General features: G+C 46.2%; 1 pseudogene; it reads right to left on the bottom strand.

Moving 5' to 3' along the window:
• Window positions 1–37,305: 37,305 nt before the first annotated feature.
• Window positions 37,306–37,962, bottom strand: LOC147733613 (uncharacterized; annotated as a pseudogene).
• Between the last annotated feature and the right edge of the window lie 34,127 nt (window positions 37,963–72,089).

Here is a 72,089-nt window from a genome sequence, read left to right as displayed (position 1 = left end):
TGAAGAGGCCTAGGGCCTTGGGAATCACTGGAGCTATTCGAGACTGGCAATGACTAAGTCGGGAAAGGCCCACGGGACTCGGGTGCAGTGTTCAAAGTGCACGCACTTTTCAATACAAAGTCTATGGTGCGTAAAAAGTACAAAGTTAGAAAGTTAGGAACCTTCCAAGTGACCTACGGAGTTAAAACTTAAGACACAGGCCCTTGAGATGTGTACCAATGCAGGAGCACTGGCGGACCTGAGTTACCTCACCCACAGGAAGCGGGTGCACAGGGTCGAAGTAGTGTCGGGTTTCGTCACGCCGGTCGATGGTGCTTGGAGCTGAAGATGCTGCAGGCGGCTCGATGAGAAGAGTTCCGGTGGATCCAAGGGTGGATCTGAAGATGTGAAGACCTGAAAGCAGAGGGGACAATGTTCAAAGTCACTAGCCAGTGACTACTGTGGAACCAGATTGGAACCAGGCGATGTCGGGTGCAAACAGGCGTTGTCTAGTAGCTTCTTTCTGCAGCCACGTGGATACCCGGGGTCGAGGACGTGCCGGAGTCGGTCACGAGCTGTCCCACGTAGGCTTCTCGCTGTTGGCGGTGTCGGCGACCTGATCGGAGCAAACAGGCCTTGGCAAATGCAAGCCACGCAGAAGTTGAAAGATGCTGTTCACTCGGACCAGCAAGGTCAGAGCGGGTGCTCCTTTTCACAGGAGCTTGGGTAGGTCTGGAGCAACCAGACCTGCTGTGTAAATCTTCGGTTTCGTCGCCACGATGGCCGCTGACCACGTGGCTAGTGGCCGGGATGGCGTGTCGAGTGGCACAATGCAAAAGGGCCCCACGCAGATCGTGGAGATGCTGGAGGGCTGATCTTCGGTGCAAGGGCTGCTCGGTGGTGGGGGTTCTCAGTCCCCAAAGCACAACGTCTAGGATGCCTCAGAAGCTGCGCAGTCAGCTTTTCGAGTGTCTTCCAAGAGGTCCGGTCCCACGTCACTCGGTCCCTCCAGGGATCCCTTCTTTGCAGGGACTGTGGATCGGGCTCTGAGAAGTCTGGGAGTCTGGTTCTTGTCGGGCTCTGGGCTCGGTCTCCGGCGGGAGGCGGCGGCAAAGCAGACGTCGAGTTGCTGGTTGGTACCTGTGTTCACAGGGTGGCCACTCCTAGGCCACAAGGGAGATTCTCTTCAGTCTTCTGTGCAGCAGAATGTCGAAGTCCAGTCTTCTTCTTCGTGTAAAGTTGATTCAGGATGATCTGCTGTGCAATGGCACTGCTCCCGCTCTTATTCCCAATCTGAGGGGTGGATCACCTACTAGGTCCCTCCTCTGGGAGGAACCAGGAAGGGGGGCGGTTACACCCCCTTTCCTTTGTCCAGTTCCGCGCCAGGCCTGGGTCTGGAAAGTCCCAGGACCGGTTTGGACTGGCCTATGCACGGGGACACCTTGTGTGCCCCGGGCATGTCTGATTCTATTCAGCCCTGTCCTACCCAATACACAAAATCCTGTCTGGGGTGGTGCTCGCACCTCCCAAGGCAGGAAACCCTTTGTCCAGGCCACCATCTGCCGAGTTTCGGTCAGCAGCAGGAGGCCAGACTCGTGTCTGTGGTGGCAGCATCCATTTTGTGATGCTGAGGCTCTGTTTAACTTTAACCGGGGTTAAGGCTACACACATGTCGTGTCCCTCTAGAAGGGTGGAATGCTATCCCCGTTGCCAGAATTGGCGAGGGGATAGTATTCCAATTCGTATGACACCTTACTCGACATGTTTTGATAAAGCCAAACCAAAGATAGCATTTAACCGCGAGGATTATAATGCACTTAAGAGTATATGGTATGGCAATATCCCGGAACAGCTTAGGGAGTGGTTCCCGACAGCTGCAGACAGGCTCAGCTCATGCTAGAGCACCATCTCACATATTTCCAAGCACTCTACCTCCAGGATTGATGAGGCCTTCCATAGGAGTGGCTGATAGGAACATATGTGTCCAGTTTAGGGTTAGGCACAGGCATACTGTACCTAAGTAAGAGGTGATTACACCAACTTACCCCAGCTGAGTGATCAGCCAGTTGTGTCAAATATGGAGGCCAGGCCAGGGGTGGCACAATACATGCTGCAGCCCCTGGTAGGCCTTGGCTACACCTATGCCCTGGGTACCTATGGTACACTGTTACAGGGGCCTATAAGGTGAACCAATTCCAATTGTGTTATGCACCTAAGGTACATGGAGTCCATTTTAAGGAGAGAGCAATCAGCCTGGGGCCCTGAATAGCAGGATCCCAGGCCAACTAAGTCAAAAACCAGCTAAACACCAGGCAAAAAGTTTGGGGGTAACCATAGTCAGATATCCACCTTCCTACACTGATGAATTGCCCCTTGATCATCGTTGACTCCATGACAAGAAACATGTCAAACTTTCAACCCTTTTGGCTACCAGAGATCATTGCCTCTACTCGGAGCCACCACCTTTTTAACCGGACAAGCATATTCACTGATTAAAACTTGACTCAGAGAATTGCTTAGTCTATTTTAAAACACACTTTTTACACACACAAACAAACCCACTTCACTATATCAAACTACACCCTGGACCCTATTCAATGTCGGTCAGCACGGATCTGGGGCGGTGGGCAGGGGTGAGGGGGTAAGAAGGGAGAATCATAAAAAAATAAGAAAAATGTACTCATCTTCTTGTGGCTCTGTTCCACATTGTCTCTCCTCCGCCAAACAGGAAGCAACCAGGCTCTCCTAAGCTAATCATAAATTTGCAATGCAGCGTTGTGAGTGCCTCCCCTAAACTAATCACCATGCTGCAATCCCCCCTGGGGACTGGGGGTCTGGCCATGTTCTCCATGCAGGCTGCAATGCAGCATTGTGATTGCCTCCCCATATCCAATCACAATGATGCAATCCCCCCTGGAGTCGGGGGGGGGGGGTCTGTGCAAGTTCTCCATGCAGGCGGCAATGCAGCCTGTATGGAGAACATGCTAAAGTGTGAATGACTGTTTGGCCGGCCTGAGAGGGCCGGTCAAAGCATCATGCACACTTTAGTGTGCTCAAAACTCCACCCCTGCTCTGTCAGCAGAGCAGCCTCTCTCCATCCTCGTGCTGCAGCAGCAGGGATCTAAAAAATGATAATAACATTGTGTGATTACCATTTTATTTTTCCTTTCTTTAACTGCTGCACAGGTGCAGTGTAGCAACGCTCCTCTGCCTTAGGAGAGGAGCTGCCACCAACACTTCACATACAACATTGGGACAAAAGATTTCTGATAAAGAACCCCCTTGTTGGTGCCCGTCGGGCATTGCAATGCTTGCCCGACGAGAGGTATGCCCTATAATGAAGCATGACACCCACATGGGTGTGCGAGGCTTCTATTTCTGAAAGGAACAGTCCCCCATTCTGGTTCCTTTAATACTGACCTGGTACCCATTTTTCCCTTCCCCTTTTTAGGAGCTGCATACTTTTTTTTGATAGAATTTATCTTTGGGAGCAAGTGTGCTGTACCTGCAAGTGATCCTGGTATCCCCTCTTCTTGTGATGGAGAAGACTATTGCAGACACACCTAATGTTCCCACGGTATCTCCGTAAGCCCGAGAGGCACACATTAGGGCCCGATTCACAGAGGCAATCTGAGACAAAAGTCTAACTTTACGACTTTTGGTATTTACAGATGTCATTTATGAGTCGAATCTTTACATCTGCAGTTGGGCCAGAATCTCTGGCTCAAGCTGTACTCTCCTGCTCAAGCCATACTCTCTGGCTCGGGGCAGAATCCCATGAAATGTAATTAATGGGCCGCAACATAATCATTACAAAAAGGAACATTAGAGACATGAGATAAATGATAAAGGAGGTCATGAAAATCAGTTTGGGCAGGGAAAAGGTAGTTACCAGACACTACATCACATCCAGAAAGGTTTGCTCCTTTGCATCATAAGACATGTAGCCCACAATCTGTGAATTCAGAAAAAGCTGGTAAAATTTTACTGTTTCTCCTAGTGGGCAATCCCTAACAAACTCAGGTCGCCAATCCTTTTAAGCCAAGAGAATTTCTTAGCCAAATGACAAGTTCTCAAAAGTTCTTAAAAGAGAACATTGAAAATGCATGGTGTATTCCCCTCCATCTTGGGGTAGCAATTCATATAATTGACTTGGGACACTCAGTCTCTGGTCCGGTGTTTTCACCTAGGCATAGTCACTTGTTGCTACTGCGGCCAGACACTCCATAACATTCCGGCAAACTATTGTGAATTCTGCTGCACTGTTCGGCACGGTCAGAGTCAACTTCCCATTCTGGAGCAGAGTCCGCAATATCTGTGGCATGTTTGGCTTTAAACCCAGCCACTTTTCCTTAAAATAACAAGAAGGATGTGTATCAGTATCTTGATACATATCAGGATGTTCCATTGACTCACGGTTGCGTGAACTACAGTGCTTTTAAGTGAACAACTGTTAGTAATAATAATCTCCTCCCCAAATCCAGAACAGGGGCTGCCTCATACACATTTTGGCTCTGTTTAATCATCTCAGGCAAAACACTAGATGATGGTGTGCCATGTATAGACTGCAGCAAAGAAGGTGCTCCAAGTGGCGCAGTCTTTCTTTGGGGAAGCCATCCCCATTGGAAGGCAGATTGTGAGAAATCAATGTTTTTTTCGGGGTGGAAATATGTGGAAATACTGCACCAAACTGATTAGTTTTTTGTGCAATCCAGAACGTAATCTCATCCTATTTGCTGGGAACCTTATTCATTATTGCATTTTTGTTTTCTAGACCAATTTCAGTCACAGCCTATTGTGGATGAGCAGCTTGAGAAGCCTTTTGTGGGTTAGTCATTTTGGTTTGCATAATGAATTGTACTAGATGTCTATAGAGTATAACTTAATTTGTGTGTACTACACCCCGTTATAGATCTGTAATGTTTGCTATATCTGGATATACTGTGCCTCCGTCTAAGACTGGCCATGTTGATCCCTCATTGCTTAGAGGACCTAGTTTCAAATGTGTGAATTACATGTGTTCCTGATAAGTGAGTGGGATTTTGAAATCCTTGTATGCTCTGAATTGATGTTGTACTGCTACTTGATTGTATGTGTGAAAAGTCCCTGATTTGGCATTTACTGCCGGAAATGTGACCCATGAATAGAATATCTCTGTTTTGTATGTTTCATGGGCCTCTACAACAAAGGTAACATCCCCTCCCGTTTGCAGCAGCCCATGTCGTAGAAACATTTGTGTTAGTGAATGTCTACAATTAAGTGGTAGAAATACCTCTCCTGGATTAGCCACTGAAGTATTTGGAATATATGGAATTCGGAGAGGGTACCTCTGAAGGGTGATCCTTTTAAAGGTTCAAGCTTCAACAACCTACAGCAAGGAATAGTAGTTCCCTACTTACCTAAGGAGGATTTTTCCCTAACAGCACAGACGTTTCCAGTTATTTGGTGAGTAGGAGCTTCTGGGCACACAAAAGAAAACTGCGCAGGAGACCAATTAAATAAGTACCTTAGCCAGAACTTTGGTGGCATGTGTAGTACAGTTCATATTTTCTCAGTGAAAGTGTGCGTTTGTTGGACAACACAAATGTCAAAACTGGAGAAGACTGGGTCCATGCACAACATCAGGATATGTTGGCCTTAGTCCTGGCTACCTCACAGTTCACCATCTGTACTCCTCACCTACCAAGGTAACAGCTCGTATGTACAACCTCAGAACATGGCAACCCTGACTCCTCAAGAAAATCATGGAGACAGACGTAAATCCCTTACGTTTGGTAACACAGACATGCCTAAAGTTAGCTACAAGAAATACTCGCACTGGCATTTCAAATATTCATTGAAGCAATAAGATTCTTGTGTAAAATATGTGTGCTGTAATCATTAGTAGAAAGAAACACAACAAAGTAATCAGCATCACGAGAATGGTTAATAAAATGAGCAGTACAACCATTCTGCTGTTACTTAGAATGTATGCTTGCATATAAGTATAGTTATAGTTCTGCTCCTACCTAGCACTCCCTATCCCAGTGTTCCTTGGTGTGGGTGAATCTGCTAGATTCCTGGAGGGTGATCTAACTCCCCCGTTACCTGTGGGTATGTTCCATCTGGGAGCCCATCTTGGTGTAGAGCTGGGCACTATACTTCTCAGGAGGTAAACAGGATTCAGCTAGGCTGTAATTTCTGCATAGGGTGACCGTGACAGTGTCAGCGTAATGCTTCCCCAACTAGACAAAGGAGTGATGTTGTTTATATAGTAAACTTCACCCATGTTGCCAACCCGAAGCCGCAGTCAGAATGCTATTAATTATTCTACCTTTACAGAGCTGTCGCCGAGCAGACAATAACAAACAACAACATTGTGCACAGTGAACTTTAGCTCCTTTGCAGGATGTTCAAGACTCTGACAATGTGCCTACAAAAAAAAGTAAATGTAAGCAAAGTAATTTCAGAGAATATTACCCCATACAGGCATGCAAGCAAATGTGTGTCAAATGTCAATGTTCAAGAAAGATGTCAACTTTAAACCTGAGCGTGTAAAAAGGTGCTGTTACTGCCTGGGCCTAATGTGACCACACCAACTCCAGCCTGATTAGTAGTGGTTTTCTAAAGTGAGAGTGGGCCAACGTCTTAATCAGTGCTATTTCCATTTCCTTAGCTATTGGAGGGTCAGCTGCCTGAGCGCTAGGTACCTTTACCCCCTATGATTTAGGCCCAGACTTTTTCTACCTGGTTATCATCAGTGCATGTGCTCGCCATCTTGCATAGGTGTGTTTAGAATGCATCAATAGTTTTGTCTTACTGCTGGTGAGCTTGCCAGAGCTTGATTCATTCAAAGTCCAGGTCTGGCTGCGGGGCGAAATGTGAGGTTAGCGTTCTGATGGCAGCATTGTAGTCATCGGCGCAAGTATCTGGGAGATTATCAAATAGCTTGTATATTTCCTTGTCTGCAAAATGGAGCAGTAGTGACCTCTTAATAATGCCATCTGTCTCCCGGATAGTCCTGAAGTAGTCACTTAAACATCCCACCCAGGATTTCCACCTATAGGCTGTTGTGGCTTGGCTAACAATTTGACTAAATGGCTGTAAAGCTGTTCGGGTGCTGTGTATGTTCATTGCTCTGGTGAGGCAAACAACCGGCACTAGAGCACCTGGTCCAGCAGGAGCATCATGGGCCTCCACCACCATCTTCCTTGTTTAGCTCCTGAGTCAGCACTGATCTGACGGAGCAATGTAGCATTAGGTAGAAGTCTACCCCTACGGGTAACCAGTGGTGATGTTGGGAAGTGCAGCTGGCAGGCCCAGTCACTCACCACCTTGTGCAGGGACTGTGGTCATGCACGCCATGGCTCACTGCACCTTGCTAGGCAAGTAGAAATCACCTCTGCTCTCCAAGCAAACAACAAGGGAGCAAGAGCACCAGGCTGGCATTGTTGCAATAGCTCCCCACCTGGAGCTGTCAAGGAGTACATCGCCCACCAAAGCAGTTGTAGCACTGGGGAATATAGGCCAGTGCACAGGGGACGTTACATGAATGCACCACACGAGGGTGCCAGACTTTCTCCGCTTCCACTGTTGTGATCGAGGAGGCAGCAGAGTATGCAGCTACCAATACTGCCTGGTGGTTAGTCTCACACCATATGAGCATAAGGGATGTGACGTGCAACAAGCAAAGGCAAGACCTAAGCCTATATGCATGGGAAAACCTGTAAGGAAACCCTCTTTCCCTTGGCTTTTTGGTCTGTTTTAGAATGTTGAATGTACAATTCCATGTTGTTTGCCAATTCCGTGATGTCTGACCACTGCAGCCCTGTATACCCTTTTCGCCCTAAAGGCCCCAAAAAATATCTACAACATGAGTGTCGAGAACAACACCATCTCCTCTTCAGTCGGGCACACCGCTGGCAAAACCCCTACATCCTGACATAACAAGGGCCTAGATAGTGGTTTCCGTATCCTTGGCCTGTGACCTCTTTTGTTTGCCCACCCTTCTTCCATCGTACTTCCCTGGCCGATGATGTATTACCCCATATTAAATATATAGTGTGCTATGTTCCATTCCTACTCCAAAGCTCTGCCCTCCACTATGCCTATCCTTGCTACAAACTCCTGCCAAGCCTGCCAGTAGGACTTTCTATTGGATTCCACTAATGACCCTACCACCAACTGAAGAAGCTTCTATCTCCTCTTTTCCACTTGTCCTCTGGCACTGGGGTTCTGCCTTTGCCCGCCTCCTTGGTAAGCCCATGAAACCTCTGCCACTGCAAACGAGACAAAACATACGTAAAGTCATTGTCCACCCCAGGCACATGACTCACCTTGAATGTGACAACTCATCACAAAAACATGCAACAGCTTAAGCACCTGTTCATCCCATGGTGACTGCCTGTTTACTATGTGCAGAACAGCCATATTGTCTACTCTGAGCAACACTTGTTTGCTATCCAATTCATGCCCCAAAGTGTAACTGCCACCACTAGTCCATGGGCCATTCCTCTATGCACCACCTGCCTTGCCAATATAACCCAAAACAGCCTCTGCCTGAGGTGTCAGGGGATATCTTCATGGCACATTCGTATTCCTACAATGATACCATTGGGATGCCATTGAAATCCTGCAAAAAGCAGCACCACATACATAGGTCCTGTCTGGTCCCCACCGATAACCTCAAATGGTGATGAGGAAGTGACAAACCCACCACAGACATTCCTACCCACCTACAAAATGTCCACCTTACACATGAAGTTCAAATGGCCCAAAAACAATTGCACTTCTTTGACGGTCACCTTTGATTTTTCCAACATAGTGGCAAGCAGCAGATGCATGTGTATTCTTTATTTAACCGTGAGGCATGCCTCCATGGACCCTGAATACAATTCAATGCCCAAAGAAAGAGATTACTGTTGTCAGCCCCATCATTTTCTTGGGAGCCAGCAGCACCCCGATGTCACACATGAACCCTTGAAAACTAGCCAACTGTTGTTGGCAGTCTGTAGAACCGGGTAGACAAATGAAGAAGAAGTCATCAATATAGTGCATCACCGTCTTCTATCCCGTGTGCAGCTTAACAACCCACTGGAGGAAGGAACCAAACCATTCAAACAACGTGCAAGATATTGCACAACCCATAGGTAACCTTTGTCTACGTAACATTGGCCTTCAAATTGTATTCCTAACAATTGAAAGTTGTTTGGGTGTACTGGCAGCAGCCAAAAAGCTGACTTCATGTCACACTTTAGCATCAGGACACTCTCACCCATCTGGTCCACCAAAGTCATGGCTACATCCACCGATAAATATGACACATAGGTAATGTACCCTGGGATAAAGTAATTCACCGAACTGCCCTCTGGCCATGACAAGTGTTGTATAGGGCAAAATTGGCATTGTTTCATTTTTGGCACCACCCCAAAGGGGGATATGATCAAATTGGGTAGTGGCCATGTCTGAAATGGCCCTGCCATTCTACCTTCTTGTACGACCTTCTACAATTTCACTCCCACTACATGTGTGTGTGTGACCATGCTGATTTGAGATTCTCCACCCATCTCGCTTCCCTTGAACCAGCATACCCCAGTCTGAACCCCTCCCGGAAACCATCTCCCAACAAACGCTCATCCCCAGTCCTGTGATAACGAACTAGCGAAAAGTCCAATTGGTCACCCTTAATTGACGTATGAGCCTTTCCCCATATTTCCATGTGGCCCCCCACCTTCCCTAATGCCTGATGCCTAGTATCTATGCTGCCCTGCATATTGCACCTGGTGCTGGTACCATTGTCCTCCCTGTGTCCCCTGTCCACAATTCCCTGCTCCATGGCACTGCACAAGGGGATGCCTATCTGCGCACTTAGAACATTGATGTCGGAATTTGCAGTACTCTCTTTTACACAAACCTTTGTTGAAATCCCAACATGAGCCAATGGCTCCCCTTTGTGCCTTGGTTGCTGCCTCCACCCTCCCTCAGGTGGGACAAGACCGAAAGGGTTGGTACACCAACAGCAAACGACTTGCAGTGTATGTGGTCTCACCAAACGTCACAGACCCCATGGTCTGCTAGTATAAGTCAGTGTTAATTTCCCCCCATTTTGCCTTTAGATCCCAAGCCATGTGGGTCCAAACTCCTAGTTCTAATGTGACCCTGCGTACACCTCATATGTGATGTGGGTTCTGAGTATCATGTCATATATTTGAACAGCGACACACACCGTTCTGGATACTTCTTGCAATACATGCTTGTGAAAATCAAAAATGCTTCTGTCCAATTTTCAACTGTTGTAGGTACCCTCTGCCTTTTGGACAGTTCAGTTTCTACCTCCTTTGGCCCCTATTTAGCCCTGGGTTCCCTGTGGAAGAGCTTAAGCTTTTCAACATACTCCCCTGTCCATATTGCCAACAGATGGACTCCCAGGGGCTTTGTCACCCCCATGTGGGGCATATTATTATTTTTTGTTCTCCTTGCTCTCCTTTGCTCCTGTGTCCTCCGCCGCAGTCTTGTCCTGCCTCCATGTTACAAACCCGTTTTCTTGCTGCATGCTTGAATTACCATATGGCCCTTCCTGTTTGGCCTCTGTCTGCTGCGCCTGTTCTCCTACCCCTGCCATCTGCACTTATCCCGACCTGTTTTTTTTCTCCTCTGTTGGCACCTCTATACTTTCTCTGGTATCCTTCACATATAAATCTCTCCATAAACGCATGTCCACCCCACCACCCCCCCCCCCAGCACTGATCCCCACATACACCTTGCCTGTGTTTATTGCTTTTAGCCCAGCTCCTCCTGTACCCTTACCTGGATTAAAGGTCGGCCTCTATTCTGGATCCAGCCACCCAACCAATTGTGAAGGGGCACCGCCACCTACTGAACTCCGCCAACTGTCCTTGGTCCCATGGCCCTCCTGTAATAAACTAGCGACAACTGCATTATCTGAATCCCCCGACAGTTTTGGACCACAACTCATGCTCTTCCTCCACCTCATCATTCAGCAGTTCACCTTCCTCTAAACTTATGTCATTGTAATCCAACTGTTCATGTCCCAGACTGACATCCAACAGTCCCACGGGCTCCCACCAGTGCGACGGTACCTTTGTCATCGTTCCATGCAGAACATATTATGCTACCAGGGTGTCGTGTTACACTCTCCCAACCATGCCCCCACCTGTCGCTGCCATGCACTGTCTCAAACCGCTCCTGGGCTGTAGTGAGCCATTCTGGTTGATGCACTACAGAGGCCAACCCAGACCTTCTTGTGGCAGTTTTGTAGCCATCCCATGCCGACCTCTGACTGGCTGCCCAGGACTCATCTCTTCCTCTCGGGGTGTATTAACAGCATATGACTCACATGAGTCTGCATGTCAAGGAAGGAAATTCTGTTTTATATATAAGAAGCCCTGTTAAATTAGCAGTTTTAGATTTTTCCTGTTGCTCCTATAACATGAGAGCATGGTCCTAAGCGACAATGTAGGTGCTTTTATTAAAAAGAATCATTTTAGAAGTGTCTGCAGTCCTGTACAAGTAGTTTAAAATCTATAAGTAAAAGTGTAGAACATTTCCTTTTTTTATTTTGAGGGTTTTCAGATGAGTACACAGGAATACACCAATGTAAGGATTTAGAGTATGTCTGTGTTGTGTTTCTCTTTTCCTCACAATTTAGTAAATGAATACAGACTTCCTTGGCTGCTTGGGATTGGGTGATGTATTACTCTTGTCAGTTCACCAAAGAGTTCATTTTATACTTGCCAATAGGTCCAGGCTGTTGTTTTGTTTACTCTCTCATAGACAGATGGAAGTGGTTCTTGGGTGCCTTGCTAATATATGGGGTGTCCCAAGACTAGGAAGTATTTTGAGACTATCCTCTCTGTTGATAGACTGCTTGTGTGCCTTGTCTAATGGCCTTTTGTTCTTTCCACCAATAGATATTTGCTGCCTTACAACCATTGCCAGAGGGGCCCGGACATCAGATTCAGCCTGGAGAGTCAGCGTCAGCATCAGTCCAGCTTGAAGCCAAAGTGAAGGTAACCAGCACAGGCATTGCTGGCAACTAGGACCTCAGTGAAGGCGGAAGCACTGGGATGTAAAAGTGTGTACCCCTGCCACTGTCTTGGGCGAAGGACGGGGTCACAAATCAGAAAGGAGAAATTATGGATTAAGTTTTGATGCCCAGCTGAGAGTCACAGACCAGAACGGCGAGGAAGCTTTGATTGAGGCGACCCCTTTTGAAACAGAGATACTAGCATCAGGCCTCTGAATCCTGGTCCCGAAGTGAATGCAAGTTTGCTCCTTTTTTTGTTGGTCAAGAGATACCTGAGCACACTGGATGCAATTGTGGCCCCAACGAATGAGCAGTGCGCCAGCAGAGCAATACAGGAGTTAGGGAAGGACTTGAGTTTATGGTGCAGGTGCTGTGTCTCTGGTGCCTGTTAAATTGAAGTTAAGAAAACTGGTGCACTGCCTGAGACACTGGACAGGATCGTTGAGAGCATTTGCCCTGATGGGTGAAGAACCTGCCTGTGAGGCTCAAATTGACACAGGGAGAAGACTCCCCTCTGATTGGTTGTACAGCTGCTTCGATTTCCCCAAGGACTTCTTCTTTTTTTGTCTATAATGTATCCCTTTAGTCGTCCCGTTTTTTTGAGAAGCAGCCCTTTGCAACTCTTCGTCCTAATTCCTATGGCCCTATGTGGTCCTCCTGGTCCCTTGGAGCCAGGATTGCATTTGTAATAATCTGTTTAGTAGCTTTAATATTTGCATTAGTTATATTTATTATGCACAAAAAACATTTTTCTGAGCAATTGAAAAATGTGACTTTGCCCTTTCCTGGAGTGTATTAAATTGATGTTCTAGCCCTCATAAAACAAGAATGTAACAGTCAATTGGAAAATGTTTTATTAGAGATGTCCTGTTAGCTATTCTGAAACAGAAATAGATGGTCACTGAAATGCATAGGAGCCCAGAAAACGTTTACTAGATGATTTTAGTATTTGCTTTTGCTTAGGACTAGAAAGATGACAATTCTGTTTGTAATAGTGGTCATTTCTTTCTCCTGCTATCTGTATGTTAATGATGACCCGATGCTTCGTTCCCTTTGTATTCCTGCTTATACTTCATATATACCCACTTAATGAAATATTTAGAATGGAAAATTCCCACCTAGCAATGAATTAGGATATTGATAAATTTATGAAAATTAATGTGCAAATATTTTCTATGGGCTTACTGGATCATAGGAATGTCTTCAGCTCATGCTAAAAGGACTATATTTTAAATATTGCAGGGATTTGTTAGCATGAGCTAAAAGCCATTTTGTATTTCTGGCAGCCATCTTCTTTGTAAACATTAAATCTAGCCTCCTCACTGGGGAGTGGATTTCGCCAACACCCATTGCGTTCATTATGAACTGTGCTACTCCAGCCCTCACTGAAAATGTCTTTGAGTACAATACCATGCTCTTCCATCAAACACAGGGCACATCAATGGGGAGCACCTTCGCCCCGAGTGTGGCCTGTTTGTACATGGTCACATTTGAGAGGGATGTCATCATGAACCCCATTAATCCTTACAGAGGTAATCTCACCATGTGGAAACGCTTCATTGACGATATTCTCCTGCTATGAAAAGGTGATGTGGACACATGTAAAGCCTTCTGTGAGTGGGTTAATACGCAAAATCCCTTTCTTAAATGCACAAGTACTGTATCCAGCAGCAACATCCCCTTTCTGGATCTCAGAGTCTGGCTGACAGAAACAGGTCTACACACCAGCCTTTACAAAAAGAAAACAGACAGAAACAGTCTCCTCCTGTACCAGAGTCACCATCCCAAATCCATACGGGATAACCTCCCTTTTGGCCAGTTCCTTAGAATTAGAAGGAACTGTACCTCTATGACTGACTACAAGACTGAGGGAAAAATCCTACAACAAAACGTATTGGATAGAGGATATCCAGCCCGGAACACTAGACAATCATATAAACAGGCTATGAATAATCCGAGGGAGGTACTGCTACAGGGTAGAGTGATGGACACCACTGAAATATTCACCTGTGTAACCTCCTTCACTTGCAACTCAACCTTCATCAAAAAGACAATCAAGAGACACTGTGGGATATTGAATACTGGAGCTTTAGACATTCCCAAACCCAGATTTGCATTCAAGCGCACTGCGAACCTGAAAGATACCCTAGTCCACACTAGACCAACGACTAATGAAGTCAGTACCCAGAGGACACTGTGGGATCTACCACCAGTGGTTGGTCATTTCCCCTGTGGTGGCTGTTCGGTTTGTGCTCTGACCAGTCCATGCAAAGAGATCCAGCTTTCGGATACTTTTAGATGGCATCTCAAAAGACACACAAATTGCAACACAACCAAATGTGTCTACCTCCTCACATGCCCATGTGGCTTGATTTATATCTCGGCATGACCATGAGACAGGTGAAACTGAGAATCACCGAGCACAAAAGCAATGTGAGGTGCCTGAAAACTACCACAAAGCTGTATGCACATTGAAAGGACTTTGAACATAAAGCAGACAGCCTGAGGTGGTTGGTACTTGAGGCACACCAGAACATTACACAGAACGCATTGTTCAGGATTGAGCAGCGGTGGGTACACCGCCTTAGCACAGATAGCACTGGCCTTAACGACACCATACCTTGGGCTGCACTCAACAACCACTAGTGCATTCACCACATAGGTTACATATGTACACACAAACTTGCAATACCTTTGAGTTGACAATTATACAGTGCTTTAATTCCCTGGGCATTGACATGGAACTCCACCGCGAGTACAACACTGTGCTGTCCTAGTACACATAGACATGCTCCTCCGTTTTGACATACATGACAAACTACCCCCCTACGGGGACACACTTGAAACACTGCCCTGGCGTGCCCTACCTCACATTTTATCAGTTGGAAACTATACACATAGGGTTTTCAAGCACTTTTTGAGACATCCATATTACTGACCAAATTTTGCCTGTTCTTTGGCTTCTGACCCCTCCCAGATGGCTGAAGCTCGAGATCTCTAAATGTGGTCACCACACCCCGGTTAGCTGGTCGCACAACTACAGACCTGGGAGGCCCACTAGTTCCATAAATGTATTACACTATCTGTTTGGTTTTTGAGTGATTTGACATATTATGATCACTATATGCATATCAGCCCGACGGCAACAAACCACTCTAAGATGGCCGGCGCATGAGCTCGAGATCTCTAGATGTGGCCACCAAACACCGGCCAACTGGTCGCTTAACTACAGATTGGGGAGGCCATCCAGTTTTATAATTTTATAATACTATCTGTTTGGTTTAGGAGTGATTTGCCACAATATGATCCCTACATGCATATCAGCCCGACGGCATCACACCATTCTAAGATGGCCCGCGCCTTTACTCCTCTAGGAAACAGGCGTTACACACCTCGATTCCCAGCTATGACATCAGCAACGATAGCAGGCCATATGACTGCATGAACCCCTGCCACATTCAGCACGAGTGATAATGGCTGCTGGCTTCACTCAGCTCTGCACCGATCACTCGGCGGGAAGGGCAGCTAGGAGGTTGGCGCGGCTCCTACTACGGAGAGGTAAGTGCTGTGGCGGGGATTACGGGTAGGAGATTGATGTTTTTATTGCGGAGAGAGCCCGGCCGTGCGCTTGCATGTCCTTAATAGTTTTCAAGTCTCACCTGGGTGACCGGACTTGCTTTCACTGTTGGGTTTTGACCTGGAGGGTGACGCTCGCGCCCTCCCCGATGCCCCCTCCACTGATATCAGGGGCCATTTCCGACGACATCCTGGGGGGCGGCCGAGCCACCTGGTGCGGGACGCGGGGTGTATTAAGCAGGCGGAGTGCACCTTCCACCCTTGGGCTCGGCGGAACCCCACTGGCTGACTTTTTTAGGTGGTCTGACACCCGTGGGGGTAGCGAGGCTGACTTTTACCTACCAAAGGGCAACCTACAAACAGTAACCGCTCTGGTCACACCACTTGACTTCTATCTATAGCTACCTTTATTATACTTTTAGAACTATGAGCTTCTACCACTTTGTATCCACCTGTAGGACATCGACATACGCGTTGTCTTAGTGCCGAGTGGAATCGTGGATGCACTCGCTCCTTGACAGGCAGGTGATTTACCTCCGCACCATGCCGTACACCCGGCTGGTTTGAGCTCTATATATTTCTGTGTCCTTGATCCCAGTCATCAGGTCTTTCTCTTTCCTTTTCTGACAGTTGTTTTTATGAAGTGAACTATATATGGATGACACCATAATCCCTTGTTTTTCTAATCCTCTCTAGGTTTCCACAAGACGGAACCCGACACACTATAGACTGGAGTCACTACTTGGATTTCTAGCAGGGTAGATAGTTCTTCCTGGTCCTGATGAAATGCTGAGTATCACTTTGAACACGTTAGCATGAAACATGTCGACCGTTATTCATTAGAGCAGGTTTTTGCCTCCATGGACCCTTGAGCCTGATTAGGCAACCACTCTTCTTGTTTTTAGCGAGGTGGGTTACCACGTTATTAAAACTTTTTTTGTGGACTACCCAACCCCTTTTAATCACTTAATTACATCTACACCCCTCACTACCTTACCCTAGGGCCCTCACACCCACAGCACCATATGGCAGGAACAAAAGATCCCTGCAGAAGAGCCCCTTTATGGGTGCCTGTCGGGTATTGCACCGCTGACCCGACGAGGGGCAAGGCCATATGATGAAGCATGACACCTAGTTTGCTGGGTGTGTGAGGTCTCTAGTTCCGAAAAGGAGGATCCCCCTCCTGTGTGCCTTCACTCACTTCCTTTTTCAACTGTCTTTCTCTTAGTTTTTATCTAGGGGGAACTTTGCACTCCTTCTTTCTTGACATTGAGCCATCTTGTTTGCCATGTGCTGCCACGTGCTAACCATGTGCTCTGTCCTCCCTCAGTGTTGACTGCTCTTGTAATCTGCCTAGAAACGAACTATATTTAGCATCTTCCACCTTCGCACATGCTCAGTTGAGCTTGCAGCTGTCCTTACAACTGTTCCTAGTCTGTAAATGTCAGGATGCGTTCACCAGAATTAGCAACTGTTAGCTCCTCCCACTTTGTTAAGCAAGCAGATCTTGCATTCCCATATTAGTCATTTTGCATGCTTACATGTGCCAGGGCTGCCTATTGGTCTTATGCGGACTATGCAACCCTAAGCATATATAAGGCCCCAGTTTTCTGTACTCCTCAGACTGCCTTATTCAGTTGCTAAGGCTTCTGTGTGACGTAGTCTCCCTAATTTGAGGTTAGTAGAGATGTTACTTTTATATTTGAGCTTCTGTGCCCATTTCTTTTTTATTGGTTTAAAAGGACCAAGTATCAGTGGGACCCCTGAGAAGGTTTCTATTTTCTACACCCCTCTCCCTCTGCACCCCTGTCTTTGTGTCGTGAACTGCACCACCTTACTGCCCCTCCCTAATCCTGGGAGTGGCCTCCTCACCTTGCCAGCACCGTTCTGTGCTCTCCCCCAAGCCTCTAGTGCATCCTCGTAGGGAACCTCAAGCCAATTATCACTCTTTCCCACTCTGCGAATCCCCCAACCCCTCCTTCTGCCCCTCCCCTCACCTTACAAGTGGGTCCATGCACCACCCTCCTCATCCCTCGGCCTCTTCCCCTGCCCTGTGTGGTCTTTTGGCATCTGGCATACCCACCCCCTTCTTCATTATACCTGCCCTTCATTGCTTATGGGGCCATATCCAGCTAGCCCCTTGCCGCTAGCGACACTGGGGCCCTCCCCCCCTTTCATGCCATATCCCCCCTCCATATCCTCATCTAACCACCCATTGTCTGGTCTTCCCTGCTGTCCTCCATAAACTAAACTCCCAATTTTTTTTTTTTAAATCTGTTTTATTGAAACACTTGACATACAGTTACATTTCTTGTGTGTATAATTCAAAGGGGAAACAGCGATTTGAGTAGCTCGTAGAATATCTGAGCGAATGTTGACGACGGTTGAAAACCCAATAAATGCACTCATTAGCGAGTAACACCAACAGCTGTAATGGGGACAGTCACTGCATTCACCATAATGGACACTCCATCATTGAATTACAACTTATTTTGCAGTGTCGATCCCACCAGAATATCTGTCCCTACCCTTCAAGACGGGCATTTTTCTGGCCAGCTGTACCCCTGTTGCCTACAACCCTCCGGCCAATGATGCAGCGTGTTGTTCCACAATGATGTATATAACTAACCAGGCCCGGTTCCGGGCGACGTATATGAGTGCCAAGGGCGGCTAGAACTTTCAGAGTGTTGTCGCGGTGTGGTAGAGGGTTGCGGCAGGGGCCGCGATGTGTGCTACAACCTCGTGTTTGGTCGTCGTGTGCAGCAAAGTAAAAAAAAATTTTTGAGAAAGGCAGATCCAGCGTAATCAACCGGGGGGCGACAGTCGCTGCAATTGCCTCTGACCCAACCGGGGGAAATAGGAAAGAAATTGGGGGTGTAATGAACCTTAACTCAGGAGGGGGGAGGGGGTGCTGCTGTATAGGTCCTGACGTGCTAGGTCTGGGTAGAGTGGCTACGCAGGGTGCTGGCGTCTAGTGTTCGCGAGGCGACGGTTCGGGCGGTGTGTGGAGGCTCTAAGGCCCGGGGCGGGGCTGCACCATTGGAGTCGGTCGTGTGTGTGGCCCCTCCCGACTAGGGGGGGGGGGGGAGAAGGGGGGGAAGGGGGGGGGGCGAGAGAGAGGCTGTGGGGGTGGTAGCTTATGTCTATATGTGTGCGGCTCTTGTTTCTCCCTATTGCTATGCATCATTCTATCCAAATGTGTCCCTTCACTCCATTGGGGCAAAGGGCGGGCCGTCTATGGCCGTCCGGGGCCAGCAGGGGCCGGGACGGGCCACCCCTCTAACATCCCAGGTAAAACAGAGGATTACTGTGCAGGGTTATATAACACTGCTAATTGTGCTACACGACTTTCATGTCTGCATACTCCCCAATGGCTACCCGTTCAGGTAGATGCTCACGGAGAGGGGGAAACTCTACGCTAGGGACCATGGATAATTTTATTACTCGTGCCGTTTCTGTTGTAGAGAAGGAGATCATCTTAGCAGAACGTAGACTATCACGTGAATATTTGGCGCATACGCGATCCTCTATGGGATCACTCGCGCAGGCCAAATCTCCGTAAAACATTATTCCATCGGAATCAACCACCCATTTAATCCCTAGCGACCAGCAACCTTGTGTCGTTGACTTGAGATCGGATAGTGACTTTTTTGAAATTACACCTGATCCAGCACCTTAAAATAAAAACATCAGCTAATGTTGAAACAAGAAAAGTCCCTAATACCACAGTGCCTGCCCCACCGGTCTTGCCTTTAATAACGATACATGACATTCCAACAGAACAATCCTTACAATCACCCCCTCAGAAAACAAGTAGGGCTGCCGTAAAACGGAAAAGATTAGTTACCCCACGCAAAGCCTACAGACTAAAGGCTTTAAAAAGAATTCGTAAAAATTACATGAATGGGGGAGCACATTGTAAACCACTAGATACTGACTCTATGAACAATGGGACAGAACGAAGTGAACCTCCGGAGTGTGACCTATCAAATGTTTCCGTTGGTACTGCCGTGGCCACCGATCCAGCAAATAATCCTGAAGAATTACCAGCACCAGACTTGCTGATAGACGGATCCAATCCCTTATGACATCTTTATAGCAACCAGTAACCGAAAGACTGAAAGGACTAACGGACCGCTTGGATAAATTCGAGCAAATGTCCTTGGACAACTTTTTTGCCCTAAAATCACTGGTTAACCTCCACTCTAAGATTGGACAAGATACTGCAAGGATGGAGAGGAGCTCAATGACTCCTAAACCAGCGCAACCAGCTCGCCCACTCAGGAATGATAAGGTGGCAGAACTAAGTAGGAATAATGCTGTAGAGGGAGGATTAAGAGCGGAGCCCCCCAAAGAACCATCGCCCAATGGCGGAATACAACTGGCTGCTCCTCCAAAGCCTGCACCGCGTAAAGCAAAACAAATAACAAATACTACCACTCCTCAAACCTCGGTGCCTACAAAACCCATGAATGGGATGGGACCTGCAGTCTCCACACCAGTGTGTGGCAATAACAACAATGTTCAAACATCTGACTGTAATATAGGACCTCAAGCGCCAAAGAAGGTTCCAAATGCACACCTTCCACCAGGGTGTCAACCATATGTGGTAGTACTTACTGGAGTTCCCCCATTGAAACCCAACAAAAGGGAGTCCTACGATGAACTAAAAAATAAGACCTTATACTGGCTAAGGGAAAATAGACCTCTACCCTACACTGTTAATTGCCAAGTTATCCAAGTTCGAAGAGTTAGTTGGCTGGGCTCTAGGCCGAAAGATATTGAAGGGGACTGTATTTTGGTCAACTTTAAAGATCCCTCTGTAGCACAACTTGTGTATAGCCAACAACCACGAAGAGGTAACCGAGGAATTGGAACCTGCGATCTTAGTTACTTTTACCCAATGCAATGGAAGCAAGATAGCAGAGTTCCACAACAGCCAGGTCTGATGGATAACAGATACTCATTCTTCGATCCCCCGACTCCGGTTGGCGGAACTTACCCACCAAACATGGAATCGGACAAAAATTGGTCATGGTGGGGTCACTGACAAAAAAAAGAAGACTATGAACTTAATGGATTATCTTCCTCCAAGGTTAGTGCGCACCAGTGGGAATCAAGTATAACATCAAACACAAGTACTGGTGTATTGTCCTATGCAACAGAGTCAGTTGAATCCACACAGGCAGGAAATCTGTCCGAAAGAAAACTGGTTGGCTACCAAGGGAGGGATTTAATTGATCCTTGCAATGTACAGGCCCAAGACATATCACCATCGTTAAATAAAGAATCCTGGGTCCAGGTGCATGGAAAAGGACTTATGGAGGAACCCAATGAGGGGGAAACTTCGAATACAAGCAATAGGCACCCAGCCAACCTAGTACAATGCAAGCCTAAACGAGATTTAAAAATTATGTCATGGAACATCGCAGGGTTGTCAAGAAACCTCTGTGACAGGAATTGGAGTTCCTTTTTGGAGGAGCATGACATTATACTCCTACAGGAAACATGGGCAATTAACACTGTACATAGACTTGGTTATAAAGCATTTCATTGTGGGGCAATCGCATCAGTAAGAGGTAGACCTTCAGGGGGCTTAATAATCTGGATAAGTATTTCCTTGGATGTTGTTGTATCGCCCTTGCACCTTGTTTCTAATGACTTACTTGGGGTTAAGATATCCACGAAAGATCTGGGCGATGTCTACATGATAAATGTCTATAATAGACCAAACCCACAAAATAAGGTATCAATGGTCATAGAACAACTTAACTCTTATTTGTGTAATTTAGAGCCAGACTCTAAAATAATTATAGGCGGGGATCTCAACTGCCAGTTCGAGCCCATATTGGGGCTCGAAAACGTACTAGAAAATGAGGATAGAGCACATGACATCCCTCCCCTAGATAGTGCAAAGCCAGTAAAATGTACAGTGGCAGCCATGCAGATTTATGAACTGACTGTTTCCTATGACCTGAGGGCATGTAATGGGGGATTAGACCCAGATAAGCCAGCTAATAATACATTTAGTAAAGGGTTGTCCAAATCTCTGATCGACTTTATGTTGATTTCAACCAACCTTTGGTATTTATTGTTGGCCTTCAAGGTCGTGAACAGACCGGAGAGTGATCATCTTCCCTTACAATTGGGGTTACTACCGGATCCCTTTTTGATACTCGTAAGCGAGACCGAATGTGAGAGGGAGGTGGCTGAGGTTGTTGTCTCTAACAATAGGAAAGCAATAAAATGGCCTCACATCCTAGCAAAGGAAGATACGCTTTTGGGAATCTATAATACCTTCTCAGACATCATCCCTTTATGTGAAAATCTAAGGTTGGGATCTCATGATGTCCTGAAAATGCATTATCACTTAGTGGAATCATTAACTCCCCTCCTGAGCAAAACTTGTAACAATAAACAAGATAATACAAGGAGGCAATTGGAGCTAGAGACACCATGGTATAATAAACAGTGTCATCTAGCCAAAACTAATTTAATCTTTGCCGTGAAATCTAAAGATCAGATGAGGGTTAGAGAATGTAGACAAGAATATAAAAGACTCTTGCGTAATGCAAAAAGTGAATGGGATGACCTAATCTGGGAAGATCTTTTGAATGACGCTAGGAAGCATGACCAATGCACCTTTTGGAACTTGATAGCCAAAAATAACAAAACAGGTAGCTCCAATAGGGATTTTTTCCTGGACGAAAAAATCTGGTTTGATTATTTTGTAGTCCTATACGATCAGGCTGGGACAACCCCTGAGTTCAATTATCTTGGATCTTTTCCCCAGTGCACTAACACAGCGAAATTTAGTATTGAAGAAACTTTGTGTGCAATAAAAGCAATTAAGGCAGGTAAGGCACCAGGCCCGGACAAATTACCTGGTGACCTATTTACTCATAATATTGAAGTATGGTGCCCCTATATAAACTTTCTGTGTAATTCCATCCTGTTGGGAACCCCGATCCCAGAAACATGGAAAGGGGCAGAAATAGTAACTATTTATAAAAAAGGGGACCGCTACAATCCAGGTAATTACAGACCTATTAGTTTAATCGACATTTTACAAAAAAATTTTGCCAGACATATTTTAAATCGACTTTTAACTTGGATAGAGGAATCCGAAATCCTTTCTAAATTCCAAGCAGGATTTAGAACTAAGACAAGCACTGTGGACCAGGTGTATAGATTTATGTGTATTTGCTGGAAATATATTCGGATAAAGTAGTGTAGCATATATGTCGCATTTGTGGATTTACGCTCAGCGTTTGATCTTGTCCCCCGTTACCTATTATGGGAAACTTTGAGGAAGATGGGTGTCCCGGATAAACTGCTGGCCAACCTTATAAAGCTCCACACTGATAACTTTGCTAAAGTAAGATGGGGAAGAAATGGCGAACTCACCCGAGCTATACCAGTAAAAAGGGGGGTTAGACTAGGGTGTGTGTTGGCCCCAACCCTTTTTTCCTTATTTGTAAATAATATTCCCCCCTACCAAGCACAATGTAATCATGATTCTCCTAAATTGTGTAATGAGGCAGTCACAGCATTGTTATTTGCGGATGACACCATCTTAATATCCCAAACACCAAAAGGCTTGCAAAATTTAATAAATAAATTTAACAGTTATTGCGAGCTAAAGGGGTTAGAAATTAACTCATCTAAAACCAAGTACATGGCCATTAATCCCCCTAAAACTTTCAAGAAGAATTTGGCCCTAAACAACACTAAACTTGAGTATGTGGACTTTTTTGACTATCTTGGTATTAGGCTGGATAGCAGAATGTCTTGGACAAACCAATTAGAAAAAAGCAGGATAACACTCAAGCAAAATTCCCTCCCCATTTTAAAAATACAAGGTGGGAGTACTTCAAAAGCTATAACCCCCGCGATTGAAGTGTTTAAGGCCAAAGCACAATCTGCTGCCCTGTATGGGGCCGAGATTTGGGGGCCTTATACAAAAAAAACATTTGATATTGATGAAAATGTGTTTTTTAGACGTCTACTAAGACTGCCAGGAAGAACGCCTCTAGTGCCAGTCTATCTAGACATTAGCCTAAAACGTACAGACCATTTGTGTTGGTTGAGGCCATTCCTCTATTGGGTAAGATTATGGTCTACCCCGGAACTCGTCGATTATAGAGCAGGATTATTGGAAATTATGGAGTTGGACTCTTTTAACTCAATCAAGTGGCTGAGACATGTATCCCATTGGCTTATAAAAATAGGCCTTTCACACTTCTGGAAAACACCAGCAATGTCAATCACCTCGTTAAACATTTGTAAGGAACAAGTAAAATCTGCCTACTGGAATTATGTGAACATCAATGTATATGAACGTGTTACTGGCTCACTAACGCATACGTTTTTGCAATTTAAAGACCACCCCATATTTGAACATTTTATGGACGAAATTGAGCCACCTTTGGCTAAAACTGTTTACCTCCAATATAGATATGGGGTTCTACAGATCAATGCAAATACTTGTCGGTGGGGAGGAGCAAATAATGATCCAAATTGTAAATTGTGTGATTTAAAACAAAGAGAAGATGAGGCCCATATCCTCTTGTTCTGCCCGTCATACAAATTACAACGCAAGAAATGGATCATACCTCTTTGTAAAAACTTGGGCACACGTTCGTATAAAGAGGCAGAGCGGTTACTTAGATCTTCAACCACCAGGTTGATAACATTTGGTTTGAGTAGGTATCTCCATGGTGTCTGCTTAACTAGAAAGAAACTTGGAATGATAATGTAGGATTAAAAATTGTTTTATCGCTGGCATTTTTAATTATTTATAATTGTATTAAACCGTTTTTTAAATTGGTCTTGTAAGATAGCTCGATTGTAGGTTTTCTATTAACATACGAGTAATGAATCACTTTAATATTACAAACAAATTATAATGATGGTCCGGGACCTGCACTTATTGTACTTTTGTATATTATGAATGTTTTGCCAATTGTAATCAAATCTTTTTATGATTATGTTTGTATGTATTATATGTGTGTGCTGGCTTTATGACAAAGTGTCGAATAAAAGCTTTTACAAACAAACATTGGGGGGGAGGGGGGTTGGTTGGCTATCATCTCACATCACCCCTTTATCGTGGCAGGCCTTGGTGAACGCTTGTAGGAAGCCCTCCCAAATCTGGGCTATCGGGATGGCCCTCCGTCCCGCTGTTTCTTTCCTGCGTAACACTGTACCCTCCGCGGTCGCCCAGTAAATGAGGGAAGCACTCCAGTGTTTCGTCTGTGGTGGGTCCGTGGCCTTCCAGTGACGTGTTATGAGCCTTTTGGCGGTTATCAGTCCCAGATCCCAGAACCTCGTGTGGGCTTTGTTGTGTTTTGTTCTGGTAAGTAGGCCCAGCACACAGGTGTCCCAATCGTGACGAAGTTCCATTGCCGTCCCTTATAAACTAAACTCCCAATATAGCATTTTATCTGGCTTACCCATGCCAGGGTCCCTCCACTCTCTCTTCTGCCCTGTGGCAGGGAGCTCATGGAGCCATTTCTTTTTGTTGGCCCCTCTTTTTCCCCCTAACCTCAGCTTGTCTCTTTTTCCGTCCCCAACCTCCTGAGCATTTCTTCTGGGCCTCATACCTGCAGCTCCTGTTTATTCAGATGGTCGTGCTGAAGCCTCGCCCTCATTTCCCTGTATAAATTCAAGCCCGGGCCAGAGTGCTGGGCCTTTTCCAACATGCATCACTAGCACTCCCCTCGGGCCACTCTTCTGCTCAATGCCCGGCCCCTGTATTTTACCAGCGGTATCTGAGGCATTCCCCGACACAGAGGCGAGCAGGTGAAGATTATTGCCACCACTCCACTAGCCGTACGCCTCGCAGGTGTGCTCCCGGTGTAAGTAGGTCCATGCACCCAGCTCTGATAGCAGGTGCAGGACCTCCTACACTCGTTCGTCTATGCCTACCATCTCTAACTTTGCAAAACACCTGACAAAATAAATGGTCTGTTACAGTCGCCATTTCATCAAAATGGTGCCTGAGATCGTAAAATGGCCTGTTGATGTACAACAAAACCAGCCCAATTGAGTACAGGCCATGGTGCCAATATCGGAAACATACCCCACCCGCAAACTAAGCAATCTCAAAATAAAGAACACACAAGACACATTGAATGTTGGAAAAAACATTGCTGCAGGTTTATTTGCATTAGAAATATGCCAACATGGTGGGTCAATTTACGGTTGATCCAAGGGCAGGCACCAGTAACAACCCTAAACTGCCCTGCCCACCTGAAGAGCCCATTTGCACAGTGGCCCTAATCAATTGGTGCTCGCCATTTTGGGGATTACCCATTACATCATGTGGACCACCAGTCCACCCATTTACTCATGCCCCTTATGGGGCTGGAGCGTATATCCAGGCAAGCCCCCGGTTGCTCAGGTTTACAATCGCCCCCAGGACTACCGGGGCACCGTCGTTCCTCCAGGGTCCTGCCATAATGACTTCCTGGGTTGATTGGCATTTGCACCCTTGTTGAGCTCCTGAAGAGGGTACCCCTATGTACCATTCAGCCTCTGGATCACCCTGTAACTCCAACTGCAACACAAAATAACAAATTAACAGCCTACCTATCCCAGCCACCCTACCAGCCGACATGCTGGGTAAGCGGGAGGGAGGGAGACGGTGTGAAATCCCGGCACAAAAGGATCGCCAGGTAGGTGGGAGAGACAGATATATCTGGCTCCCTGCCCACTGGCACGCCGGTAATGATGCAGGACATGCTGGACCCAAAGAGGGTCCAAACACTGGACCAGTTGGTTATGTGCCTTCATATGGCACTAAGGTGGTCACCCTGCTATGGGGCCTCCTGCATGGGCCGCGGGCAGCCTCATAGTGCCAATATTGGCAACATACCCCACCCGCAAACACAGCAATCTCATTATAATGAACACACAAGACACATTTTTGTTGGAGAAAACATTGCTGCAGGTTTATTTGCATAAGAAATATACAATTATGGTGGGTCAACTTACGGGCCTTTCAAGGGCAGGCAGCAGTGACACCCCAAAGCTGCCCTGCCCACCTAAAGAGCCAAATTGCACTGTGGCCCTAACCAATCGGTACTCACCATTTTGTGGGATTACCCCTACATCATGTGGACCACCAGTCCACCCATTTACTCCTGCCCCTTGTGGGGGCGGAGCGTATCCAATGAAGTTCCCGGTTGCTCAGGTTTACAACCACCCGCAGGACTAACGGGGCACTGTCGTTCCTCCAGGGTCCTGCCGTAAGGACTTCCTGGGGTTGTTTGGCATTTTCACCCTTGCTCTTGAAGAGAGTACCCCTATATACCATTCAGCCTCTGGATTGCCCTGTTAATCCACCACTGCTCTGGGTGTGGCACCCGTCACACCTCGAGCCCCTCACCAAGGCAGGCATTCTTACTTACACCCTGTTGTTTGTAGTGCATCACCCAGGTCCAACAGAAACATGCCCATGCCCACTCTCGACAAATGGAACCCTATCCACCTCAAAACATCCTGTGGACTTGGCATGCAAGAGCCCGGGGCTGTTAAATCCAAACCCCTCTGTTCAGTGAATTTGGGCATGGCTCTGTTTATTCTCGTGCATGAAATTTCCACAGCCTCTCCTGTCCTAGCCCCATGCCATACTAAACGTGGAGTGATCTCAGAGCAACAATAATTCACATGCACCTAATTGATTACTTAACTTACACATAGTGGATTTCATCGTATGCAGCAGAACCTTCCTACCCATGAAAGTTAAGTCATTGCCTACCAAGTGTATGACCAAGATGTTGGGAGGGGATTCGCCTCCCGATAGTTTGTGCCGCAGCTTCTTCAGCAAGCTGTGCCAACGCATGCCTGGAAACCCCAACCAGACTATTTCAGTGAAGGAAAACCCATGCCTCCGATTCCTGTTTTCAGCCCACCGCGCCACTCTTGCGATATAAGAATGGCCAATCACCCAAATCTTTGATCATGACAAAATAAAGAAATGCGGATTTGCAAACCACCTTTGTTAGAACACTGCACACAGTTCTATAAATACTATGCAAAATTGAACATAATTTGCTACGAAATCAACGAATCACACCAATTAGAACATGGTGCTTGCCATATTGCACATAGTTGGCTCAAAATTAACACTGCACACCGCTACGCATGGTGGTGCGCAAGATTACACTTAGTTCGCTCAGAAGTTGTCCTGTACCCATATCAACACATGGTGCTCCCGAAGCGCACTCCGCCCTTGCAGGCATCACAGGCGGATGTAAGGCTTCAAGCACTGGGATTCCCACCGCCCCACCTGAGTGATGAGGTCTGGTCACATGCCCACCTTGAATGCTGAAGTGGTTACCCCTATCCTAATGGAATGGCTGCAAAAGCACTTGCCAGGCCTGCATTACCTGACAGTATTAAGCATGACTTCATGACTTGTTCCATCTGAAACTTAGTAAGGGACGTGCAGTCCGCATAGATGAATAGGTAGCCTCCCCAGGGGGATGGATGGCTAAGTAAGCTGAGACCAGGCCCACCGGGCAGTACCTCTTGTCCCCCAGTTGATGTAACCAAATTACCTTCCCCAGCTCTGCACGGTACATTTTTGATCGCCTAACTAGGATTCCCAGGGATTCACCTGTGAGCACTGTATCCATTGCATTCCCAGATCTATCACTCTTGGACCTCGCCACTAGTTTGTTTATTCTTAGTGCCTCAAAAAATGCCAAGCTGAAAGCTGCTGTAAAGAGGGCGGCTTCGAAAGGAGAAGAGGTTGCCTTGTGTACCACATTGATCATGTCCTGCAATGTTCTGAATTCGATGTGGGACCTGGTGTCAGGGGCCCTAGGTTATCTTCTCGCCCAAGCCTTTAATGCCGCCCTGATGAGGAACGACTTAGTGGGATCAGGCTGGATCTTCAACTGGGCTTCATAACTCACTGCCACCAGGTGGCATGAGACCCAGGAGTGGCTCTTGCCCTGATCCTTAGCCCACACTATAAAGGTTTGGACCCTTTGCTCCTTGGATGCTGTCCCCTCCTCCCAGGCCCCCGCCACATTGCGGAACATGTCAGCGCAAGCTTTGTAATGCCTGCTGGTCCCAAGTGCTAGAGAAAGCTTACCTAGTTCCCCCAATCGTTGTTCCACTGGAGAAGGAACCAGAGGTGCAGTGGGAAAAGGGTCATCTTCTCTTTCACTCTCGGCCACGCCTCCCGGAAATGGCACCACTGAAAATGAGATAGAGCGTCACCTGCCACATTCTATACCCCTTGGATATGTTTAGCCCTGCACCCCACATGATTGTACAAGCAAGCCTGCACCAGTTCCCTCAACAGGCATAGCACCAAAGGACAATTTGGTGTTTGCATGTTTATAGCCTGACCACTGCCATATTATCTGACCAGGAAAGGACTCGTTTGGCTGCCAGCACCTCTGGCCAGAGATGGAAAGCAACAACTATTAGAAACAGTTCCAGAACCTTTACATTGGCCATGACTTTTCTCTTGTGCCATGCATTTGGCCATCTTTAATCACACCAATCACTCCCCAAGATTGCCCGAAAACCATCCTTGACTGCCACGTCCGTGAACAGACATAGCTTGGGACTGCTGGCTCAGGGGGATCTCCCTAAAACTGAACCTTTGAAGTTGGCCAGAAACTCTGCCCACATGCTGAGATCTTTCCACATACCTTTGTTCAACCTGGCTAGGTGGTGTTTCTTCCTGACTTTGGCCGTGGCCCTGGCCAACCTTCTCGCAAAGACCCTCCCAGCTGGGATCACTCTTGCTACAAAGTTCAGTTTCCCTAACAGACTCTGGATGGAATCCAATGTGGCCTTCTCGAGGTGCGGAATCTAAATTATGGGTGGGCCATTACGTGGTTAGAGGAGAAGGTTAATATGTGGTCTAGGTTACCACTCTCCCTGGCCAGGAAGATAGCAATAGCCAAAATGGTCGTGCTACCGAAGTTTTTATATTTATTCGTTATCCCCCTCACGCAGCAATTCTTAAATAATCTGAAGTCGCAGATGATTTCTCTGGTGTGGGCAGGTGGACAGGCAAGAAAATCCTGGGATTTGCTGACAATTCTGTTAAAGCAGGGAGGTCTGGGCACCCCGGACTTGCATCTTTATTTGTATTTCTTTATTTCAGCCAGTTGGCCATAAAAGACACACATATATACATACATAAAACAGAGGATCATAGCAATATACGTACATCAATACTTTTAAAAACAATAGAATTTTTAAAATACAGTACAGAATTAATTTTTCGCCAACCTCTTTAAAACATGTTTCATTTAACAGCAGAAGCATAAGCTTGTAAAGGAGTCCTACTCAAAGCATCTGACCAGATTTCCTGCGAACAATATACACAGAATAGAGGAACCTACTGATACTGAATACAATAAACTGGGCAGTATTAGTTTTTAAGATCCTATATGCTGTAAGACAAGATCTAGTTCCTAGGAGCGCACACATGGGTTTTAGCCATCTTTTTCGGGCTTTCGAATACGCTTTGCATATAAACAGCATGTTGACCTCGTTCTCCATACAAAAAACTGAGCACATAGGACATCTCCGACTTTTGCTGTTCAGACATTCCAATTTTTTCTTTGACCAACGTTCTATATTAGAGTTCAACATAAGATTCCCATACCTGAATTTCAGAAAAAGAGACTTCGCAACAGGGGGCTCTATTTCGTCCAAAAAGGATTCAAAACAGGGTTCATCTTTAAAGGATAAGAAATCTTGTATTAGGGTCCCGGTTCTACTTTCATGTGCAAGCCTATTAGTCATATAAGACCAAAAGGCTCTCTTTACTATGGACTTGGCGAAGGGTGGTAGATTCTCTGGATTTTCCCACAACGGATACAAACCCAGCATTGTGAGCCATTTTCTAATATGCCCAAACCATAGGATGGAGTTAAAAGAGTCTAGATTCAATAACTCTCGAAGGCCATTCCTGTAATCTAGCAATTCTGGGGTGGACCAAATCCTTATCCAAAACATTATTGGTCTTATGATGGTCAGATAATCAGTTCGTTTAAAATTCAGATCAAATTGGAGGGGAATTAATGGTGTACTAGTGGGAACCCTTACAATTGTTCTCATGAATTTATTATCCAGGCCTTGAAAGCTCTCCTTGGCCCAAGGTCCCCATATCTCAGCCCCATATAGGGCGGCAGATTGGATTTTAAATTTAAAGAGTTCAAGCACAGGGGTTACGCTCTTACTTGTACTGGCATTCAATTTATTAATTATTAGTTTGACATTGTGGGCGTATGACACCTTGCTTTTCTCAATTTGGGCCTTCCATGTTAGTTTTGAATCGAGTACTACCCCCAGATAGGAAAAATTGTCCACAGTTCCTAAAGTTTGGCCATTCAAGGTCAAATTCCCTCTGTCCGGTCTACTAGGGTTCAATGCCATACATTTAGTTTTGTCAACGTTTATTTCTAGTCCTTTGGTCATACAGTAGCTACTAAAGGAGTTTAAGAGTGCCTGGAGGCCCTTCTTGGTTTGGGATATTAAGATGGTATCATCCGCGAAGAGCAACACAGGCCCCCTCTCTCCATTAAGCTGTGGTGAATCATTGCTACAAGCATTCAAGTGATCAGGAACGTCATTGACAAATATAGAAAATAGGGTGGGGGCCAAGACGCATCCTTGCCGGACACCACGCTCAATTGGAATGTTACGCGTCAGTTCACCATTTGGACCCCATCTAATGTTGGCATGATTTCTAGCGTGCAACTCAATTATTTGTACCAAAAGACTCCCTGGCAGGCCGGCTTCATTTAAGGATCTCCAGAGCAGGTTGCGAGGGACAAGGTCAAATGCCGCTCTCAAATCTACGAAAGCTACATACAAATGACCTTTCCTAATGTGCACATATTTCCAATATATACAACAACATCTGAAGACCTGATCTATGGTGCTGGTCTTGCTCCTAAAGCCTGCTTGAAATTTAGAAAGTATTGTTGACTCCTCCAGCCAATCATTTATCCGAAATATTAAATGTTTGGCATAGAGTTTTTGCAGGGTGTCCATTAAACTAATAGGTCTGTAATTTGAAGGAACAGATCTATTCCCCTTTTTGAAAATTAAAACAACTTCTGCTGCACGCCAGCTATCAGGGAATTTACAATTTTTGGACAAAGCATTAAACAAGCGATTTATATAAGGAGCCCAAACTTCAATTTCGTGCTTGTAGAGGTCGCCCGGTATTTTATCAGGGCCAGGAGCTTTACTATTTTTTAGTTCATTGATTGCCCTTTTTGTTTCGTCCAGAGTGAAATCAAGACATTCAGAAGGTGGAAGTAGCCATGGAATCTCATCAACACCACTATCATATTGTTTGTACAGAGATGTAAAGTGTGTCACCCATGTCAATTCATCTAGGAACATGTCCTTCACAGCTCTGCCTGCATGCCCCCCATTTGTAACCAACCTCCAAAAGCCAACATTATCATTTAGTTTTGCAGCAGTCAACATATCAGCCCAGATCGACTCTTCCCATGATTTTTTCGAGATTTTTTGGACATGCTTATACTCTTCCCTTGCAAGTCTGACATCTTCTTTTGAATTGTTTTTAATAGCATTTAAGAGCTTCCTCTTAGCCATCCTGCATGAGTGGTCATACCAGAGTTTCCCGTGGCATCCCACTCGTACATTTTGTTGCTTTTTCCTAGGCATTTTAGACATATAGGTTCTTAGTTCATTAAAAAAAGCCTTATGTAGTTCAACAAAATGATCATAGTGGTCAGGTGAGAAGGGTTGTCCAACTATAGGTGCGAACATCCTACCAAAAAGTAAGTAGACCGATGCTAAGGTCTTACCTTCAGATAAGATATGCGGCCATTTTAAGGCACGTCTATTATTATTAATGTGTACCTGTTCGCACATTTTGCCAGTGGCAATCTCAGTTGATATAAGGGCAGGGATGTCGCTGAGCATGTATGCATCAATATGAAGTTCCAGAGGATAGTGATCACTTTCATCCCTGTTTACTACTTTAAAATCAATCATAAAGTGCCAGATACTTAATGAGACAAGAATGAAGTCTAGATTACTTTTGGATTTAGCAAAGGTTGGCTGTTTGGTTAGGTCGGATGGAAGGCGGCCTTTACATGCTCTGAGACCGTGATCAGCAGTTAGGCTCAGTAGTTGGACCGCCAGAGTAGTGCATTGAACGTAGTTTGAAGAATCAAGCTGGGGAATATTATATGCTTGATCTTCATCCTCAAAGACATCAGTAATCCCAAGGATCGGTTCAAAATTACAATTTAAATCGCCTCCCAGAATTACAGGGACATCACCAACCACCCTTTTCAGGAAAGAGTCCAAGGTTTCCAGAGTAGATGAAACCTTGGAGCGACCAAGGGGTCTATTATAAACATTAACAATATAATATTCATCTCCCTTTACGGTTGCAATTTTTAAGGCCAAAATATCAGGGGTTCCTGTATCTATAGTTTCGACCCTTATTGCTAAAGTGACTTTGAGACATATGATCAATCCCCCGGATGGCCTCCCCCTGTCGGACTGAACTGCCTCATTACCAAAGGTTTTATATCCCATCCTGTGTGGAATATCCATTGCCCATGTTTCTTGCAATAAGCAGAAGTCACTGGAGTCAACATAATCCGCCCATTCGGGGTCTTTCAGATTTTTGCCTACTCCAGCAATATTCCATGACAGGAAAAGCAACTTTGGGGTTGGCCCACTACCAGAAAAATTACAATCATCAATGGGCGACACTGATACCGACAGAGGATCTACTCTATCTAGCTGTAGGTCGGCTGTTTGGTTCTCTGCTTTGGTGATCAAAGCCCCTACTACGGGTACTAGTTTCTTCACCAAAACAACCCTCATGCATGTTGTGGCATACTAGGTTCGCTACTGAAAAGCTTTCCGTGTTCTGAGTGCTATTTCTAGAACTAGGATAAATGCACCTAACAGCTAGTGTACAATAGGTGTCATATAACTTTGAGATACAGTTTGGCATGGTCTCAAGTCAGTCAACTGCATCTAGGCAGCTGAACCTGTTGAGAGTGGGAATTCCAGTCCACATGTTTCGGTCAACCTGTCTGGCCGGATTTGGCGCATAACCATAGTGTTGTTTAACAGTATTCCAGTTAGACCCGTAGTTTAAGGGCCTGGGTGGGGGATAAAAAAACGATAGGGGTCTAGCTACAATAGATGATGTGTCTCCATATGATTTCCATGCGCAAATCTGGTCAGCACTATGGGGTTCCTCAAATGAAATAACTATACAGTCACCCGGAATTGACTTTGCTATGGGACCGACCCATGGTACCCTACGAACCATAAGAATTTTACTTTTCATATGGTTTGGAATTGGTTTGTTTGAGTTTAACCAATAGATCACCTTATTTTTTAGGGATGAAAAGTTCTCTTCATATTGGTTTTCCAATTCAGGTACCCCAGTAAGAACAATTACAAAAGAACTGGCATCAGGGGCAGGTCAATATATCCTCCCTTAAAGTTATTATAAGCGTGGGCTGATTGATAGTTATGTGTGTTTGTTCTGTTGGCAAAAGATCTATCAGCCAAGGATTTGTTAAAGCCCAGAGTAGTGTGGTTGTTAGGAGGTATATTAGAGTAGAACTTCTGCAAAACGGGAGTCTTGGGGGCAGAAGAGTGGGTGACAGCAACATTTGCTAACTGTGATTTTTTACTTTGTACAGGACCCTTCGACGAAGGTTTACTAGTAGTGTTAACAGATGGCAGGTTCGAGGGTGTAGAATTAGATTTTATTTGGGTACTTGCTGTCAGATTTGTACTTATGTTTTTTACTACTCCCTCTTTTTGATGCTGTACACTAGGTGGATTTGTGTTCGAGGATACCACAGGGGCCATGATCGGAGCATGTGTGGGGATATCACTACCATTAAGGCTTAAGCTTGCTAGCGTTATAACACTTTTTTCCACCTCAAGTAGTTGATTTTCAATGCCAGTTAGCCTAACTTCTAATGGCCTGAGAAGTTTTTTAAGCGTTTCCCATACTAATTTCAAAAACTCTTCCCTGTCCCCTTGCAGGTCATCCATGGATATGGAAGTTTTCTCGCCCTCATCTACAAAGTGGTCGGCCCTTAAATCCGAGTTAAGTGCCTCTATGTTGTCATTACTACTTTGTGCAGTTAGGAGCGTCTGATCAGACCCATTAGTAGCAATAGCAATAGATTGTTGAGGAGGCCCCCCAGAGATGCATCTTTATGTTTTTATGTGCCCAGGCTCAATTCTTACATTATTGGGTCCACCTGACGCCCTTCCAGCCACATGTCGCAGTTTAAAATAATGCCATGGCTCCTATCGCACTTAAGGGAGCGGTTTATCCACAATTAAGTCGCCCACGTGGAGATATACATACAGCCGGGACACTGCGTTGGGCTTGGGACAAGTTGCGCAAGAGAGCGGACATTCCGGTGCTGTATGCCCCCTCCATCCCCCTAGCGCAGAATCCATTGCTGCCTTGCATCCAGGATGAGGTCAGTAAAACATTGGAACGAAAGATGGCACTCCACACATTCACTGATCTATATCCGGGAGATAGGTTTAGAACCCCCCAGAGGCGATTAAGAGGCAAGCGGTGTCATTTGCCGAGCTCTTCCTATATTATAAATTACAAGCGGCTTGCCGTGCCCTTTGGGACGGGTTCCCGTAGGCCCCTCCGCCGCTGCATGCATTGGAGAACCTGTTGAGATTCCCAGCTCCCTAAAACTCATTACGAGATTGTACACAAACATGCAACACAATGCCCCGTTGGTGACACCTAAGTTCCTGCAGAACTGGAACAGCGAACTTCCTATTGCCTTGACTGAGGCCCAGTGGGAATTCTGCTGTGCGCAGCTTACAGAGCTCTCCCCGAACTACAAGATTAGATTAATTCACTTTAAATATTTACATAGATTTTATAGAACACCTGTGAGTCTACATCGCATGGGCATTAAGGACGATGAGAGCTGCTGGTGCTACAGATACACGCCCGCCTCATTTTTACATGTAGCATGGGACTGTTCCAAAGTTGCTGATTTCTGGTCACATGTTTTCACCTCAGTAAATCAAATTTTATGCATGACAAACGCCCCGTTTCCCAGATTATCCTGTTAGGATATCTTGAGGACACACCGCCTAAGCTACGTAAACTGCATGCACTCCATTTAGTGTTCGCCAAAAGGCAAGTCGCGGTCCACTGGGGCAGGAGAAGGGTGCCCTCCATCAAGGGATGGCTCGCAGATATTACATATGGTCACACGCAGCTAAACACATTCTGGGAGCTTATGCCCTCTACTTCTAGGCCATTCCTGACCTGGGCACAGCAACAACACAAAGCTATTGAGGAGGCAAATGTGGATGAAACTCAGACTGAGGCACCGCAGTGATGGGATGTAGTTTGTCATTTAATTTTGAGTCTGTTCCCCTTCCTGAAAACTCTGAGAACGCGGAGTGATAAGACTGAGTTGGAGACATATTGGACCCTCTGTGTGATACTATGGACTGAGAGCTTAATCTATTAGTTTGTTTCTGCTGATGCTTACAGCTATGTGAATATACAATACATAGGTATTTTTACATTGGATGTGGACGAATGAGGTGGGCGCAATTACAGATGTATTATGTACTGCTTAGACTGGTTCAACCCTTGTACAATTTTGATCATATGCTGGCCTGTTGTATTGTAAAAATGACCTTTTCTTGAAAACGTCAATAAAAAAAAAATGTTAATAAAATGTGGCCTTCTCTTTTCAAAGGGCTTCCCGAATATCCTGGACTAACGCCTGCACCTTGTCTGCCAGCAGTCTTGACTCACCCACAATAGTGTACAGCTCAACTCCTAGAAAAGTCAGGACCTGCTCTGGGCCCTCAGTCTTACCTGGTGCCTGTGGTACCCCTAAATGGTTGGTTAACTTTTCAAAATCAACAAGAGCTTTCCTGCAATCCTGCATGCCCTCCTCCCCAATGAAACATTGTAAGTCACCTGGAACGCACATTGCAAGAAGCAGCTGAAAGCCTCCAAATATGCACAGAAGACTGCGCAACCCATGGGCATGAATCTGTCATAGTAAAACATGTTGTCCAGTTTGGAACCTAGTAGATGTTGGCTGCTTGGGTGGACTGGCAACAAGCGGAACGCCAATTCAATATCTGCTTTAGCTAGCCAGGCCGTCTTTCCCGCCCTCCTGACCAAATCTACAGCTAAATCCAGGGTGCAGTATGACACATAGCAGGTACCCTCCTCTATCCCATGATTCACTGAGCCCGTTTCTGGGTAAGACAGATGGTGTATAAGCCTGAATGCCCCCAGAATCCTTCTTAGAGACCACCCCCAGAGGGGAGAAAATGAAGACGCCCATCAGGGGACGGGGTAAGGGCCCCGCCACTCTGCCCAACACCTAATCATTCTCAACCTTGGCCTGCACCACTGCTTGGTGCTCTTTTGCAGATCTAAGGCTGGCTGCCTCTCGACTTGCCAGGGTGCTGACATATGGGATCTTAAATCCCTCGATAAGTCCTGAAGACAGCAGCTGACTATCTTACCGGCTGAGCAGTGGGATGAGACGCTCGAGGGCTACCAGAGACAGGCCTTTGACTGCGCACTTGGGTGCTGTGACACTGTTCAAGTGAGGAGGGGAGCCCGCTTGTGGTCGTGAGACAAGGAGAACGAGGGGTGAGCTGCGCTGCGGCACTGGGGGTGGGGAGTATCCTGTTCCCTCTCAATTGTCCTGCTTGTTACTGCCAGGGTGCTGCTGTTTGTGTTTGCTGTAACAGGCCACTTCAGGGTGGGGAGCACCGCACTTGCTGCACATGTGTGCACATTTACAAGATATGCCCCTGGAGCAGGATCCTGCTTTGAACAGCCTACAAGTCCCTGAAAACATGCTTTTGAAACCTCCCCTCTGGCTCGCTCTGACCATGCGCCTTGAAAGGGCTGCTTGAAGTTGCACCTACCCAACTGAAAAGAACCCCTTCCTGCTGAGTAACCCCCCTTAGTATTTGAAGTGGTATTCTTTGTTCTGTGGAGTGTGCTTACCCATGTGTTCCATCCATAGTTAAGTTACCTTCTAGTCCCAACCCATCTGAGGGCACCAGGCCATCTTCTTCCTAAACTCCCTATCGTCGTTGTACCAAACAATGCCTCCCCACTTGGGGGCCTCGTTGTGGATGGTCCGGGAATATTGGAATAAACCTAGGCCCAATTCTGGGTGTTTTTCCATTAGTTCTGCAGACAGTATGGAGAAAGCCTCGAGCCAGTTTTCAATTGTCTCCTCCAGCCAGGCTTGAAAAGTAACCTTTTTGTCGTCCTCCTTCCCGCCCATCTTCCTTGTGTCTACACCATCCAGCCAATGCATTAAAAGTGTGAAGGTGTCAATTTAACTTCCAAAGCCATATCTCCAGGGGGACCTGCCTCGCTAGGGAGCACCTACCAGACAACAGGGGGGCAACTGTAATGAGGGGCAGGAGGACAGTTGCCGGCGGTGGTACCATCTGGGAGTCCATGCTGGTGTCTGGGGGGGCAGGGGCATGGGCGGGTGACGGGGGGGGGGGTACTGTGAGGGGAGGGTTTGGCATACCCACAATTACTACTGGCTGAGCAGGGGAGGGACTAGGTGCGGGAGAGATGGTGAGCGCTGGCGCGCTACTTATTGAAGCTGTAACAATTGTTGTCATCTCAGGCCCCATTTGCTTCACCACCCCCGTAGCACTTGCCGGTGTGGCCACTGCGTGGCGCACGCTGAATGTTTGAGTTACACTTGGCAGTGTCCCCCACACTTTCACAATTGCTTGTCCCCCTTCCCCTCTGCTGCCAGGGCTGCTGTGGGACAGCGGGAGCCTGTGTCCTGCAATACAGGATTTAAATTCTTACATGAAACTGATTATAGTGTCCATGAGCTTACCCAGTTTGTCCATGCAATCAATATTTGCTGAAACTATACTTCTGTCCCTCATGGCCATTGACCCTGTCCCGGTGCATGGAGAGGTTGACGTCGATGGGGCGACTTCTCGAGGGTTTGACTGTACTCTACCTCTAGGTGCCGGCGGTTCGGGGGGTAAGTCTTTGTTGGTAGGCCTGCGTGCCCGTTTCGGCCTGGAAGGTCCTGCATACGTGGTTGACTGTTGCTCAAGGACGAGACTGCCGACGACTACCCATGAATCTTCTGGCTCATGTGAGTTCAAGATTCCCTTCGCCCACGCCAAACCCTTGGTCTTGGCCATCTGCATAAAATCCGCCCATTACGCATCCTGTGACATGCCTGGCAGTGAATCCTGGGAAAATAGGGGTTGGGGGGAGCCCTGGCTATCCATGCCGCTCTTAGGACGAAGGCCACTGGTTTCAACTCTGGGGGAGAAAAAGCTGGGTGTAAGACCAAGAACTCAAAACCTGCATGACTGATTCACAAACTGGCCCACGGTGCAACCCATGTCTCCACCATTTCCTCTCTCAACTCCCCGCTTCCCTGTACTTACTTATTCGGTGTATTGATCTTGTCACAACCTGATACTGGCGTTCGCCCTGCCAAAAAATTGACGTTGCTCTGAATGTGAAGCTGGAAAAAAAACTACTTTAGCAACTGTTTCCCTTTTCATGTGCTGTCACTCTGATTTAGTCAAGCCGGGTTGCTAACTCCCCGCTGGCTCTCCCTCGCCGCACCCTCCTGCACACCCAAACGAAGTTCAGGTATAGGTGCTCGCTCGCTACCTTCCCTGCTTAGCGCGCCTGTTTACGCATACCTGGAAAGCCCCTGAGATTCCTTGCTCCTGCGAGACGGCTGCCTAAACAAGGCTCGCTCCTCTTAGATACGTGCTGCTCCTGCAATCAATTATTTCATTACTAACTTCCCTCAAGTCCATTTGCCTGACCTGTGTTGCCCATTCCTAAGCAGTTGCTAGCTTCGGCGTGTTTCCGCTCAAATCCACAAGTACATTCTGTGGGCAACTTGGTCCGTTTGTGCATGCTCACGATGTTGCCGTTAGTGAAGGGCCTGGTACTGTACACTAGCTGGGGACAGGAATATAGATGTTAATGTTCACCTCTCCCCTACATCGCGCAAATTGCCCCAGGTCTCCTGCACCTGCCTCCAGCTTCCAAGCAAGGAGGGCTTGTGCACCCCCTGCTCCCCTCCTGGCGCCTGACAACTCCCTGGGGAGGGGCCAGGAACCAAAATATTTAGCAACAAGTTGACTCATGGGTTGCAGCACCTCACCCTTCACGTTAATACCTAATTTTGTAATACATGTGCGCACTTTTCTTTTCCGTGTAAGCACCACCAAGCATGCCGCTCAATCACCCTTTACACCAAATGAAACGGCCTTCCCCCACCCCCACTTATGCACAAGGGAGGTGGGGGATACCAACCCCACATAAGCACAAGGGAGAGCGACAACCTCCAGTGGCACAGGAGAATGTACGCATGCAAATAACAGTCATGACCGCAAGCAGAACATGAAGAAGCACAATACACAAGATTAAGGGAGGTCATCCTCCATCCCGCTCGCACTGGGCTGGATGTGCCCCCCCCTGGTCACATAGCCCTTGCCCCCACCTCAAGGCAAGCCAACTAGGCCAAAAACTGACTAGCACGCGGGCCCCTATGTTGTAAATCAACGGCGATTAGGTTAAGCATTAGCAGAAGACATGCTGTGTTTGACCATTATCGTAACAAATGTACCGACTCCATGTTGTATTTGCACCGGCCATTTTGTATGCCATACATCGCCATGTGCTCGTCATGTGCTTTGTCCTACCTCCTTGTTAACTGCGCCTGAATTCTGCCTGGCAACAGGCTATATTTAGCATTCCCCGCTTTCAGCATGTCCAGACATGTGCAGTAGGGTCTATGACCGTTACTAATTAGTTCCAGATAGGAATGTGTTTACTAGTTCCCGAAGACTGTTAACTCCGGCCATCTATCGATTGTGCCTTTCAATATGTTCTTGTATGGTCATGAAACTGCTCTTGTCTTCTGTACCGCCTTCTTTGAGCCCCCTCATTGTGTATAAAAGGGGCCATGTGCTTTAGTTCGGAGTGCTACTCGAAACAATACTGAAGGGTGTTGTGTGGACTGTAGTACCACCTTTAAAGGTTTAAGAAACTTTGCTTTTGTATTTTCCAGTTTCATTGTCAACTTCTTCCTAAGGTCTGAGGACTCCGTGCAGAAAAGGGCGAACCCCTTGCACTAAGTAGGCCTAGCTGAGGTTTGCTTGCAACAAATTGGCGCCCAACGTAGGGCTCATCGGCGACTCGGATGCCCGAAGGAGTGGTTGTGACAAAGGATTGGAATCTCGCTGCGGATGCGATCGCATGCCAGAAGAGAGACACTTTCTCTCGAGATTTCCCTTCTCTTTCAACACGCAGCGCCACCTACGTCATCGTGCCAGCCATCGGCACAACAACAGCTGGTTAGAACCGGCACAACCCTGCTTTTACGGCCTGCAGCAAGATTTCTCCAGCAACCAGTGTGACCCTGCTCGGCCTTAAAGCAAGCGAGGGACGAGGGTCTACAAAATAATCCAGCAGCAGTGAAAAGGAAACTTACCTTCGGGACTCCTCCCCAGCCCTACCAGCACTGTCAGGACCCTGACTCTGCATCAGAGCTGCCTCAGCCAGGATCCTTTTAAAGCCACACAAGACTTGCCCTCCCAGCCTGCAAGCCCGCAACGTGAGTATTTTAATGGCCGTTTTTTTACTCCCCTTCCCCGCAGCTTTCTCATTCCGCCACAAAGCGCCATTCATCTTTTTCAAAACACTCTCACTGCCACTGACTTGTTCTGTTTATTGATTTATATATGCGGTGGTAAAGCACCCTCATAGAAAGCACTGGGTATGCATAGAAAGAATTGAACAGCCCTCCGAAAGGAAATCAAGGCAAATATTGAGCGCTACTGGTTCCCCAGAATTCAAAAATATTGTTACAATACTACGATTTAGACCACCCCCCTACTCGGATAGACCACACCCCTTTAAGAAATTTGCCACACCCCTTTTAGAGCACCCCCAGGTTTTATTTCCCACTTAAAGCCCAGGCCGGGGCCAGGGCGCCAGCCTTTGGCAACGCTGGGTGGCACAGGTCCGTAGACAGCTATACCCCCATGGAGGGCAGGGCCAGGCCAAAAATGTGAGGAACGAGCCTGGGCTGACGGAGCCAACCATCGATACCCCTAACATGACTCAGAGGCATTTCAGCACAACACAAGGCCAACTACAAATTCCCAACCATAACCGGCCGCCTGCAGACACACTCGCTCCCCACTAGTGGTGCATGGGGGGTAGGTCGGGAGGGCAGGATATTCCTACTTTTAAGCCTGGATGCTCCCGCTCTGACCAGCGCAACCGCTGTGAAAGGGAGGGGGAGCCGGGGGACCGACGGTAGACCAAACCCCCCAAAGAGGCTGATTCAAACCAGGGGGGGGGGGGTAACTTTTTGGGAGGAGGCCGTGCAGCAGTGAGATGTCAGGACAAACCTGCCTTCGGTTATCTGCCCCAAAGTAGGCCCACTCTGCATGCTAGTGAGCTGTACACTGGGACTTATCCCATGTGAAGGGCACAAATCAGGGGCGGACATGGGTGTAGGAAGTCCCTCCACTATTTTAAGAGTGGGGATCGTTTCTCCTTCGCCAAATATCAGGGTGATTGAGAGTTACAATCGGATGGTAAATCTAGTCCGTTGCAGGTGAATCTGGTAAATTCAGGTGTGGGGACAACGGTCCACTGGCGATTGGGCGGCCCAGAATGCCACACGGATATTTATCTCCCCTCAAGTAATAATCGGGGGGCGTCAATAAGTGTGAACGCACAGGGGACGAACCTATATTCATCTTTCACCTGATTACCGTCTGCGAATTTAGGTTGAATTAACATGATAAAAACTGGAAGCGGAACTGTGGGGTCCCGAGTGGTTAAATGTTTCGTGAACGAGTGCAGTTAAACTTCAATTGTAAATTCTGTCTGACCTAGCTTGCAAAAATATATTCGTTTTACCACCTGTTGCGACACTTTAGGTGTTTACAAATGTATCTTTTTTTAGTCGAGAAGGCGCATGCTAGTTTACTAATTCTGTTTGTATCACATGCGAATTACCTTACGTCATAAACATGCATCTAGTGTGCTTCTTCTAACGAATACAACATCCAGAGAAACGCACAACGTGTTCTTGTTGACATTGTTCGCGCCCTAATTAGTGGAAGTGGTGTTACGTAGTGAGAAGACGACGCATCTATCGGCAGCGGTGTGAATGTAGGCCTCGCAGTATGCAGTGGCCTAGTTCTTTGTCAGGTTTTAAACTCCCAAATTCCCAGCAGATTCTGTCAGAGCATTCTTAGCGCCATTGCAAGCCCTGGATACTTAGAAATCATTGCTAACAGCATTAATAAGACATGAGATCTGGTCGCAAGGGAACTGAACCAAGCCCTGGCAGAAATGGCTGGGCTGCTATAGGTCAGCAATTATATGCAGATGACGCACAAGTTGGACCAGGGCGGAAAGCAAGGCAAGATCCCATTAATCAGAATGTCAACTCTTATGTATAAAGGGGCCTGGGGACTTCGGCTCCAGACGTCGCCCTACGGGGATCCGCTCTCTTGCTGAGCCCCGCAAATAAGGCCAGGTGAGAAAGGATGGATGAAAGCAGATGAAATCAAAGGGCAGACTGCTGACAAGCATGTCCTTTCACTGCCCATTGTAGCTGGCGTGGGCCTTCCGACTAGTGCCACGATATGTCAGCCCCCTCCCTCTTCGTCTATGAGTGTGCTCTTCCAAGAAAAGCATACACATTCCTCTCTTCATTATATTGCATATTTTCATAATTGTTGATCCATGGCCCCTTTGTTGTACACACACTGAATGCATCCCTAAATCATATATTGATGCACAACAGAAATAATTTACGTGCCACTCTGATATTCCCTCATGTTTTTCGCTCACCTTTTACACCACAGAATCGGTTCTGGAAGCATGGTGAACACCAGACATTTTGACTAGCTACCCAGTAGCCAATCCTAGTTGCTTATACACAGGGATCAATGATTACTGGTCAGAAAGCAACCATCTAGAATAGTTGATACAAACATTCTTGTGTTTAAGCAGTTCTGATTGGCTCCAATCATAATAACTGGAACGCGTCCATGCTTTGCCGGACCACTTTGGAGTCATTAAGGCCTGGGTTTCCTACAGACGAGAAGGGAGTAAGCAAAGAATGGGGAACATCATTGCATCTGCATTTTTCCCACCTTTTCCCAATCTGCAGATACAGATCTGGAATAAGACACTCAAAACTCACAGAAAGAACAATTGGTATTCCATCCATTCCTACTTGTGAGGAGCATTGCAGAAAACTTTGAAGAGGGGAAGTGACATTTCTTTAGGGCTCTGCTCTTAGTGTTGCAGAAACTATGTCCCTTTTGAGCTTTTTTAAATCTGCCCTACTTGGTGTGGACTATGCGGACAGCATTGCCATTCGTTCTGGTTGACTGTTGGGATGGGGGTGTTCCCCGCATTACTTTGAGCATGCACCTCTGTCATGCGATGTCCAAGGAGCCAGGCACCTACGTTTTTGACTCTTTATTTTGCCTCAGTGCACACAACAAGCATGTCAGTGCACTGAGGGTCTAATTTATACATTTAGAGCCATGGGTATCCGCAGAAATTATTTCAGGGGGGAGCATAATTTTACCATCATCCACCTCCGAACCCATGTTGACAATGTCAAAGGGCAGGGGCACAGTCATTAAAGGGCAAGAGAAAAATCCAGGGGGAGCAAGCGCCCCAGCTTGCGGTCGGACGCCCATGCTTAGGGCCCACTGTGTAATGGACAGACTATTTCAACACACCTGCCTGCTTTTCAGGAAGGGGAGGGACACAAGGGGAACATCCAGGGGGTGCTAACAGCATTTTTCTATCTCAAATGTACCAGCCTATTTATGGTTTCATTTGAACAGATGCCAAAATGTAAACCTACTGGATAAAAAACAGTCTGCTCAGAAAAGGGACACTTCCGACGTCAGCTTTAGTACTGGGATCCTCTTTTGAGGAGAATTTGGCTGTTGAATCATCCGACCACGGAAAGTGAATCTGTTAGCTTTTCTCTATTGTTCAGATGTGCATCCAACCTTATGAGCAAACGCTAAATTAAAAAAATCTATGATAATTAGAGGGTTAATTAGATGCTTTTGTGTATTGTTTTAAATATGGAATTATAATACCCTTCTGTTACAAAGCCGATAATGCTGAAATCATTTACAACATTTTTTTAGTGCATACAAATGTTTCCAGACAGTAAAGCATGAGATATTGTCTCAGCCTCCAACAGTAATCCATCTCTCACACAAGTAGTTATGTCAATAATCTCCTAGGCGGGCAGACCATATTGCCATGCTTTAAGTTTAGTGTGCCTCTAAATCAACATAGACACCGTGGCAGTCCGGTCTATGGCCAATCAGAAGCCTGCCGGGGAAGGGGCAGGCCTTTCAGTCAATGAATGATCCCATCATAGACAGTCTGCTCGTAAGGCCACCTCTCCATTGCATTGCTGGGGTGCTCCCTTCGCTGGGTCAATATGTGTAATTCCAGCCCTATGGCTAGTTCTGGGAAGTCGCACTAATTACGTAGAGAATACCAAAGGTCCTTCGGTCTACTACTCAGGGTTGAGGTAGCAAAATGTAAAGAATTTCTGTACACGAGGATGAAGTTCACAAGTCCTTTTATTCAATAATGCACCAACACAAGCTCCGTGGAGACCGGAGCGCAACAACGCCTTCACTCAGCAGGCCACCAGCTGTCAACTGTCAGCATTCCAGGATGGCAGCTGGTGACGTAAGAAGGCAGGGGTCCGGTGTCCGCAAGTGGACATAATACAATCACAACACATCCTCCCCTTAAGGAGAGAAAGAATGAGAAAGATAGAGAGAGAGAGAGAAAGAGAGAGAGAAAATGAAAAGATAGAGTGAGGCATACAAGGGAATAACTGGTGAGGGAAAATAACAGTGTGTTACTCACAAACATAGTCTGATAATTTCAATCAATCAATCAATCATTGCATTTGTATAGCGCACTACTTACCCAGAGGGTCTCAAGGCGCTGGGGGGGGGGGTCTGCTACTGCTTGAACAACCAGGTCTTGAGTTGCTTCCTGAAGGCGAGGTGGGCCTGGGTCAGGTGGAGGTGGGTAGGGAGGGAGTTCCATGTCTTGGCGGCGAGGTAGGAGAAGGACCGTCCCCCTGTGGTGGCTCTACGGATGCGGGGGACGGCGGCGAGGGCGTGGCTGGTCGATCGAAGCTGGCATTTGGGAGCGTAGAAGTTGAGGCGGCTGTTGAGGTATCCTGGGCCTTGGCTGTGTAGGGCTTTGTGTGTGTGGGTGAGGAGACGGAAGGTGATTCTCTTGTTGACCGGGAGCCAATGCAGATCTCTCAGGTGTCCGAAGATGTGGCTGCGACGGGGGATGTCCAGGATGAGTCGTGCTGAGGCGTTCTGGATTCGCTGGAGTCTCTTCTGGAGTTTGGCGGTGGTTCCGGCGTAGAGGGTGTTGCCGTAGTCCAGACGGCTGGTGACGAGGGCCTGGGTGACCGTCTTCCTGGTCTCGGTGGGGATCCACCGGAAGATCTTACGTAGCATGCGCAGGATGTTGAAGCACGACAAGGAGACGGCGTTGACTTGTCTGGTCATGGAGAGGGAGGAGTCTAGGATGAAGCCCAGGTTGCGTGCGTGGTCTGTTGGTTTGGGTGCGCTGCCTAGGGCGGGGGGCCACCAGGAGTCGTCCCAAGGGGCGGGTGAGGATCCCAGGATGAGGACTTCCGTCTTATCTGAGTTCAGTTTCAGGCGGCTGTTCTTCATCCATTCGGCTACCTCTTTCATCCCTTCGTGAAGGTTGGCTCTGGCGGTGGCGGGGTCGTTGGTAAGGGAGAGGATCAGCTGGGTGTCGTCGGCGTAGGAGATGATGTTGAGGTGGTGCTGGCGTGCGATGTCTGCGAGGGGGCTCATGTAGATGTTGAAGAGGGTTGGACTGAGCGAGGAGCCTTGAGGGACGCCGCAGATGACTTCGGTGGCTTCAGATCTGAACGGAGGGAGGCGGACTCTCTGTGTCCATCCGGCGAGGAAGGAGATGATCCACTCCAGTGCCTTCTAGTAGACTCCGACGTTGCTGAGGCGTTGTACTAGGGTACGATGGCAGACAGTGTCGAAGGCCGCGGAGAGGTCGAGGAGGATGAGGGCCGCTGTTTCTCCGTTGTCGAGCAGCGCTCGGATGTCATCGGTGACTGCGATCAGGGCGGTCTCGGTGCTGTGGTTGGCCCGGAAGCCAGACTGCGAGGGGTCGAGGGATCCGTTCGTCTCGAGGAAGGCGGCCAGCTGCTTGTTGACGGTCTTCTCGATGACTTTAGCAGGAAACGGGAGCAGCGAGATGGGGCGGTAGTTTTTGAGGTCGGTGGGGTCAGCCGATGGCGTCTTGAGTAGAGCGCTGAGTTCGGCGTGCTTCCAGCTCTCCGGGAAGGTAGCGGTGTCGAAGGAGGTGTTGATGATGTCCTGCAGGTGGGGTGCGATGACAGCGTCGGCCTTGTTGAAGACGTGGTGAGGGCAGGGGTCGGTCGGAGATCCGGAGTGGATGGAGTTCATCGTGCGGGCGGTGTCTTTGGTGCTGATCGGAGTCCAGGCGCGGAGGGTAGTGGTGGGGGCCGGTGGTACGGTCGTGGTGTTCGTCGGTTGAGTGCTGAAGCTGTTGTGTATGTCCGCGATCTTGTTGTGGAAGTAGGAGGCGAGGGAGTTGCAGAGGTCTTGCGAAGGGGTGATGTCGTTATTTCCGGCGTTGGGGTTGGAGAGCTCTTTGACGATGTTGAAGAGTTCTTTGCTGTTGTGTGCGTTGTTGTCCAGTCGTTCCTTGAATGCAGTTTTCTTGGTGGCGCGGATGAGTTGGTGGTGTTTTCGGGTGACGAGCTTGAGGGCAGTCATGTTGTCCGGTGTTGGGTCTCTGCGCCAGGTTCTCTCGAGGGCTCGGCAGTTCTTCTTGGAGCTCTTGAGTTCGTTGGTGAACCATGGGGCTTTCTTGCTGCTGGGTCTGCTGGGCGGGGTCCTCAGGGGGGCGAGCTTGTCTGCGCAGTCGCTGATCCACTTTGTGAGGTTGGTGGCCGCCTGGCTAGGGTTCGTTGTGCTGGTGGGAGGGTTCATGCTCAGGGAGGACGCGAGCTGGTCGGCTGTGATCTTGTTCCAGTTCCTGCGTGCAGCCTGTTGCTGGTGGTGGTGGATCGTGGTCCTTGCGAAGCTGAAGTGGACGCAGCTGTGGTCCGTCCAGTTCACAGGTGGCAATAACCTCCTTCCCGCCCTACTGGTGGCATGGTTTGTAGCAGTGTTGCAAGCGGGTGTGGGAGGCAACCTTCTACTAGTTCTACCCGTGCTTGAAGAACACGGCACTCTGTGGTTGGTAGGGGTATTGTTTAGCTCTTGAGTGGAATGCCCTGCTGTGTTGCATGTTTAGGGTTCGCAGTCCATTTCCTCATCAGACAATCCAGTAAACCCTCTACCAAAGCCATGTGTATGTGCCTGGGTGCTGCTGTCAAGGTCAACTGGGGTGTTTTTGCACTGTGAAAGAGCTGAGAAGTGCCACACCTTGCCATCACTGAGCAACGCTGAATTAAAGTACACCTTACGTACAGAAAGGGGCTCTGTGTCTCTGGCACTGCCCTTGCTAATGTGACCACTTCTCTTTACCTTTACGGTGTCCCCAATCTCAAGCTTGACTGGTTTGCACCCATGTTTTAAATCATATTTTTCCTTGAAGCTAGCTTGTGCTGCTTTCAACTTTTCCTTAACTTGCTCTATCGACCAATTGACCCTTTTGGCTGCCTTGACCCAGCCTACATTATCCTTGCACAAAGGAGTCCTGCCTCGCATCAGTTCAAAAGGGCTGTGGCCAGTAGTAATGCATGGAGTGATGCGATACTCCCACACAGGTTTGCGTATTTCCTGTTTCCATTCCTTATTATTTCTTTTAGCCAGTTGTACAATGCCCTTTATGACTCTGTTAAACCTCTCTACTGTCCCGTTACATGCGGGGTGCTACACCGAGGTAGTTTTGTGACAGACTTTGTTTCTCTGGGTGTAGCTCTTGAAGGTGTCTGATGTGAATTGAGGCCCGTTATCACTGACTATGGTTTTGGGCAGTCCCTCTCGTGTAAAGACTTTGTCAAGAAATTTCACTACGCTTATGGAATCCAGCTGAGTTACAAACTTGATCTCGGGCCATTTGGAGAAATGGTCGATAAGGACAATTATATACACATATTCTCCATTGTCCGTTATGGCCCAATAATGTCCACCCCTACCCTCTCCCAAGGCATGGAAGGGCAGGGTATGGATTGTAATGGTGGCATAAAAGTCACTTGCGATTTGTCTGAGTTAAGACATATGGTGCAGTCTCTGACTACTCTTTCAACTTCTAGGCTTACTTCGGGCCACCAGTAACTGTTCTTGACTCTATTTTAAGTTTTTGCGATTCCCAGATGCCCCTCGTGGCAGATGTCAAGCATCTTTCTTCTTAGTGTGTTAGGTGGAACTACTTTGCCCCCCTTTAACAACAATCCGTTTTCATGCGAGAGTTCATGTTTCACTTTCCAGAAGTGTTTCAATCTCTCAGGTAAGTTACTCTTTGAAGCCCATCTTTTTTCTTACCATCTCAATCACTTCACACAGTGTCTTATCTTTGTTTTGTTCAGAGATCCACTCATTTAGAGAGATTCCCCCTAACTCTTCACTCACACTAGCAATACACAGTTCATCACTCCCATCACGTTTTTCACGTTTTGGTAATGGCATGCGGCTTAAAAAGTCTCCAACTACATTCTTTACCTCAGGGACATATTCTACAACATAATTATCACGTATATTTTTAATTTGTCATTGGAGTATATGAGAAACAACTTTTTGGCTAGAGAAGCCCTCTATGATTTGGCCAGACCGAATAGAAAGCGCAAGGCTAAAGGCGTAGAATTTTTTATGCGCCCTGACTATTGTCATGTTACAGTTCAACTACGATGGCAGCTTCGACAGCTTATCCCCTTATTTCAGGCAAAAGGAGCGCAGGCATTTCTTCTAAACCCTGCTAAACTCAAAATAGTTCATAAAGAGCGCTCCTACTTTCTAACTTCAGAGGGGGCAGCCAAAGAGCTCCTAGCTTCTTTTTGAAAAAAAGAGAAGGATACTGTTTTTCTTTAAAAAAAAAAAAAAAATGACTAAGTATGGACTATAGCGGCTCTTTAACCTTATTGTTCCGATGTTCTTTAATAAGAATGCAATATAGTGCAAGCGCTTTTCTGTATTACAGGGGCTGGAGAAAATGTAAATCATTTCTGTTTGTGTTTGCGCTTATTGCTTTAACCAGGATCGGTAAATGATTGATATAGGCTGCTTGGCCATCTTTTTTTTTCTTCTTTGTATATATCTAGTATTAGGGATACTGGATACTGGATCTGGACTGATTTTCATTTGGGAAGGAACAATAATTATGGAGTAGATCCATACGACGAGAACCATTTAGCGCCTATCACATCATCAATGCGAGGGACTAATGAGTCCCTCTGCCCCGATTGTTTTGGGGGGTGGGAGGGGGTGGGAGGGGGTGGGAGGGCTCGGGTTGAGCCCGGGGAGAGTGGGGGGGAAAATGGGGTTGCAAACAAAAGCAGAAAAACTTCTGATTTGGCATTTGGGAAATTTCTTTTTGTTCTCATTTGGTCTTTAAATATCTATGATATGCTGAGATATAAGACTTATTGTTTGATTGTACTGATTTACTTGATTCACCTTAGATTTTACACTAGGGGGAAAACAAAAAAAAAAGGGGGGGGGAACAAAAAAAACAAATCTCATTTAAATGGAGAAATTACGAATTTGCTCATGGAATATCTGTGGGCTGAATAATAAAAAAAAAGGGGGATTGCTGCACAAATTATACAGTCTATGAAACTTGATATTCTTTGTATTCAAGAATCACATATTACGTGGAATGATAGACATTTATATAAAGATTTGGGTATGAATTTAGTTGTTTGTACATCTCAAGGGACAACAACAAAAGGAGTTGCAATTCTATCTAGAAGAGGCTTGGGCACTCCGATCCGGTGTAAAGCAGATCAATATGGTAGATGGGCAATTACAGAATTCAGAATTAGTAACAAAGTCTGGACTGTCTGTGCTGTATATGCTCCAAATTTAGATGATCCATCTATATTGAACTTTTTAAATTTAGAATTAGCCAACTGGGCTCCATCGTTAATATTATGTGGGGATTTTAATCTTCATCTAGATTCTAATTTGAATGTATGTGATACTTTTTGTTATCAAGGGCCCAAAAAGAAATCATTTAAGGCTTTACGCTCCTTGACATTGGATCATGGTATAGTTGATGTAGCTTATGAAAAAAAATTACCATCACCCGGGTTCACATTTTTTTCTTGTCCCCATAAAAAGTTAGTGCGTTTGGATTACTTTTTCATTAAGAAGGCATTTATCTACGACACCAAATTCGACTTATTTCCACGTATAATTTCGGATCATAACCCAATATTGATCGAAATTAAAACTAATATATCAATATCTCAAGTAAGGCCTTGAACTTTTGACCGTAAACTATTACTTGATTCTGAATATTTAGATATGATGGCAAAATGGATAAAATAATTTTTTGATATTAACAGAGGAACGGCTTCCGCTCAGATAGTCTGGGATACCTTTAAATCAGGGATTAGGGGAGAGTCATTATCGTATGTTATTAAGAAACAAAAAATTATACGTGAAAAAGTCGAACAAGGGTACAAAAATGTATTATTTTGGGAAAAGAAATTAGTAACAGCAATTGCCCAAAAGCAACCAATATCCGATATCGAAACGAATTTAGCGATTCATAAAGCCTGCTGCTACGAATCCTTTGCATCTAAGGCAGCACAACAGATGGCAACCTTTAGATCTCAATTATATGAGATGGGTGAAAATGCAGGGAAAATTCTTGCAAAGAGAACCAGGCAAAAAGAAGTATTCAATACTATCAATTCAATACAGGACGAAACAGGACAGATACATAATGAACCTGAATCAATTCTAGAAGCTTTTCGTCAATTCTATCTTAAGCTATATCAACATGATAATGACTCTTACTCGTTAGAAGTATGCATGAACTTTGCCAGGGCAAATATCTCACCATCTCTGTCCAATGATCAAAAAGCACTTTTAGAATCAGAAATAACTTGGGAAGAAATAGAAAATGCATTAATCTCATTAGCAATAGGCAAAGCAACCGGACCTGATCATATTCCATTAGAATTTTACAAGATCTTTAGGAACAACATAAGACAAGATATGCTTACTACCTTTCTTGAGGCACAGAGAGGCTTACCACCGGAATCCTGGGCCCAATCAGTAATTATGACTTTTCTAAAAAAGGATAAGGACCCAATTAATCCTGCATCTTATAGACCAATATCATTAATAAATGCCGATAGTAAGGTATATTCTAAAAAATTAGCTACACGATTGTCAAAAATAATATCTTTAATAGTATCCCGATGGCAACACAGGTTTATCCCAAATAGAGATACAGCAGACCACGTACGAAGAATTATTGCCATGATGGACTGGGCAGAGGCCTCTAATACAGCAATAGGGATCACCCTATTGGATGCCGAAAAAGCATTCAATAGGGTGGCATGGCCCTATCACTGGGATCTGTTGTCTATGAAGGGCTTTGGTCCAGGCATAATAACCGCAATTAAAGCTTTATATAAAAACCCGATGTCAGCTGTAAAAATTGGAACTACTAAATCCGCTTTATTTCCTATCCAACGAGGAACACGTCAGGGATGCCCATCTTCCCCTCTTCTTTTTGCCATCTATATTGACATCTTTCTCAATCAATTAAATCAAGATGAGAATATACCACCGGTACAGTTAGGCGGCATCACCTATAGAGCTCTTGCCTACGCAGATGATCTAGTAGTAGTTACCAAGGATACTGAAAGGGCTTTCTCTAGGATTGAAGAATTAGCATCAATTTTCGGCTCCTTCTCAGGATACAAACTAAATTTATCTAAAACACAAATTCTTTTCATAGGTCAAAACCCTCCGCCTCTTAATAATGTAGTTTCTGAAGCAATCTATCTAGGGATCAAATTAACTACACCAATTTTGAAAATTCCTAGTTTAAACTATACCCCGATCCTGAAGAAAGCCAATTCAACCTTGGAAAGAATAGATCATCTATACTTATCGCTTCATGGCAGGAATAATGTGTTAAAGATGCTGATCCTCCCAAAATTTATATACCTATTTAGAACAATCCCATTGGAATTCCCGTTAGTTTTTTTAAAGAACTCGAAAAAATGTCAGGAAGATTCCTATGGGGATACAAAGGTATCAGGAGAACCTATAAAAAGATGATCATTCCGAGAGATAGAGGAGGTTGGGCTGTTCCATACTTTTTATTTTATTATCTAGCAGCTGTATTACAATACATATCTCCTCTGATTGCTGGTAAAAAAACGCCTATATCACCAGCACATTCTCCATCGATATACGAATTAGTATTAGGCACTGAAGTTAATAATCATCTTTTAAGAATAATAGAACCAAGCTATTATAAAAAAACAAAATTTAAGATTATAGTGGCTGCATATAAAGCATGGCAAATCATAAAAAAATTGGTTGGGATTACAAAGATCATAAGATACACTCCATTAAATTCACCACACTGCTTTCCCCCTATATTTAGAGATCAGGTGATGAAGAGGTGGAACTTTAAAGGTATTTGCTATCTTTCTGATCTATATTCAGCTAATTCTACCTCTTTACTTTCTTTTTCTGAACTTCAGCACAAATATAAACTCTCTCCTCATGACTATTTCAAATATCTACAGATCTATAGCTTTCTAAACTCACTCTCTACTAATGATCGACAAGGTTTAAAAACGATTCTGGTATTAGATAGCTTGGCTATTAAAAGAAAAATAGGATATTTCTATAATATATTTATGACCTACCTCCCTGACGATCTTTGTATGATTTACCATAAATGGGAAGAGAAATTAGGAATAAAAGATATGTTGATAAAAGAATCAATCAAAACAGCTAACTCCATATTGTTTTCGGGGCGATCTCGAACTCAACAATATGTGGCTATGTGTGATCTCTATTACACACCAGCCAAAGTTATGAAATGGGGGGTCACTGTTGGTATAAACTGTAATCGTTGTACTATGAGGGGAGCAGATACAATACACATGTTTTATTCTTGCACTAAATTAGCTGATATAATTTCAGAAATTCAAAAATGTATTGAAAGAATTACAGGAAAAACAATAATCCTTTCTTCTGATTTAATATTATTTGGCATATCTAAAGACTCCATAGAAATAGAACAACAATATTTGATATTCATCATGATGTCTGAACTGCGTGCATGTATCACTCAGGAGTGGATAAGCCCGGAACCACCGTTGTTTTGTATGTGGAGGGGTCGTTTATTAGCTAGATACAAATTTGAACTTGCTATCTATGCAACAAAAGGAAGAAAAAGGAAACAACTAGGCATGAAAATCTGGACTCCAATACAACAATGGATCAACGGGGAAATGATTTAAAAAAAATGTATATATATATGCGATACAAGTTAAGTTAAACATTTACTGATTCCCCTCAGAAATGTATCTGTTATTTTGTTGTTTTATTTCTTTGTATCTATTGGAGAGCGTGTAGCTGTGTATTCTGAATATGTGAAATGTAATGATGCAATCTGCTTTGCCTGCAACAAAAAAATCAATAAATATAAAAAAAAGGAATATATGAGATCTGCCAACCAGTCATTAGTGCTGGATATCCTTTTTTTCGTCCCACACCAAAGCCCCAGCCTTTTGGTCAATAGCAGTACAATAATATGTGGTACATTATAAGCCCATAGAAACAAAAAATCTAACAAGCAATGCTAGACTTACATTTATAATGTCTTGGACCGATTCTTGCAACACTCGGTACTCGGGCCTGAGGAAACAATCTACATATCAGGATATCCTTATCTCCCAGGTTCTTAAGACTCAGCCTCCGGAGAACATTTGTTTTCCCTGGAGACTGAATCCCAAACCTTCAAGGTGGTGCTAGTGGGGGTACTGATATAGGCATTCTTGGGCCTGTCGTTCCTGGGCTTCCATACCAAATCCCTGATTGTTCTCCCTGCCACGCTCCTATCCATGAGTAACCAGTGTTTTTCTGACTCTTGTTGTGACCACTCTACTATTACACGGAGTTGCGCCGCTTTATAATACAAGTGAAGATCAGGCAGCCCTACGCCTCCCTCCTCGGCCTACGCAGGATGGAGAAGGAAAAGCACGCTCGACCCCCCTGCCAAATAAAGCTCAACATCATTGATTTCACCCGCCGGAAGAATTCCCCATCGAGGCCAATAGGAAGGGCCTGGAATAAGTACAGTAGCTTGGGGAGAAGGACATTTTAACTGCGTGAATCCTTCCCAGCCATGAAATAAGCATGGGCTTCCAACGGGCCAGGTCGGCCTGGATCTTCGCTAGGAGTGGGGGGAAGTTGGCACGGTAAAGTTTCCCCAGTGTGGGGGCCAAGTGGATCCCCAGATATTGGATGGAGGAATCGGCCCATGGAAGAGGTGTTAGCGACTTGAGACGGAAGACTTCGGATTGGGGGAGTGTGAGGTTAAGGACGTAAGATTTGTCATAATTAATTTTGAACCCCGCCCCCGCCTCAAAGCGCTCTAGATCCGCTTGTACGCGGGGGAGGGAGTGGGCCGGATCAGAGAGGGAAAGAAGGACATCGTCCGCAAAGAGAGAAATCGTATGTGACTGCCCAGTGAAGGGTAGGCCGCGAATGTCGGGGTTGGCTCTCACCGCTATTGCCAGCGGTTCTATGCTAAGGGCAAAAAGTAAGGGCGATAAGGGACATCCCTGCCTAGTGCCCCGTGAATGTTCAAAGAAGGAAGACAGGTGGCCATTCACTACCACTCTGGATCTTGGGGAGAGGTAGTTCACCCGAATCATCATTAAGAATTTGGAGGAGAAGCCGAAGGCGGCGAGTGTGCGGAATAAAAACCCCCAGTCCACCCTGTCAAACGCCTTCTCGGTGACCAGTCCCACCAGAACTGCCGGGATCTTAAACTTATTAGCCTTTTCAATCAGGTGTATTACCCGCCGTGTGGTATCGTCGGTCTGGTGCCCCTTGATAAACCCCGATTGGTCCGGGTGTATGAGTGCCGGCATCAAATCGTTGAGCCGCTGAGCAATGATAGAGGAGTAGAGTTTCGCATCCAAATTCAAGAGGGCAATCGGCCTATAGGAGGCACACTTACTAGGGTCTTTCTCGGGTGTGGGTACGATAGATATTAGAGCCTCATCCATCGTGCCTGAAGTCTCTCCCTCTTCCGCTATGCTGTTGAACAACCGGACCAAGTAGGGGCAGAGTTCAGAGGCAAATGTCCTATAGAAAATGGCCGTGTACCCATCCGCCCCTGGGGCCTTATGGGGTTTCAATGCCTTAATGGCAGCTAGTACTTCTTCCCTGGTGAGGGGGGCAGAGAGTGCCTCGTTCCATTCCGCTGACACCTGGGGCAGCGCTATCTCCCGCAGATAGCGTCAAAGCGATCCCCTGCATAAAGGGTCTTATCGAAGGCCCCAAAGAGCTCAGCCTTCGTATCGTCCTGGTGTGTCAATACCCCCCGAGTGTCTCGGATCTCCCCAATGTATTCCCGCTCCCTCTTGTCCCGAAGCTGCCTGGCTAGGTGCCTCCCTACCTTGTTTCCCTGGTAGTAGGAAAGACATCTCAGTTTTAGCAGAGTGTATTCGAGCCGTGTTATTGTAATGTGCCTGGATTTTACCTCGGACGGCAGTTAGTTGCCGCAACGCTAGTCTGGAGGGGTTCTCTTTGTGCGCTTTCTCTAGAGTGGAGAGCTCCTCCTCTAACTGCTCCCTTTCCCGACCACGCTGTCTATTAAGAGCAGCATTCAGGACCATGCAATGCCCGCGAAAGCACAGTTTACAGGCGTCCCAAGTGCTACAGATCGAGGTGTCCCCCGGGTCATTAAGCGCAAAAAACTCGGATATAATTCCTCACAGAGTGTTACAGGAGGATTTGTCCCGAACCAGGGAAGCCGGGAAATACCATCTGGGGTTGGCCTTACACTTCGCGTCCCAATGAAGGCCCACCGCGAGCAGGCTATGGTCAGAGACAAACAATGGGAAAATCTTGGCCTCGCGGAGGTCGACTCGGAGGGACTGACTCAGGAAGAAGTGGTCAAGTCGAGAATAAGAGCGGTGGACATGGGAGAAAAAAGTGTAGTCTCTAGATTGGGGGCATAGGAAGCGCCAAGCATCAAAAAGGCCCATATCAAAAATCTTCTGTTGCATGTCAGAGGAGAACGTGCCCATGTCGGATCTCTGTGAGTGAGTGCTATCCAGGTCCTTCTGCCACACCAGATTAAAGTCCCCCATGATAATCAGTGGCCCTTCAGCAAAATCAATGACTTTCCCCAAAAGGGTTTGGAGGAAGCCATTCTGGCCAGTGTTGGGTGCATATAGCATGAGGAAGGTGCAGAGTCTGCCCCGCAGAAGGCCCGTCACCATAACCCAGCACTCCTCCTTGTCACTCTGTACACCCATTGGTTGGAAATGCAGGGTCGAGCGGAACATAAGGGCCACTCCCCTCTGTTTGGTGGGAGCGGAGGACCTATAAATAAGTGGGAACAGTTTGTGCTTAAGGCGTGAATCTTCTGGTCTAGCCAGGTGTGTTTCTTGAAGGCCCACTATATCTAACTGGTGATCAATGATATATTTCCAAACCTTTTGGCGCTTCTGGGGAGAATTCAGCCCCTTAACATTCCACGTCCCTAGAGTAAGTGGCATCATTGATAGGACCTTTGACCTTGCTCCACAGGGGCCACCCGCCCTAACCGTCTATACTGAGCAGTCGAGTGACCAGCTCCCCTATCCTCCTTCTCCCTCCAGCTCATAAATGTATCCTGCGACCGCCCGACCAGGCAAGAACCATCCCGCTCCGTCTGGCCCACCTGCCCCCCAAATCCCCTCCCCCCCTCACCGGCCCAACACGTATGTGGGTACCCCTGAACCAGTACTCTGCCGTGAACGTTCAATCCCCTGCTACCTCCACTACCCCCCCGGCCCACCACCCCACCCCCCCAACACCCCAACAGGAAAAACATAGTACAAAAAGCATAAGAAGACAAGCCCCGGGACAGGGGGACACGACACCAGTCAATTGTCCTCCAGTTCGTGATATCAAACTCCCTCACGAGCATGGACTTACAGTACAAGTGTTACCTCGTAGGGGTAACACTTGTACTGTACATATACACGGGGCTAATGAATGTTAATACAGCCTGGGAACCTCCAAAAATCTAACAAAGGTATGGGACGTTTAACTATAATGGAAACTGTCACACGTAGCATTACTTTTGCCGGACATGTGGCTAGCTACCTGTAACGCTTCCTTACTCCTACTCTTATCTTGAACTGTACCTAGTCTGAAACGTTAGGCATCTGCTCAAATAATAAAGAGAGTGAGGCTCGTTTAAGTATACAGAGAACGGATATATCTTGGGTATGCGATGGACCTTTGGCCTTATGTACAGTCCCAGTCTCCCTATTTTCTTTGTTACTAGTGTTGGCGATCGTATTCAGTGCCAGTGGATGGGAATAGGAAAGGAAAGTAGGATTTATATCGGCATACTAAAAATAGCTATATTTCCTCGGTTCATCCTTGACCTCGATCTGAATAGGAAAGAAAGTAGGATTTACTCTCTGCCAGATAAGGAACTTTTCTGAAGGACTTGATAGCCATGGACCATCTGAACCTCTAATCCGGTTGGATGCCCTTTTCATCACAGGTATTTCTCCTCTCTAGAACTCTACTAAGATGTATCCTATCACTGATATAGGGAACTTAACTATCTGCACTGATTCCTATGTCTCCCTTTCGTTTTTTTACCTAGAAATTTGGGGACGATAAACTCATTTGGAAATATCCGATTTATTATAAAAGGCTAGTAGTATGAATAAATCGTGCAAAAATGTCTGAGTGAGTGCTGAAAATGTAGAATGTGGATTCTCCTACCTTCCCCCTGGTCTATCTTTCTTTGACCGTTGACTTCCCGATTGTGGGTAGAAATATTCTGGGAGTGCCTATATGATATCGGAGCCTTGACATCCATATTTAATTGATTATTAATCATGAGAACAATCTAACACTGTATGTAGTATTGTTGTTTGAAGTATGTATCAAAATGTGTAGTCACCTGACACTAAGAAATGTTTTTTATTCACAGCCTGTGTGTTCCCCTCCCTGGTTGTACCCGGCCGCCCTGACGAAGGTGCCCAACACCGAAACGCGCGTTGGCGTTACTCATAAGAATGGCAGTACCCTAGTCCATGTGGACAACGGTTACCCATCTAATCTGCCTTCATATTTTACACTTACGTCCATGCAACCCTAATTCTATCTCTCTGTTGCAGGCCATGCTGTACATGTATGAAAGATATGTATGAATGAATGTGAATCTGATTGACCCCCCGAGCATATGTGTGTCTGTGAAGTCCCTATATTTGCCCGGGAGTGTGTGGAACACTGATATTTGCTGAACCCTTTCCCTAGAAATATCACGTGAAATACCCTTCTCTATCCAGTTTTATCAACCGAATCTTGTGTATTTATATATTGAATGTATTGCATTTAAGAAATGTCAGATCTAATTAAAAATATATATATATTAAAAAAAAATGGACTGATCCAAATATTCTTGATGTTATTGGCTCTGATGCATAGCTAATGTCACCCCCTTCATAATGGTTGTGGATCCCTTAGGGGGACCTTTGTGACGTACCTTGGCAGGGTCATTGCTCTTTCTATTCATATTGTACTAATCCCCTTTTCTCCTGCCTATATCACTTATTCCCTTGGGGAACCCCCTTCTATTCTGTAGTGTGTAGCCCCTTCCGGCGCCTGCAATCGGCCCTCTCAGTCTCATGAGGCCGCCTCGCCGTCGTCCGTAGTAGCTTCAGTTACCAAGGCCACAGAAGCGACTGCGGCACTCCTCTCCTGCATGCTTGCTGATAGATCGGGCCTTTCCGCCGACACAGGCTAGCCCACTCTCTGCCACTCCGCAGAGCGTCGTCGTCGTCTGCTAGTTGGACTGCCACCGTCGGAGGAGGAGTCAGGTCGCTCCAAACCCAGAAGGTCCAAGGCCACTGCCAAGGAGTGCACCTGGACCAGCGTGTTCTGCCATCGAAAGATCAGTCGGAACGGATGCCCCCAGGAGTAGGGCACCTTTTGCTCTTGTAGGAATGCTGGAACAGGTTTGAATTCCCGCTGTTTTTGTAGAGTAGAGGCTGCCAGATCCTGAAATAACAAGGGGCGATGGTCCTGGAATTGAAGAGGAGCGAAGTCGCGTGCCTTCCGGAGGATCTGCTCCTTCGATTGAAAGTCATGCACACACCAATATATTAGGAGGAGGCGCTTTGGGACCTCGCGGTAGACCCACTCGGTGCACTCGGTCCAGTCGTATGGCTTGCAGGTCCTCCTCATTCAGGATATGCTTGAAAAGTGCCTCCATATACTCCCGCAAGTCCGACCCCTCTCCTTTCCAAGGCACAGCACGGATCCGGATGTTGTTGCGACAGGACCTATTCTCCAGGTCCTCGGTATGGGCTTGTAGATCTAGGTTCTGCTCCGTCAGGCGGATTACGTCTTGTTGTAGTCGATGGATGTCTTCAGCCGTCCCCATGTCGTGCTCCTCCAATTTTGCGACATGCTCCCCCACTCCATCTACGTCTCTCCACACCTCACGCAGGTTGGAAGCCAGTTGGGAGCGCAGCTCCGATATGTCTTCTTTAATGGCCGCAAAAAGTTCAATCATGAAGGCCATGGTCTCGGGCTCCTCGTTCTCACCCCGTTTCAGGGACTTTTCGGGGACCGGCGACGTAGGTTGCGCCGCTCCCTTTGACACCCCGTCTTTCCCAGGCTTGTCTTTCCTCAGCCTGGTTGAAGCCATAAAGGCTGTCGCTCAGTCCCAAGATGGCAGGCCAACTCATGGTTGATGGTTGCCAGCTTGGCTGGCCAGGGTGAGCCGGTCCACTTATGGAGCTTTTTTCCAAAGTTGCTCCAAACTTCTCCAAACCTCTGGAACTTCTTCCTGAAGTTTTCCAAAGGGTCTCATAGTGTCCAAAACATACTCCAAGGGTCTAGAATCTCCAAGATGGTCCTTGAAAGGGACTTCCATTCCCACAATCCACTTGGACAAAACTCTTACAAATTCACTTGTAGTTCTCCAGGCTGGGGATTCTTGGTGGTGGCGGTTCAGGTGAGATCTGTTAACCTTCAACTTGCAGGGAGTCCACTCTTTAATCCTTTTGAAGCAAGGTAGTCCACAGGGCTGTAATTCCAGATTGTGCAACAGGTCAATCTTCAGAGTCCAGGGCCTGGTTGGTGCAAATCAAACTCCTCAGCATGGGCCCTTCTTCTCCCAAGTTTGTAGCAGCATCATCTGAGAGGTTCTGTCCCTCTAAGATACTTATTCCAAGTTCTCTGGGTCAAGAAGGAGGTCACTCCTGTCCAATGAGGTGCAGGGCAACGCTCCAGGGTATGACCTCATCCTTTAAAGTGTGGCATTATTTTCTCACAGAGAGCACAATTTCTCCAAAATGTTATCATGGCTGATTTTCCAGCAGAGGGAGCAGAACTAACTAAACCGGCCTACAGGATGGCTTCATCTACCTAGGTCCACTCCCCTTACATCTGGGAATTCCTCTTTAATCCCCCTATCCGGCTGTGGGGCCGGGAGAAGAGGTGTAAATGAAAGTGATTTCTCCAGCTTGTCTCCTCCATCCCTTGAAGAGCATTATTTACTACCCCTCCCCCTGGCTCTGGCATTCCCATGCCCAGCAACCTCTACTCACAGAAAGGCTTCCTAACTCTAGGGGTCATTCATCACCTCTTCAAACAGCCATTTTAATCCACTTACCTCCAACCAATCAAGGCAGAGCACTAGAGGGCTGAATTGTGGCTTACAGACAAGAAAGTCTTATAACTTCCTGTCTGTACATTTTAGAATAAATTTGACAATACCACCAGGGTGTAGGAGTCACATGCAATCCATACTTGTAGACAGTATTGTTTGAGTGTTTGGTCTGGATGTTGGAAAGTGGGTTAATAGTAGGGGCAAATGTATATCTGTCCCCGGCAATAAGGCCACTACCTCGGCTCAGTAACTATCTTCGAAAATGATTCCCATGCTCAATCCATGGTTGCTTGGCTGTGAGTAGGCGGGCTTAACTTCAAAGACAGGTATGTAAAGCATTTAAAAACACACATTCAGTAAATAATTAAGACACAACACACAATAAAAATCCAACACCAATTTATAAAAATAGGAAATATTTTTCTCTTTAAAAGGAAAAAAATCCAATGTAGGGAACCTGGGATGTGACTTTTTAAAGATTTAGCACTATATAATACATAGAAACCTATAGACCCTTTTGGTACATCTAGTCACGCTAGACCTGCTCAAAGTCAAAGTTTCAGGCTCACCGCGATAACGCCCTGCGGGGCTACTCCTTGCGGTAGGTCTCGGTCAAAGTTTTTACCTTCTGAATTAGAAACTTTTCTGGAGCTTTTCTTCCCGGGGTCCCACGTAGCTCTCACCCAGCCCTGATTTGGTGAGGGTTCGCCGGCTTGCCTTGTGACGAGCTCCCGGTCAAACTTATCGAAGTCCAACCTCAGAAGCTTTCCAGCGGTATGAGCCAGGGTTCCAGGCTGGCACACAGTTGATGGTGGGTGGCTTGGCTCTTGTGGTTGGTCCCGGTCACCTTTCCTACGTTCGGAATTAGAAACTTTTACAGAGCTTTTTCTTGCGGGTCCGTCAATGCTTTTCACTAGGCTGGATTCGGTGAGGGTTCGCCAGCTTGGGTTTCTGCCTTCGCTTGATCAAACTCTGGAAGTCCGACCCATGGAGCTTTTCAGCTGAAGGAACCTGGATGGCAGGCCAACTCATGGTTGATGGTTGCCGGCTTGGCTGGCCAGGGTGAGCCAGTCCACTTATGGAGCTTTTTTCCAAAGTTGCTCCAAACTTTTCCAAACCTCTGGAACTTCTTCCTGAAGTTTTCCAAAGGGTCTCAAAGTGTCCAAAACTTACTCCAAGGGTCTAGAATCTCCAAGATGGTCCTTGATAGGGACTTCCATTCCCACAATCCACTGGGACAAAACTCTTACAAATTCACTTGTAGTTCTCCAGGCTGGGGATTCTTGGTGGTGGTGGTTCAGGTGAGATCTGTTAACCTTCATCTTGCAGGGAGTCCACTCTTTAATCCTTTTGAAGCAAGGTAGTCCACAGGGCTGTAATTCCAGATTGTGCAACAGGTACAATCTTCAGAGTCCAGGGCCTGGTTGGTGCAAATCAAACTCCTCAGCAGGGACCCTTCTTCTCCCAAGTTTGAAGCAGCATCATCTGAGAGGCTCTGTCCCTCTAAGATACTTATTCTAAGTTCTCTGGGTCAAGAAGGAGGTCACTCCTGTCCATTGAGGTACAGGGCAACACTCCAGGGTATGACCACATCCTTTAAAGTGTGGCATTATTTTCTAACAGAGAGCACAATTTCTCAAAAATGTTATCTTGGCTGATTTTCCAGCAGAGGGAGCAGAACTAACTAAACCGGCCTACAGGATGGCTTCATCTACCTAGGTCTACCCCCCTTACATCTGGGAATTCCTCCTTAATCCCCCTATATGGCTGTGGGGCCGGGAGAAGAGGTGTAAATGAAAGTGATTTCTCCAGCTTGTCTCCTCCATCCCTTGAAGAGCATTATTTACTACCCCTCCCCCTAGCTCTGGCATTCCCATGCCCACCAACCTCTCCTCCCAGAAAGACTTCCTAACTCTAGGGGTCATTTATCACCTCTTCAAACAGCCATTTTAATCCACTTACCTCCGACCAATCAAGGCAGAGCACTAGAGGGCTGAATTGTGGCTTACAGACAAGAAAGTCTTATAACTTCTTGTCTGTACATTTTAGAATAAATTCAACAATACCACATTGTTGCATTTATAATTAACATTCTTCTGAGTCCTTTAATCCTAGTTTTATTGCTTTCCTTTCTCCTGTTATTAATTAATAACCTCTTGCAATGTTAACCTATGGGCTGGAGAGCTGCAATGGAAAAATGACCCGGCCAATTTCTCCAATACCAGGGCCTATATAAGGACCCTGCTTATACCTACAGAACCCCCCACCCCTGGAATACCCAAGAAAGACTTCAGGGGTTCTAGTTATATCAAAATATTGCAGAGCCTCACTTCACAGTTCTCCTAGCACAAAAGTCAATTTTGGGAAGCACTTTACTACAATGTAGGCAGTTAAATGTGCAATTTCACTAAACCCAGGGCATATAAAACTCATTTTATAATGGTTTTCAATCCCCATGCCCTATAATGTAAAAGAGCATGGCACACGCCAAGGGAAGAATTACTGATTAAGAAACAAAAAGCACCCTTGGAAAAGTTAGTGTGTGTGACGACTTACGGACCACACACTAACAAATTCAAAGCCATTATTCTAAAAAATTGGCACTTAGTGTCTGGGTTAGACATACCATTCAAAAAACCACTTTTTGCTCTTAAAAAGAACAAAAGTATAGGGTAGCAGTTGGTTCGGGCAGACTTGGGAATGAGTCAGGCCAAATCTGATTTACGTGCCCTATGGAGATTAAAACCAATAGAAGGGCACCATAAATGTGGCACATGTGTGTCCTGTGCCAATACAGTAGAAGGTACTGAATTCCAGCATAATACCATTAAGTGGACACACAAGGAATTCACAAATTGCAAAAGCCGCAATTTGGTCTACGCAATCACCTGCCCCTGCCCGAAATTGTACATAGGCAAAACGACACAACAAATCAATCAGAGAATAGCACAACACCGATCCCGAATAAAACAAAACATAATGACAGCTCCAATGGTGCACCATTTCCAACAATGTGGGCACACAGAAAAGGAATTCAAGTGGACAGTGCTGTCCGCAATCAAAACTCCTATACGTGGAGGAGATGTCGAGGCATTACTATTGCAGAGAGAAGCATATCTGATACTAAAGTTCAATTGCGTGATTGATGGAATGAACGAATTGTCAGAACTACAGAGAAATATACACTGACCTCCATGCACACCACCGACATATCTGTATTCACCTGCGAGTCTGCAATTCAAAACCATATTCGCAGGGATAAAAAAACAAAAGTAATCACTTTTGACTAAATGGCAGCCCGTTTCAATATGAACCACAACTCCCAGAAGTCATAGCCACATACATAACCATGTGACTCAAATGAAGACTTCCGTGATTAATCTCAGCGCATTGGAGCAGCACGCCAAACAGCAGCAGAAGCAAGTGTGGCAGAGCTCAACTAAGAGTAATAAGGTGAGCCGATAGAAACCCCAAACGCTAAAACTCGAGGTTGCGCCACAATGAGTTAAGTTAAAATTAGTCTTGTGATTGATTTTCAGCAGGAAACAGTTCCCGCGGTTGCCAAATCATTAACGGAGATGCACCGCCAGTAAGAAGAGTGCCGCCTCAAGTAAGCCGTTCTGGATTAATTTTAACAGTACGTTTATACAAACTAAGACCCACAGATAAATAAAACCAGCCTTTCTTAAACAGACGGTGTAAAATTCCAGAAACACGGCTCAGCACAATGGGGCTGCAGCACAAGCTATTTCCCAAGTAAGTGGTGAATAATACATTTTCAAGTCAACAAGAAAGGCCTCCCGTTCTGAAAACAGGGACAAACAGTGTCTCTTTTCACAAACACAGGTTAGAAAAGTTTTTTCCCCGAACACAGAAGACATCGCAGCGCTGGAACAAAAAGGTAAACCTATGTTCTATAAAGCGCCATGTTTAGTTTAAACAAACAGGAGTAGGTACTAAAAGAAGTTTATTATTTTTTATTTTTAACACTATTAGGTACCCAGGTTGCCCTGAGGAAAAACCCGAAAACTTAGGACCGGGTTTGGAAACGCGTCGGCTTTTCCAAAGGATTCATCCCTTTTTTTCACCAAAGGCAAAAAATACCAGTCCCAGGCTGTTGGACATAATTTGTTTTAAAAAACGCCTATGGTGAACTTCAGTCCAAAACAGCTAAAGAAATAGGCAGACAGGACTGATACAACTGTTTCTGGTGTACCTCACTAATTTGATGTTCTTATTTTGTATAAGAATTTTGCATTTAATTCATTTGTATTTAACATTCTGCACAATATGTTTATAATGTTTTCACTAAATGTGTATAATTTGTGTTAAGGTTGTGCTCAAACCTCGTACTTCTAAAAAATGTTTCAAAATAAGGTAAACATGTGAAAATACACAGGAGCTTTCTAATAAATTTGAAGCTTTTTTGATTGCTGATAATTAAAAAACAGCACTTAAACTCGAGACCAGGCACCCTTGTCTTTTTCAAACTATTATGTACTAGGGCCTTGTAGGAGAGGTCATGCCAATCATAGGGGTAACCTAACCCATGGTGCACCCTAGTGTATGTAGGTGTTTTCACTGTATTTGTAAGTGTCTTTGTCAGCATAGCACTGGCCCTGGCCCTGGGCCTGGTTAGGCAGAGCCCAGGGTCAGTCAGAGTCAGGTACCACCGGTACCGGTTAACAAAAGGTTGGGGAGTGCCCAGGACACAGGATGGCTTTGCAACACTATAGAAGCAAAAACTCAGAATTTAAAACATAACACCATGGTTGGGGGTTCTCTTTAATAATCAGAATTGATTTCCATCCTAATTAACCCATTTTCCAACATTAGGATAATGAAATACGGGGGAAAAAGCATAATGTTCTAATCTATACCTTGCATTTTTCATGCCGCTCTTTGGTGACGTAATAGATCACTTTTCAATTTTAGGATTTTAACTGATAAACTGCAAATAGAAAAAGAACCTCTCAGACAAAAGCAGTAACTCACTGACCTATTTACATTATAAGCATTTTGTGATCTGCATGGTACACGTTCTTTGCAGCAGGCTTATTAACACACGGTGGCTACCTTACCATGAGCCAAAACTTCCACTAGCCAAACCTCTGATCTCTCTCAATAAGGAACATTAACCACCAAAGTTATCTTCACATTTTTATTGTTGCCTGAAAATTGCTGGTGACCAGAAATGCAGCAGCAGGAACTTTTCAAACCATAATGCACTTGCAAACATGACGCCCTCACCCGAAGTCGGAACCTTTGTTTGCTGGTGCATGAAGATGGAAGATTCATATACATGTTTTCTTAACATTTGGTCTGATTACTATGTGAAAGTAAATAACAATAAAGCATACATGCAAACTGTGACTACATGCCTGCTTATCTCAATATTTCACTTCAGATATATGCAATTGTATTTGTTTAACGGGCGGTGATTTGTATAGGGTCACTTGAAAGTCCACAAGGTTGTCCCTGTCCCCCCCAGAATTTTAGTGTCTCCTACGCCCCTGGTGGTTAATGTTTAAGCCCGATTATCTGGCTCTTCGATGGAGACACAGCGCCCAGATACCCTTTGGTTTGACAGTGTTGCGCTTTACAAATGCTGTTGATTGATTGAAAAAAGCAGGAAACAAGTCCTGCAAACATGAACACGAAACAAAAGGAGCAGTGAACAGGTCAGGCACACACAGCACACATGAACACAGGAAAACAAAAAAATTCTCACAAAAACACTGAAAAACACAAGTAGATGTTTTCCAGTAGTTAGTCCTTACTCCATGCGTTTAACCAAGCGCAGAAAAGGAGGGACAAACAAACAAATAAGCCACTAGCAAAAAAGTTATTTTTTACCACAGTACAACAAACGAATAAAAGCCAGGGGGCGGGCTGGAAAGCTCTCTCTAAGAGACAGGGACTGCGCTAACTAGGCTCAGGCTAACAAGGTTTTGAGGCTACTGAGGATATCCTAGGGACGTTTCACACAAGTGGCAATACATATTCGGCTGCACAAAGCCTTGAAGCAATTAGCTGAAAGTCAGCTCTCTGCTGAAGTTTCCAGTTAGATGTGTGATATTGGCTCCTCACAGGTGACTGTGTGAAGGGAGACTATATTGTGTGACACACGAGGGCACCCTGTGAGCATTTAGCTACAGGAATTTTGCTAGAGACTAACAGGAATAAGAATACAAGAAGACCTATGGCGGATTCAAGGAGCCTAGGTGAAACACAACAGCGTGAAGATGAGATCTCATGTGATCTGAATGGGAGTCATTCATACCCATAGAAGCTTCCTTTTGTTGGGACCCTTACCAGATGTGGCCCTTGCTCAGAGAGTGCCCTGGGCGAAACCAAATTTGGCCCCTTGTCCCGCTTGTTCTCATTAATTTTCTATGTACTGAAAACTTAGGAGAAGTAGGAGGACAAGGGGGGGAGATTAAGGAGTGCTATGAAAAGAACAATAAATGAAAAGCATAACAAGCATTTAAATACACCCGGGCAGATTCACAAAAGTAACTTATGTGTAGTAAAGTTACCAGTACGGAGTCTCTGCATTCAGGGTGGAATCTCCTCACTGCACATTGAAGAGGGTGTGCAGTGCTACAATTTCGGCCTGTGTGAGAAGTTGGCCTGGTATATGATGATCACTATTCTAGTGAGCACCTTGCACCAGTCCAAACGACCCTTATCAGACCCCCCCAGGATATAGCGGCATGGATTAGCAAATTTAGCGGCACAAAAATGGAAATTTAGCGGCAGAAATATGGAAATTTAGCGGCAATTTTGCGGCATTTTATGTGGCCATTTTTCCTACAACAAACACAGATATCTTAGTTTTTTTAGTTATTTAACAACATGAAGCTATGTATATTTGGTTTCTTTACAATGTAGACACTTTGGGGCAGATTTACAAGCCCCTTGCGCTGCTTTTACGCCGCCGTTGCGTCACTTTTGTGACGCAGCGGCGGCGCAAAAGATGCACCATGGTGCGGGGTATTTACTACGTGACGCATCTCCCAGATGCGTCACGTTGCAAAGCCCTGCGCCAGAAGAGGCGTACCATTGCAGGCCAGTTTGTGTCTTGCAATAGCCTTAGAGCTTGGTGCCACTGTACCTGCTGCACTAATGATGGCTATACCTATCACACCTTTAATTAGTAAGCACGTTAAATAGTACAGTGTATTTTGAACACGACCTGATATCCCACCGGATGCCCGTTCGACAGACCTAACCACTAGAGAAAGAGCAGTCAAAACCGCCAAGTGGTCACTTGTTAAACAGTAGCGAACTGCATGTTGGTACTTGTAGTTTCGTTGCAAAATGTCAGCCTGCAAATCATCTCCGATTTAAAAGCGGGGACTGGTTGAAGTTGACACCCATGACATAGGGCCACTTGACGCCCGTGTTAAATTTCTCGCCTCTAGGATTTTCCCATGGCTCACTCCCAGGGGGAAATGGTCTGCAATAGGTGAGGTCAACCCTCTGACTTCATCCCTTGTCCAGCGCGCCTCTGCAGATACCCCGTCCAGTGTGCGCCTCAGCTCTATTGGCTGAGTGGTTCTGTCTGTTTATCTTGAGGGACAGACATCTCTGCACGGCGCTCCGTCTCCAAGCCAGCGAATAGGGTGACCAACTGGCATTGGTGCAAATTCAGGACGGTGAAAAATTCAGGACAAAGGGTCAAAATTCAGGACACAAATTCAGGACAGGAGCTCAAAATTCAGGACAAAACTTCAGGACAATAGGTACGTTTTACAGACACATCAGAGGTCGCGCAATGGTATATAAGTAAGCCCAGCCATTTCCAAACATATTCAACCGTTTGCAGACCTATCCATCATGTATCCTTCCATCTATCATTTCACTCATCCATCCCTTCATCCATCCCCTCATCCATCCTTTCACTCATCTCCATTATCCATCCACCCTTTCACCCTATCCATCTGTACACTTATCCATCCACTCTTCATCCCATCCATCAATTCACTCATCCATTCAGCCATTTACCCTTTCATCAATCCAGCCATCCTTTCACTTACTAATCCTTCCACCCATCCACTATTTTAGTCATCCATCCACCCTCCCTTTCTCTCTCCATCGACACTTTCACTTAGCCATCCTTCCTTCCATCCTTTCACCCACCCATCATCCATCCATCCATCCATCCATCTGTCCTTCCCCTCATCATCCATCCTTCCCCTCATCACCCATCCATCCTTTTCCCTCATCATCCATCCATCCATCCTTTTCCCTCATCATCCGTCCATCCATCTACCCACCCACTCTTCATCCATCCATCCCCTCATCATCCATCCATCCTTCCCCTCATCATCCATCCATCCTTTCACCAGCCCCTTCATCATTCATCCATTCCCTCATCATCCATCCATCCACCCTTCCCCTCATCATCCATCCTTTCACCCACCCCCTCATCAACCATCCATCCATCCATCCCCTCATCATCCATCCATCCTTTCACCCACCCATCCATCCATCCTTCCCCTCATCATCCATCCATCCTTCCCCTCATCATCCATCCATCCTTTCACCCGCCCCCTCATCATCCATCCATTCCCTCATCATCCATCCATCCACCCTTCCCCTCATCATCCATCCTTTCACCCACCCCCTCATCAACCATCCATCCATCCATCCCCTCATCATCCATCCATCCTTTCACCCACACATCCATCCATCCTTCCCCTCTATCCATCCCCTCATCCATCCATCCTTCCTCTCATCCATCCTTCCCCTCATCCATCCATCCTTCCCCTCATCCATCCTTCCTTTCATCCATCATCCATCCTTCCCCTCACCAATCCATCCATCCATCCTTCTCCTCATCCATCCATCCTTCCCCTCCATCCATCCATCCATCCTTCCCCTCATCCATCCATCCTTCCCCTCCATCCATCCATCTCCTCATCCATCATCCTTCCCCTCATACATCTTTCCCCTCATCCATCATCCAGCTACCCTTCCACCCATACATCCAGCTATTTACATTTTCTCTCCATTCTTCCCCTCTCATCAATCCATCCATCCTCTCTCATTATCCATTTAGTCAATCTTTCATTCATCCATTAACCCTTTCACTAATTCATCCAGCCATTCACCCATCCCTTCACTTACTTACTCGCCGACCTTTCCATATTAATTTTGAGCTGAGCCCTTTTGAGAAGAGGCCCATCAAGAACTTCACCCTCGCTGCAGGGGCCGTTCCAGGACTGGGACAGAAGCCACCCAGGGCGGAGACAGGATCCACCACAGGGGGGGACAAGAGCCATCACCGGTGTAGGTGGACTGGAGCCACAACATGGGGGGACAGGAGCCATCACAGGCGGGGGGGGGGGTGGACTGGAGCCACCACATGGGGGGACAGGAGCCATCACTGAGGGGAGGGCAGGAGCCATCACAGGAGAGGGAACAGGATCCACCAGGGTGGGCACAGGGGTGGGCATGCAGTATTCTAGTATCATCTTGGGCTCCTCGCCCCCTCCTGCACAAGACAACGAGAAGACAGGCTCTCTGTCCAAAATGCCATCCCCCACTGTGATGTACAGTACTTACAGGAGATACTCTAAGAGAACTGATTGAACTGATTGTCCTCCATACTCTGTTAATCAGTGTGGGTGCGATTGTGCCATTTCTGTATTTTCTTAAATTATAGACTGCATGTTTGAAGAACCGAGGTTTGCTTACAATTTAGTGACAGTAATTACGCTATGTGAAGAGAACCACGTGCTGCCTCGGTGTAATCAGGGGTGTAATCTGGCCGAGTCTCGGATGTTTGGGGCCCTGGGTAGAAATGGAATGTGTGAGCCCCCCTCTAAATAGCAGAGACATGACACATTCAGGGCTGTTTGCATGTGAATAGATGTTGCAGCTCCTGAACCTGCAGCCCCTCCCTCTCAGTCACCTTCGAAGCACCTCTTAACAGGTCATCAAGGGCTGGAGGTGTGAGGTTTGCCATCCCGCTGTGACGCTTCAATGCTGCTGAGTATCTGAGGAGCTTTGGTGCAGCATCGGAGACAGAGGCACAGGCGATAGCCACAGCACAGGCGACAGCCACATAAAGCAGACCCCCCAGGATATAGCGAAAAATGCCGCGATTTAAGTGCCGATTTCGCGGCAAATCGCAAAATCGCGATATCCTGGAGGGTCTGCCTTATGGTGATTGGTTGTAAGTCAACCTTATAGACCAGCTGTCCTAGGGGTAGCATGGACAAAAGCAGTCTCAGGCTAAACTCAAGAGGGCATGTGAAGCCATCTGTTTTACCATATGCAATCCTCTTAACATCAAATGAAAGGACACCACACAAGTTAAATATTAGAAAATATAGGTATTTATCACTAGAATAATCCCCTGTACTCTTTATGAGGACAGAAGCACAAGCGTTAAACAAAGAACTTCATATAACATACAAAAGTTGTACAAATATGGATAGGCCGGGTGGCCCCTCAAACCATATACTAAAATAGTGGTAT

This window comes from Lissotriton vulgaris, chromosome 2_1 (genome assembly GCF_964263255.1).
Source record: "Lissotriton vulgaris chromosome 2_1, aLisVul1.2, whole genome shotgun sequence".
Classification (NCBI taxonomy): Eukaryota; Metazoa; Chordata; class Amphibia; order Caudata; family Salamandridae; genus Lissotriton; species Lissotriton vulgaris.
The sequence above is the reverse complement of the archived record's forward strand: the minus strand, read 5'-3'. Positions and strand labels throughout refer to the sequence as shown.